This window comes from Lepidochelys kempii, chromosome 7 (genome assembly GCF_965140265.1).
Source record: "Lepidochelys kempii isolate rLepKem1 chromosome 7, rLepKem1.hap2, whole genome shotgun sequence".
In the NCBI taxonomy this organism is placed as follows: Eukaryota; Metazoa; Chordata; order Testudines; family Cheloniidae; genus Lepidochelys; species Lepidochelys kempii.
Window position 1 is genome coordinate 69,573,838 of NC_133262.1, and position 72,089 is coordinate 69,645,926.

The window sequence follows — 72,089 nt, forward strand, 5'->3', positions numbered from 1 at the left end:
TTTTTTTTTTTTTAACTTGTAGCCCTTGCTGAGCCAGAGGTCTCTAACTGAGAAAGATTGTGCTCATTAAGTCTCAATCAAGGGAATAACTGGAGGGTTGATTAACCATGCAGCACAGAGGAGGAAGAAAGCTCCTCTGACCTGCATTATGATGGAGAAGACTCCTCAGATGCTCAAGGGAGGGTAAGAGTGTGTGTGTGGATGCATGTCTGTTGGTCTTAGTCATTTACTTCAGGAAACAGCGTGATTTGCTAAGCAAAGCAAAATCCCCAGAGTATTTTTTTCATGAAACATTGCAATGTTGCTAAGGCTAATTTATAGAGAGAATGGCTTGAGGAGCACTGCTTTATTAATCACATTTACTAATTAAGAAAATTGTGCTGTTTTTTTTTAAAAAATATCATTGGAGACAAATTATACAGCATGGGCATTTCTATGGAAATTCAACAATAAAAACTGTTTTTGACGTATAATGTAGGTAATTAAATGGGAAGGAATCCAGAATCAGTCTTGGATTCCATCGGCTTCAAAAACCTAACAGCAACTTGCATTGTAGCCTAGTTTTTTATGTAAATTTAAATTTGAGCTGCAATGATCATAATGTCTTTTAGAAGATCCATCTGGAAACATTGCACTGCTTCTTTCACATAGCAAATTAGAAGAGCTGTTGAGGAACAGCCCAGCTCTTAACTTCAAGAGTGGTATCTGTGGAAAATTGATCAACTATTCCTATCATTCATACTGCATAGCACCATGAATGGACACCGTGCTAGGCTGTTGATGCTGACAGTGTAACAGCTCCCTGTCTCGGAGCACTCTCGGTGTAAAGGCCCAAGTGATAACAATCCAGTACAAGACAAAATAAAAGGGCACAGAATAGATTATGACCACTGTAACTTGAATGCTTCGTGGAATAGGAGTCTAAATGAAATTTTAGAAAACTTTTTATAAGGTGCAAGAAGTTGGCTTTTCTGGATCAGAAGGCAGCAAACTGTGATCACTAATACAATTTGTAGAGGTATTTTTCATTGCACAATCATGTTTCTTGAAACATAAGTGTCACTGGCCCACGTATGTGTGTAAACACCTATACAGATCTAGCCAAAAGAGTTTATCTTTTGGCCTCTGTGAAAGGGGATCTAGACCACAGAACAACACTACTACTCTTGGAGAATAACTCTTCATTTTTAATATAGGAAAGGGAATATTATTACAGATTGTGAAACTTACCTGACAGTTGACTGTTGAAATCATATCTGCCTGCATCTAATTAAATTTACATGACTTTATGGGATTTCTTTTCTTCATAATCTTTCCTTCACTCATGTCAGAAAATGAAGAGGGTGCTGCTTGGAAGGTAACTACGCACAAGACCCTATTTTCTTCTTGAGATTAAAGGGCAGTACAGCTAGTGTATACAATGCTGTTCATTATTCTAGCAGCGCACTCTCAACCTTGGTACGTGTCCACTCAGCTTTTAATCACCTTTATCTTTTGTTCTATCTAAACACAAAGCAATGCATTTTGGTTATGCTTTGAATTAAAATACAGAGGCCTGATTCTCCACTGCCTTGTGTAGTCATGTACCCCTGTGTAAAGAGGGGATAAAAATGTTACTAGGCTCATTGTCCAATCAGTTCCTTCATCTGCCCCCAGTACACATGCATGGCACCTCCCCACCCCCAAACAAACATGTGCACAGTGGGTAAAATCCTGCCCCCACCAACTTGGTCACAGAGGAATCCAGATGTAGCAGGATTATGGTGTTTAAGCTGCACAGGGAAATAGGATTTTTGGGACCCATCTAGTTATATGATTCAGCAGAAAATCATTACGTGGTGGCTCCTTCAAGTCTTCACTCAGTGAGGTTAAGGAGACAGCATAGCAAGGGTGGACTGGATGAAAAGCAGGGAGAGGCCAGTGGATCTTCTGCTATGTGAGTCCACCAGCCATTACCTTGCATGGAATGGGGGCACAGCTGCAGCTCAGTGTGGTGCAGTAGCAGCTATGGAGTGGTTCCTGAGCCACTGAGCTGAAGAGGAGAAAGGAAACCACCTCTCTGCTCCCTGTCTCAGTAAATCCCCCTAGCAGCTACACAGGACCACTTGGGCTTCAGGCAAGGGTGAAAATGTATCCCACTGTGAAGGGAACCAAGGTGACCTACAGGGTAAGGACTGACCCTTTTAATAAAAGTATTAGTCTTTTAACTTTGTAGAAGTCCTTGGCTACAGGGGTGAAAGCAGCAGAGTGGAGACCTGGAAGGACCTGTAAAGTTGGTAAGTAATCTGTAAGTACTCTAGCTAGAAAATGCGTTTGCTTTTCTTTTGTTTAATGGCTGGTAAAATAAGCTGTGCTGGATGAAATGTATATTCCTGGTTTTGTGTCTTTTTGTAACTTAAGGTTTTGCCTAGAGGGATTCTCTGTTTTGAATCAGATTACCCTGTAAGGTATTTACCACCCTGATTTTACAGAGGTGATTCTTCTACCTTTCTTTAATTCAAATTCTTCTTTTAAGAACCTGATTGATTTTTTCATTGTTCTTAAGATCCAAGGGTTTGGGTCTGTGTTCATCTGTACAAATTGGTGAGGATTCTTATCAAGCCTTCCCCAGGAAAGGGGGTGTGTAGGGCTTGGGGGGGGGTATTTTGCGGGAAGATGTCTCCAAGTGGTCTCTTTACCTGTTCTTTGTTTAAAATGCTTGGTGGTTGCAGCATATGGTTCAAGGACACGGCAAAATTTGTACCTTGGGGAGGTTTTTAACCTAAGCTGGTAAGAATAAGCTTAGGGGGTCTTTCATGCAAGTCCCCACATCTGTACCCTAGAGTTCAGAGTGGGGAAGGAACCTTGACAATGCTGTTTTCAGTTGCTTAAAACTTTGCCAAGTTTTAACTGTTTGGGCTGAAATTTTCTATGCTGAATATCTGCTTGAGGCGAAATTATTTTTGGAGAGAAATCATGTGAGATTGTAGATAAAAAGGACTGACTATTCTTCTAATAACCATCAATTAGCTCTTCTAAGAGATTATTCTCAGTAACGAGCCATTTCTGAGGACCATTTGTTGTAGAATGTGATGTCCTGTTAAGTAGTACCGATAGCACAAGGCATATCATACCTGTGATCTGCATCAGCTTCCAAATAGTGCAGTTTAAGTAGCTGGCTTTGACTTCTAAAGCCCTAAATGATTTTAGTGGTGAAAACTTTAGACCTTACGATCCTCCTATATTGCTGTGGCTGTTTTGGTGAAGGGAGCTGCTTACTCTCATAAACTTGTGGCTGGAATGGGAGGATACTTGAAGGCCTGTGTGTGTTTAGTGAGAAGGCCTGACAGATCACAGATTTGTTGACAGCAGAGTAATGCTGAAAGTACTGTCTTTTTCCTGTTCTTCCCTGGTGAAGAATAAAGGGGATTAATTGGCTAGGGTAGGTTACAAATTGAAGGGTAGCATTTTATTTTGATGTGGTTTTTGGGTGATTGTCTATCATGATCATAATAGCTCCTAGAATTTCTCACAGGCAATTTTTATTAATCTAGGTAAGTAGGAGGATCATTCTCAGAGTTGTAGCTAAGCTGATTAACAATTTGTTCTTCAGATGGACACTGTTAGAAAGTATTTACTATTCAATCACAAAATATTATTAACTTGACCTTTGCTGATTGCCTTCTATAGTGCATAATACATGCATCTAGCTTCATTTTTAGTTCATACGAATGCCAGATTCGTTAGGAATATAGGCCTGATTTTCCTCTGTTACACCAGTGGAACGATGGTCAGGATGCTAGCCTGTGACTCAGGAGGCAGAGCAGAAAATTCATACTTCCTTTGTGACCTAGTGAGAGACTATGGGAGTTGCACTGTGCCTCAGTTCCCAATCTGTAAGACAGCATAATGTTACTTTTTCTACCTCGCAGGTTAAGGGTAAATATATTACAGTGTGAGGTGCTTAAATCTATGACCCTTATTACTGGAATAAGTACTTTACTGTAAATCAGAAATAACAATTAGTCAATTGAATTACACCAATATATAGCCTGTATAAGTGAGAGGAGCATCCCAATACCCATACAACAATTGCCTTCTATCTAGGAAAGGTCCATATGTTGATTTAAAAGAAGAGAAAACTAAAAGCTTCAATTGGTTTCTTAGGTTTGCTAAGAAGACTTTTTTTTTATGGATGTCTTACTTAGATATTTGTTCTAAATATTGCATGAGACTGTTTCCTTGTCCCTTAGGAATATGATAGACTGATCTTTTAGTGGCTGGGTGTAATGGCAGGGATAATTCAATTGCTCAGAGATAGACTTTCTGAGTGACTTGAAGCTGAGCACAGAACTGTGGGAACTTGTACTGTGTGTAACCCATATGGCCAGAGTGTGGAACAGTCACCCCCTCTCATGGCTGGACTAGGTAAAGAGTTCTACGAGTCTGCTACTGCCTTCAAGTTAGGTAGATTGATCAAACAGTAGAGGCATGACTCAATCCTTGCAGACAACCCCTGTATGTGTGTACACCTCTCCACCAGTCACCTGACTTCTCCATTGCCCCAAACATGCAGAGAGAGCTGCTGCTGTGCACCGAGCTATGGTTATGGACTTTCCCTTTACATATTCTCCTCATTTGCCACTGTAGAGTTATATCTTCCTGGATTTTGCACAGGAATCTCTACAGATGTAGTTTCAGTTTTACCAGTATGATCTTAATGCAAAGCAGCCAGAAGCTGGAGCATTTAAGTAAATCTGGCCTGAAAGATTTATGGTGTAATCAATAAACATCTATAATTAGATGACCTTAAAAGACATCCTAGATAACAATGAGATTCTAGGTGGAGCTATAGTATTGGTGGAGGAATGCACCTCCCTGTGCATAGCTGTTTTCAAGGAAAACAATCTTCAGTGAAACTGCTGGTGTCAATTTGTTTCAGTAGTTTGACATGACCATCATATTTCCAGTCCATGTTTGGGGAAAGCTGATAGTCAAAATCTTCCTCCAGGACCTGCCAGATTTCTTGGCAGCCCTGACAGTGAGCTAGTAACGCACTAATCAAGGCCCTGTTCTCACTGAGCAGAGTACTAAGGAAAGAAATGACAGTGCTTTGAAATTCTGTACTGGCATTTCCATGCCCCCCCACCCCATTCAAATACATAGTCCTGATCAATGGATTAATTTCATTCTGGGCTGAAAAGTTGGACAATAATCAGGAGCAGTTTAATACTTCTGACTTTGATCCACTTTTATAATGGAGAATACACTTCCTAATGGGGGAACCCCATGAAAGAGCCAGGCCCTCCAGAATAACACTCAGACACATGTCTTATAATGAAAATAAGACCCTTCAGCCCATTAAGTAGTGCTGAGTAGTGTACATCTTTCACTTGACTCTATTACCTAGCCAGGGGCTGCATTAACATTTGTGTTGCCAAGTGCCCCTGAATATGAGGGGAAAGGACCGGCCAGATGCTGCCCATGTAGAGTACCAGGCTTGGCACTTGGAAGTGTAGACCGTAAAGGAATCTTAGTACTTCCAAGGCACAAACCACCCTGGGTGCACTATGTGGGAAAGCAGCATATATGCACCTTGCTATTTGACACTGGGTGCCCTCAACTCCGATTAATTTCAAGGTTCTGCTTGTAATGCAGCTGTGAATGGGTTAGTCAAAGCTCACTGCTGCACTGTCCGTCGGGTCTTTTTTCCTTAATTCAGACCCATCAAGCTGTTAATCACAAGCCTGAAGGGGAAGGAAGGTATCACACCAAATTCACTGTCATGTTTAATTGCAATTAGATTACTTCATTTTTTGGAATTGATGAGCCTCAGCTATTAGAATACACAAATACGTACACTTTACCAAAAATTACTATTTGTATGAAGTTATGTCACTGCTGGGAAGTCTAGCTAACTCGCCAGACCATTTCTATTTCATTTTCTTAAACAAAGAGCAATTTACTATCAAACACAAATAGAATGTGATTGTAGAAGCCAATTCCAACTAGAAGAGTCTGAGTATAAAGTGGAAAGTGCTGTTTCTACTATGGGCTGTAACCGGATAGCTGTACTCTTATTGAAGCTGGTGCTCCAAAAATGAATGAATGAATAAAGAAAATCATGGGCCACAGGTCCAGATCCACAATGGTATTTAGGTGCCTAACTCTCATCGAAATCAATAGGATTTAGGCACCAAGTACCCTTTGAGGATCTGGGCCACAGTGTATTGACTTTTTTTAAAGCTGAGTTCTCCATTGGCTTCAGCTGGGAATTCTGCTTAAACATTTCTGGTATCCATGTCTGGAAAACTACTCTAGGATTTAATGTTGAAACTAAAAGGGCTCAATAGAAACTTTAAAAAGTGCTATAGAATTTACACTCAAACCTTGTATAATCTTCCTATAGCTGTTTTGATCTATTCTACAGAACTCCATAGCAGGCACATAACTTTCCATTAAATTCTACATGTTCCAAAAAAGCCTCTAGAATAGCTACCCCTGCATGAAAAATTCCTATAGAATTTAATATAAGGTTAATTCAACTCCATTTTTGTAGTGTTTGGAACAAAAATAAACAAGCCTTCAAAAGTAGTAGCTTTAATGGAAATGGCATTACAACAGGGAACAAAGATGGAATATTGCCGCGACAAATGGCTTACTACTCCAGGGACAGTGCTCTTAAGAATGAGACCAAAGCATCCAACTCCCAACAATTTGACAACAAGCTAGGTTTAAGGGTGGATGCCAGTGTTGCCAGTACTACAATATGCATGTCCACGCAGCCTTCCATGGTGTGTGTATGAGCAAGCACAATAGACACATGTGCAAATTGCAAACACGCATGCATAGCCAGTCATGCGTCTCTCTCAATTTTCCTGTTATGAGAATGAGCATGTTTCCTGAGAATCAAACTGAAACTGGGATCTTGTTCATAAAATTAACTGGGTAGGAGTGGGGGAAATGTAATACTGTCCTCCAGGTTAGTGTTCAAAACAGAAAGGGTGTGTATGATGTTCCCACTACTGGATTAATATAAAAAGTGGCAGTTCTGTTCTTTTGCATACCGTAGTTTCACAGATTGTTTCAGTTTGAACCAAATGAGTAATCATTCGGAATGATGCCTATCGACTAATAACACTCAACAGCTCTTTGGTTAATTTTGTGATTAGTGAATTGGGAAATTGTGGAGATATATCATGAAAAATATTTAAAATGAGTATATTATGCTGTGCTCAGCTGATGCAAAAGAGCTGGGAAGAAAGCATCTATTTCTCAAAGGAGACCTTAAGGAGTTTAACCTATTTTTCTTGTATAAAGTGTAATTTTTGAAAGTTAAACACTGACCTAGCCTTGGTGCTTCCTTCCTAGTACTGTGCAGGTATCTGGAGTAGGGCCAGCTGGATACATGTACCACATGTGGAGGTACACAGAACCACAGACTTCTGGGGTCCCACGTTCTTGGAGCACATGCTCAGTAGCAGCTGTTGTGAAGACTTCTCCATTCCAGGGATACCATCCCTAAAAGTGTGAAAGCTTCTTCCCTATTTGCTTTAAAGTTTCAGCTCCATTGTAAGCTGCCCTTCCATCTGGTCCGGTCACTGATGCTTGGAAGGTCAGGATCCTTAGCTGGCTTTCTGGGGTCCCTGCACATCTGATTTCCCACACACAAGTCCTTTTTCTATATGTATAGTGTTTCCTGCAAACTCTCCACAACTTGCTCTTGCCAACAGGAATCTCTTTTGGCACCTGACAAAATGAGGTCACCAGTGTTGAAGGCAGATTAGGAAACACCTTGCTCATTGATTAAGTTAATAATTTGTGTTATATACTTTAGTGACATACTTTACAGGCATGCCAGAGAAGCAATCTGGAGGGTTAGTTGGGCATTGCAGTTTTTTTTCCAATGCAACAAAACCAGTGTCCTCTTAGCAATGCAGAAATGAACTGGCAAGCAGTTAGCAAGTCTCGGTTACTGATTAAGAGAAAATCTGCACAATATTTGACTGCTCAACACTTACTAAAAACCAAACAAGTACATTGAGATACACATGCTCAGTGTGGGGCAAACAAAATAAAATTAGAACTGCTTTAGAACATGAATCTGTATATACCCTCTCCTCCCTGACAAATGCTAAGCACAATGGCTTGAAGGGAGAAATCCATCTTTAGCAACCTTGAGACTTGGTAGCTTTTTGTCAGCTATATATGTGCAAAGAATAATTTGGCTCATAACATGTTCCCTTTTACTTTGCATTGATTAACTTTATATGCAGTGGAAGCTTGTAGATTTAATTTACAATCCCTCCTCATTGAAAAGTCTGGGACTGTGACAGCCATCTTCTGAATAAATGGTATTGGCAATTAATACAACAAGATGTAGTGCACCCTTGCTACGTAAAGCCAAAGCAATTGAACTACAGAGGGGATGGGTGGCGGTATTTCCAGCTCCTGGGCAGGCTGTAGGACAACTAGTACATTTCACAAGCTGACAAAGTGGCTACTACTGTTGTTCTCTCTTCTCTCTTCTGCCCCCTCACCACCACTATGTTTAGGTGGTGCTGACACCCCTTGCTTTGTCTTCCACGCTACAAGTTAATTTTACCTATCCAGCACAATGTTGAAATATTAATTTTAATCCATTTTCATTAAAATCACTTGTAATAGCACTCATGGGTCAGGCCTATATACTTTATTAGGGATGGAATCAATAGGGTTCTACAGAAATTTTCTTAATGTATAGAGTGACATTCTAACCCCACTGAAGTCAATGAAGTTTTGCCATTCAGAAAACTTACTAATTTTTTTGACCATCCTCTGAAATTCTCTCCAATTCCCAGGATTATTCAAACTGCCTATTGAAAGGAAGCCATTCTCTAGTAAATTCAATAGGACTCTTCTATAAGGGAGTCCTATTTAAACAGATTTCTCATTACCAGAAGAAAATGAAGGTTCTTGCTATCTCCAAACTCTATTTGCTCCTCTCTCTACTTGGACTGAGCTTTGCTGATTAATGGAGATTTAGTGTGTACATGCTCCTCAGCCTGAGAGAATAACCCCTTAAATCTGATAAAGAATTTTCCTCTTATAAAGAGTGTCAGAATGTATCCGAATAGCATATACTGTAGGTCTGGCTTGGGACAAAAAGTAGAAGGAAAGTCTTGACTTGCTGTTTTCAGGGCCTCTGCTAGTTTTGGTTTGACCTTTTTCTTCAAATTCCTTCCTTCCTGCAATCGTTAGTATGAGTGTCAAAGGAATGCTCCTTGACTGCTAAATTGCTGTCTGATCAGGAGCAGCGCTCAATGACGCTCCAAAGGTAACATGATGCAGTCCCAATGGTAAGAAAGTAGTGGTAGGTACATATTTAGCGGGTTTGGAGGTTTGATTCAGAATTGGATTAGCACCAAAAATTTGAATTGTATGGAGGTGAGAGCAGGGACGATGGGCCAGATTTATCTCTGGTGCAATTCCATTGAATTCGGCTCGATTTAAACTCCTGTTTGTATAGCGCCAAGAACAATTAATATAATTATTGGCCAATATTTCTAAAGCTTCTTGCCAAAGTTTAGGTGCCAACCTTGAGACATTTTGAGTCTAATTTTCAGGAGTGCATAGCAATCTTATGATTTCTAATCCCAGTTCTAATATTGATTCCTCTGCTATATCAGTTATGCTTTATGCCTTGATTCCCTACCTGAAAAGTGGGAAAAGTACTAATACTTACTGAGCACCCAATAGAGTGGTGTAAGGATTAATTACTTGATGATATTTTTCAAGTGTTTTGAACACAACCTGCATCCCCTATGTATAGTCACGCTTTGATCTTTCTGGATGATAGAGCATTTGTCTGGATTCATATTGTCACGGCAATTATACTGTATGTGTTTGCTTTCTCCCTCTCTGTTTCCTTGAAACCTAATGTTAAAGGAGTTAAATGCAGAAATGTCCATGACTTTGCTCATCAAATAACTCGCATTTCACAAAAATGCACAGCTAAAATTCCTTGGAGAGGAACACTTTATTCCTTGTGCCAGCATCCTGAGGCAAAAAGGTGATCTTGGAAAACTGCATGAGGCTCTCCCCACAATGTCATTTGACCTATCAGTAGTGAAGCCTTTCCAATAGACAAGAAGACTTAGAGCATTGACTCTGCCATTATTTTGCCAGTTGACAAGGTCTTAAATCTAAATAAAGTTTAGCTCTAATCACATTCACATTATACACTGTACAATTACAGGCAGCCTTTAACTTTATGATGAGCGGCACTTACGTTTCTGAATTGACACCCTGATTCAACTTATGACAATTAGTTTCAACTTTATGATGCTCAGTCCTGCAAGGAAGTGGATTACAGTTCCAAGTTATGACATTTTGACTTATGACGCAATTTTCAGGAACCAATTGTGTCTTAAGTCTGAGGACTGCCTGTATAATAAAGATATTAAAAAAAAAAAAAAAACTGGTGGTGGGAGAATTCCTTTCCTTCACAATCTGCTCATGATCACTCTGTTTTCATAATATTTTGGATGATTGATCTTTTTCTTTCTGCTTCTGAGTACCCTGGCTGTAATCTCTGATACTTACAAGCTGGAAACCAACCAACTAGGGAATCCCAATTAGGTTATAAAAGCCACTCTTTCTTGGAATGCATCCCAGCCCACAACTCTACTTTTATAAGGAAAGTCAAGCTAGTTTTGGCAAAATTGACACACAGCTTTAGCTTATTTTTATTTTTTAAATTTGAAAATGTTCAGATGACCTGTACATGGACAACCCCCCCTCAAATTCTGTATTAGAACCTCCGAGCACACTGGGAGGGAACCCAGCTCCCTTCAGTAAGCAATTGGCAGGAGGCATAAGTCAAATTCACCAACCTGGCTGCAGCCATCTCTAGTGTGGAATATGATAGTTATTCTGGCTTAATAGTTAAGAAAACTGCTTATTATTCTGCATCGAGATTAGTGGTGACATGTTTAACTGGTCTCATCTGTGTGCAATTCACATTCAGTTGTACACACATTTGCATATGCAGGGTTAAATTTGAGCATCACATGAAGAATTACAAACCACCATCCTCTGCACTGGAAATTAATAGGGCAATTAGGGGTAGGCAGAAGGTAAATACTACTCAGTGAAATTTTGTATAGAGGAGAACATCTTTAGTGTCTGGTATTTCAGTTGATGTGTCAGAAAAGATACTTGTTTTCAATATATCATCACAGTTCTGTGTATGCGTGAGAGATGGAAAAGACTGAGACAGAATACAAGTCCCTGCATGTTTGTTCTTCATTAGAAGAATGTGCTTGCAACAGCAGGGACCAACTGCATTTTTAAAAAGTCTTCTGTAAATATCTCCACAATAAAATTCAGAATATCTGCAAAAGCACCCTCTGACATGCGTAATATTCCCATATACGTCCTGAGTTTATGATCAGAGATGTACTACTGCAGAAATCTGGCAAGTAGAAGATTGTATTGGAACATCCCAATCTACTAATCACTGAATACCAATGTATACCTTCAAATCAGCGGCACTGCTATGGGTACCCGCATGGCCCCACAGTATGCCAACATTTTTATGGCTGACTTAGAACAACACTTCCTCTGCTCTCATCCCCTAATGCCCCTACTCAACGTGCGCTACACTGCTGACATCTTCATTATCTGGACCCATGAAAAAGAAGCCCTTGAGGAATTCCACCATGATTTCAACAATTTCCATCCCACCATCAACCTCAGCCTGGACCAGTCCACACGAGATCCACTTCCTGGACACTATGGTGCTAATAAGCGATGGTCACATAAACACTTCCCTATACCGGAAACCTACTGACTGCTATTCCTACCTACATGCCTCCAGCTTTCATCCAGACCACACCACACGATCCATTGTCTACAGACAAGCTCTATGATACAACCACATTTGCTCCAACCCCTCAGACAGAGACAAACACCTACATCTCTATCGAGCGTTCTTACAACTACAATACCCACCTGCTGAAGTGAAGAAACAGATTGACAGAGCCAGAAGAGTACCCAGAAGTCTCCTACTACAGGACCCAGAAAGTAACAGAATGCCACTAGCCATCACCTTCAGCCCCCAACTAAAACCTCGCCAACGCATCATCAAGGATCTACAACCTATCCTGAAGGATGACCCATCACTCTCACAGAACTTGGGAGACAGGCCAGTCCTTGCTTACAGACAGCCCCCCAACCTGAAGCAAATGCTCACCAGCAACCACACACCAGAACCACTAACCCAGGAACCTATCCTTGTCAATGGGCTTTGTTGCAACTGTGCCCACATATCTATTCAGGGGGCACCATCATAGGGCCTAATCACATCAGCCACAATATCAGAGGCTCGTTCACCTGCACATCTACCAATGTGATATATGCCATCATGTGCCAGCAATGCCCCTCTGCCATGTACATTGGTCAAACTGGACAGTCTCTACGTAAAAATAAATGGACACAAATTAGACGTCAGGACTTATAACATTCAAAAACCAGTTGGAGAACTGTCCAGTCTCTCTGGTCACTCGATTACAGACCTAAAAGTGGCAATACTTCAACAAAAAAAAACTTCAAAACCAGACTCCAACGAGAGACTGCTGAATTGGAATTAATTTTCAAACTGGATACAATTAACTTAGGCTTGAATAGAGACTGGGAGTAGATGGGTCATTACACAAAGTAAAGCTATTTCCCCATGTTTATCCCCCTCCCCCACTGTTCCTCAGCCATTCTTGTCAACTGCTGGAAATGGCCCACCTTGATTATCACTACAAAAGGTCCCCCTCCCTCCCCAGTTCTCCTGCTAGTAATAGCTCACCTTAAGTTCACTCTGGTTACAGTGTGTATGGTAACACCCATTGTTTCATGTTCTCTATGTATGTAAATTTCCCCACTGTATTTTCCACTGAATGCATCTGATGAAGTGAGCTATAGTTCACGAAAGCTTGTGCTCAAATAAATGTTAGTCTCTAAGGTGCCACAAGTCCTCCTTTTCTTTTTGTGAATACCATCAGTTAGCACACTAGATTCCACAGGACCTGCTAGCACTGTGATTCATTCTTCATTATACAAAGATTGATTACTTTAGCTTTGTTTCAGAAAAAAAATATGGTTATTAGAGCAGGTTGCTTAAATCCACCCTACTGTCTATGAATGTGTCACATAGAAGAAATGCTGCCACCACAATGGCTATTTCCATGTATCACAATGTTTTTTGTGGGTGCAGATGTGTGGGGGAGAGCTGACTTTTTTTCATGTGGTGTTGACACACCTAGAAGAATAGTGGGCAGATATTAAAAATGTAAATTTAAAATACCATGAGGGAAAATTTCCTTTCTGGTGACGTGATTTCAGGATGTAGCATCATACGACTTGACAAAAGATCAAGACATCAGAGGTATCAATAGCAGATTTCATTTTCCCAGTGAGAATGTGGATTGTACTGGGAAATCTAACTAATACAGAGTAGAATGGATCAGAGCAATTACTATAGTGACTGATCTTGTCATTGGGCAGTTTTAAACCTTGGTGGACATCTTGTCTTGGACTAAACTAATCTCGGGTGTAACGGAATTAGACAAGGGTTGAATTTAGCACTGGTAGCCTGGGCTTCAGTTGGATCAGGAATTCACTCCTTCTCTTTACTCATCTGAAAATAAAAGACTACATGGAGGCAATTTGAGTTATGAGCTCAGTAGAGGGGTAACTGGATGACATTCTATGGTTTGTGGTGTACAGGAGATGAGCCTGGATGATATAATGGTCCCTTTTGGACTTGAAATCTCTAAATCTATTGCTCTCCACCAGCTGCACCTCCAATAAGAATGAGTCTGGATGTTACAGAATGCTGTGGGTTGCATTTGCCCTTGGGCATCTCTTCAGGTTATCCTGAATTAAATTATTAAATAGAGAGGCTTATTCAGAAGGGTATTTATTTGTTCCTCTCTGGCACACATGGTGAAAACTGATAATCCGAGGTTGTATAAAGCCCTGCCCTTCCTTTCTGGGGTTAGGATTTTCAAAGCAGCACAGAACATTTTGGCCACAGACCTTTTTCTTATTTTAAATGAAGATGTTTGGCTAATTCCCTGTACTGATTTGAGAGTCTCTGCCACAGGGAGAAAGGTCTGTGGGGAGGAAAGCAATGACCATATAGTGGATCCCTGAACTAGCTTGCTGCCCTAGGGGAGCACACGTTAAGGAACAGGATGCAACCCTGCTAATATACCGCAAAGGGTGTGGGGCTGGTCATACCCTATAAGCAACACATGATGCCTCCTGGTGGTGATGTGCAAGGATTGATAGCTGGGCCCTTCCTCATTCTCAGAGTGCTGGGATGGGAAGGCATTCTTCCCTGGTCCTGTGTAGCTATGAAGGTGGATAAAGCTCCTGTAGTCTTTCCTCTACATTGCCCCCAGTGCACCCACCCAACTCAAGAAAGGATTTAGCTCGGCATTCCCCCCCCCCCCACCATCTGACCTTGCATTTAAAAATTGTCCTGAAGATTAGAAAGGAGGTTTGTTACCCAGTTTGGAAGCTGAATGGAGTTTTGAGGGATGAGCTTTTCTGATATTAAAACAGAAACATTGGCCTAGTGAGAGAGCTTTTATTCAGCACAGACCACAGTCTTTTCAATTTTCTGAGCTTGACAGGGGAAACTCTGGCCTTTGTGTCTGCTTCCCTTCCCCTATCTGCCTTTGTGCATAATGCAGTCTCCCTCAGCTTGGAACTTGGATGCATTAGCTGTGGTGAAGGAAAAGAGACTATTCCTGGAGCCACTGGCATGTACTAATAGAAGATGACAGAAGCCTGAATAAACTAAGAGGAGCCCATATTAACAATAAATAAATAATGGTGTATAGATCACTTGAATCCTCCATTGTAATCTGAGGAAGAAGCAGATGGACAACGCACAGCCTTCTAAATCCAAAAGAACCTTGTTCCCCCTCGGTCCCCAATAATAACTTCTAGACAACTCAGTCACATTCATTTCTAGTCTGTGTTCTTCCTCTTGCATTTATGCAAAGGTAAAAACTGACCACAGGAAGACAATATTCTTACTGCAGTATATTATGCAAAGCCGGAGTAGGAGCAGAGCTACAACAGCGAACAATGCAGACTCTGTAAAATGAGACACACTGTCTGGATGAATGGCTGTCTGACTTTGTTGCACTCAGTGGCTTGTCTTTTAACTCAGCAGGTGGCACCATTGAGCCAATCATCCAGGCAGAGCTGTTTTACCACAAGGGATGCCCTTTTTTCTTAATATCACAATGATGCATTCTACACATTTCTCAAGCTTGAGTCATTACTGCAGGCTGCGGTACCACTTTAAGAATTGAGGGCAAAAGAAACATTAAAAGGGAGCAAGGTTACTTTCATCACTGGGTCTGAAAGTCTTTCTTTTTGTTACGAGGACAGAGCTTTCTGTTTCCTAGTGAAATCTATTTTGCTTGTATTTCCTATGATTCCTGCTGTTTCCTATTTAAAGGCTATTTCATTTGTGCAGGCAGAGCACATAATGGCATGATGAATAGGCTTTATTGGCATGGGTTTGGGATGGGTGTAATGTACAAAGCTCACCCCATCATGCATGCTGTATACATGACCCATTTAATGGGAGGGAGGGAAATTTTACAAATGTTGGCCCTGATTCCACAAATTCTTACATGACCCAGTAGTCTATTGCCTTAAATGGCACTACTGAGGGTTACAAAAATACTTGTGTGGAAAAGCCTGTAGGGCCTTACTGAGCTGCTTTTTTTTTTTTTTCCACAACCTTGAGCCTGTTGAGCTAGTTGCCAGTGGTTTCGAGCTCTGGTTTCTAACCCAGTTGGGTTACAAGATATCTGGTCTTCTGTTTGTCGCTGGTTCAGAATTGAGCATTGCCTGCCCTGATCCCAGGTCAATGTAATTTGGAGGGTAGAAAGAAATATTTGGAAAAAGCAAAGTCACCCTTTCGAAATTGCTTTTGGTCTGGAATGTTAGCAGCCTTAGTCAAGGTGCATCAGTCTTTCATATATTCCCCCTAGTGTATGCATAGCACTCCACATCCATTTTATTTGGAAGTCCCACAAAGCAGTTAAGGGTGCCCTATGTGCTAGGTTTTCTGTTCCAGGATTCACCTAGGCTGATTGGTATGCAGACTATTTTCCTTATGTAATCCCGTTACCTGTGTTTGTGGTAGCTTGCAAAGTAGCCAGGTCTGAGCTATACTAGTATGTAAAACAATGTTTGACAGCAAAATATACACAAATCTCTGCAGCATTTCATGCACTCTCTAAAAACTAATAACCTGGAGCAAAAGTAAGCTGTACATTAAGGGCTTGACTGTGGCTGAATCTACGTAGGTGAGGAAGAGAAGATGCACTACATGTGTCTGTTATCCTCATTCATCTTTCTTGCTAAATGATTTGGCAGTGCTGTATTATCAATGAATTACTGAGGGCTGGATGCTGATTATTCTTAAACAGAAAGAGGTCTACCCTCTCTGCAAGAAACTGTCTTGATGCTGGACTGCCTGACCGTTACAGCCATGTCTCACATTTCTTCCTTTTAGGAAAGATGACAGAGCTGTTTTTTTGCTGTTCACTTTCACATGCCTATAGACCTCAGTAGTATCCTGGGTACATTCCAGTCTGCTTGAGAGCTGAGACTGCTCTCTATTTAGACCTAAAAGGAAGCAGTCAGGTGGTGATAGACAACTGAATTTCACTACCTAGGGAATTTAAAACATGGCAGCTCACTTCCACAGTATTCAATACACACACAACCTCTAGAGAAGATCACTTTCGAACATGGCATAGATTAACATTAGTACTTTCATAATACACATCTGCATATTTCCTGCCCTATGGAGTTCAGTCTCTACTATGGATAATTGCTTACATAGCATTGCCATCTGGATGCATCAGAGCTACCCTGTTCTCAGCCCCATAACATGAGCCTTGCTGTTGGGTAGAGGTAATGCAGAGTGCTCAGGGTAGGCTAGGTGCCTTCCAGAACATGTAGGTAGACACGTGTTCCTCGCCCTGATAAGCTTACAATCTAATGATCGGACACAAGCGAGTGCTGCAAACAGTAGGTGGCAGTATGAATACATAAATCTCGAGGTGTGAAGGACCGGACTTCACTGGTAGAAGTCTTCCACGTGTGAAGGCCTTTTCTTATGACTCTAGAGGTCATCAGTATGAGAAGACCTCTTCTTTGTCATAGGGAGTTAGATTAAAGATCTTGTCATCCTCTTGACCATGTGTATCTCTAGAAAGGCCAGTATAATGGATGTTGTGTGACAATGTGTCCAGTTGTACAGTTTGTACATTCTACACCTTTTCTTATCCCATGATGACCTTGCAACAGTGAGACCTCTTCCTCACAACCTGGGCCCCTAGATTTATTGCAATTCCCTTTCAGTAGGGCTTCCAGCAGGGCAGCTCTACTACTTTCAACCTGTTCAGAGATCAGCAGCACCTTTGCTCACTGGTTTGAGTAATCCCGAGCATAGTGCACCCATTATACGTCCTTTACATTGGTTGCCGGTAAACTAACTGATTGATTACAACAAATAAAGATGAGTTATATGTTGCATATTTTCTGAAATTTTCCCCTTGTTCCTTTGAATATCAGCTTGCCCCTACAACAGTAATGTTTTAGGAAGTGTTATGTTGCAAAGCACCTAAGTAATTCATGTGTGCACATGCGCCTGCATCAGAAATAATAGTATTACAGATTGGCATGATTTTTATTAGCAAGGATCAATAAGCATGTGCCATTAGTCACGTTGAGCCCTGACAAGACCATTTTGACCAAAGGCCTTTTTTGAGCAGGTGAAAACTAATAATGACACATAGCAACAGTTTGACATTTACAGGCTGCAATTTCCAATTCCCTTTGAAAAAATCTCAGCAGACCTCGTCAAAGCACTTTACACTCATTAGCTATGTCACAGCTCCTGCAAGTAAAAAATTTACCCCTATTTTATGCATGGAGAAGCTGAGATGGAAATAAGCCCAACTCTGCTCTGTTTTGCTAGTGTAAACTTGGAGTAACTCCATTTAAAGTCAATAGTCTATATCAGGAGGCTTCAACTGGGCCACAGTAGTCCTGGACCCTGTCTTGGGAGTGGGCCATGAGGTTGGTGCTTCTGTTGAAGCTGCTGCTGTAGGTACATGAAGGACTGGGAAGGAAGCACTACAGACTAACATGAGACCAGTAGAGACAGAGGCTGCATGATGGATGGAAGAGTGATTTGCTAGGGCTGGACGCTTCTTCTCTTCAGCATGCATATAGCCCCCATCTTAAGGGAATGTGTTCCTAGCAGATATCCCACTCCTAGGCTTTTGGGGGAGGGAAGAGAAGTGAAAAATCCCTTTTGTCTGTCCTGTGGCTCCTTACTTCCAAATTACCTGGGCTTTCAGAAGGTGTATGAACGTTCATGCAAGTGACCTGGGTTGGCAAGTCTTTTGCCTTTCTCTAAGATAGAATGTGTTGAGGAAGGGGACTCCGTGTTGGAGTTGAGTGGGGTGTACGTGGCCACAAGAGTGGAAGGGAAAAGAACAAGGTCAGGAGAAAGCATGAGCTCATTCATTGTAGGGGCACACTGCCTTTCTGTAGGCCCTGTGAATCTTGGCTGTGGTAATGTACACTGGTATAAATGGGAACAGAATCTCTCTCATGGAGAGAGAAGTGACTTGTACAAGGTCACACAGCAAGGCAGTATTGTTACCCAGGGTTCATTCAACCCAAAGCTCTTGATAACTTTTACTCTGTGCGAGGTGGAGTCAGGAAATAAATCAGGGGAGACACAGCCGTCCGACCGATAGATGGCTGGCACAAACAGGACAACGCAAGAGTGCTTTCACTTAAAGCTAAACTTTACTTAGTCTCAAGCACTTATACACACGTCCGCAAGAAGTTAGTAAAACACCCCCCAACCCTTGATAATGACCAAAGCAGCCCGTCTGCTGCTGGGAAACACAAGATGCAGCCAGAGAGGGAGAGAATCCAGTCCTGAAGAGCCCCCCTACCTCAAAATTTTCCCCCTTATTTATACATTAGTAATAGAATGACATGTCCCTTAAAGAAAACTTGTTAAGCAAGCAGTTCCAATGGGCAAGCATGAGGCTCCTTCTGATTATTGATTCACCAGGTGTGGGTTTTTCCAGAGTTTCCAGCCTTGAGGCCCCAATAGACATTCCTGGGGCAAATCCTGCTCTTCTAAGATGCATGTGTCAGCAACTTCAACACAATTCTTATCAGGAAGGACGTGGGGGGTCAAGCTGCCCTTTCTATGGCAACCAACCCCCCCCCCCCGCCTTGGTTAAGCTAAGCCTGCTGACTTGGCTGCTTTTAGCAATAAGCCATAGTGGTTTCAGGCACTTTACTAGTTTGCCAAAGTCTCCCTATACAGTATGAGCCCTGGGGTAGAATATCAGAGGTCCAGGTTCCCACTCCAGTGCTAGACCACCAGATCACTATTTATAAGGCCTACAGTATGGTGGGCCCCTAATGTCCTGGTGAGCTTATAGTCTTATGACCGCCATGACACAGCAAATGATCTGTGAAGAATACACTCCTCTGCCCACCACCAAGATGAGACAGCTGGTAATGACACTCAGATAAAGTCAGCTTACAAGTGCTGGAACACATACCTATAAGGTCTTGGGATACTCCTGTTACACATGTCAGGTAGTCACAGGGGTGCAGAAGCTGTGAAGACCTCACTGGACCACAGCCTCCTACCGCCCCCAACCCACAGGTGCAGAAACGGCTGCTACTACCACCAATGTGGCTGAGTCCCAGTGGGTGGCCCTGCCCCTTGGGAAAAGCTTTTCCAAGCCCAGGGTGGCTGGGAAAAGAGGCCTGTCTTGTATGCCCTTAAAACACTTTCTCCTTACTCTTAAACCTGAGCTGCAGAGGGAGAAAATTAGGGTTTTGTTCCTTTTTTGAAGTACAAAATGTCCCTTCTTTATGTGTATGTTGCTTGCTTTTTACCCTGAAAATACCAGAGATATCAAATCCAATCTTCCCTGCTTTATAAATGAGCTGAATATTTTGTGACTTTTTTTTTTTTACGACAAAACACCTCTTCAAATATTGAAGTCTGAGTGCCGCCATTACAGGCTATTTTCCATTCTAACTTCCTTATAAGGGCAACAAGTCCAATCAATAAACAGCAAGTTCAAGTGTGTGTGTGTGTTTTTGGCTGTACCCCAGAGAAGAATGCTCTCCACTCTACCTAGCAGCTGCAAAACTGTCTCACTGCAAAACAGGTCAGGTGATGTGATGCGGGAGGTGGGGGACACACAGACCATGCCTTCGAAAACCTGGCCCTCCATATCCGCCTCAGAAGGGCTGGAGCTGTGGCAGTTTGTGGAATTAGAATTAGCAGTAGCCGTGTCAGCATTAACACAGTCCAGGGGCAAGTTCCAGGAAGTTTTTTATTTTTAAAATACTCTTGCCAAAAGAGAAAATAAAGCAAAGTATGTTTCAACTGACTGGTGAGCTACGGTCATTTTTAGCTGTTACCACAGTAACGCAAGAGCACTGGGCACTCCCCATTCACTGCTTACTAGTAGTTAACTGCTGAGGACTAGATAGGCATTTAAAATATCATCACCCAGCTAATGAGCTCCAATGAAGGCATGGATTGTTAGAACTCTGACACCACTATGCAGCACCTAGGTCAATAGCTATGGAATAGGGGTCAATTCAGTGGCCTTTATCTAGCAGATAATTACCTGCAGGGGTGATGAATCCCTGGGACCAGAGGGGCCCTTTTGTGGCAGATAAAGGAACACTGAGGCTTTATTGCTGCTATAAATGTCAGGGAAAAAAAAAACCAGAACAAGAAATTCCTACAAGAAGAAGGCTGATGGTGGTTTTTCTCCCTTGCCGCTCCACAATTTTCAGAGTAATGTAACATAAGACTGTTTATGACAAGAAATGCTGCTGATGCCTCTTAAATAAAGAACCAAAGTCAAGGGGAGCTAATAGAAATACCACTCATCCCTGTTGTCTTCCCTCTTTTGACTGAAATTAATTTGGGATTGGCACCTTGCAGTCAAGCCCCGTTAAGGGTTAACATGCAATGTATCACAATGTGGTCCATGCTGCTCCCTTACCCCATGGAGGAAGTAACTAGCACTGCCCCTTTTCCTGGTGCATCTCTGTTCATCTCCACTGTGGCTCAGCTGTTGTCCTGCTCTGCCCAATCCCTGCTTCTGCCCGCCCACTCCTCACTTGTCTTTGTAGCAGCCCAGTGATGGCTTTTCTTTCTGCCTCCTGCAGTGTCTGTGGATATCCCATGCAAGGGAGGGAGGAACTCCTTACCGCAAGCTTACAACCAAGCCCTATGTTAGCATTTTCTACCTCTGAGATGAGGTCTGCTCACCAACTCATCACCAAGCTAGCTTTCAGAAGGCAGGACTCCTGTGAGTTTCTAAAGGTGCCGAAATTTGAGCATAGTCCTGCAGGTCCTGAGCGCTCTCAACTCCCATCCACCTCAATGTGTGTTTGAAGACCCTCCAAAGCTTGCAGGATGAAATACTAAGGCTGATTCAGTGAAGCACTTGAGCATGTGCTTATCTATAAGCACATCTGTAGTCCCCTTGATTTCAATGGGACCAATCACCTGCTTAAAGTTAAGAACATATGTAAGTGCTTTGCTGAACTGGGCGCTATATGCATAAATCTAACACCTCCCTCCTTCTCTCTTCCTTTTTAACATTCCATTAATGCTGTCATGAAATGGATATACAGTAGAGAACAATCCGGCCCTGGTAGGGGTATAGACTAAAATAGCCATAATAGTTTGATCCTGCAAACACATACACACATGCTTTAGACATGCGACTAATCCCATAGATTTCAGTATTATTACTCACAAGTAAAGTTGGGCACATTGGCCATTGTTTGCAGGAACAGAGCTGAAAACGTGTCTGGGGCTGGGCTATGAGTGGAAATATTTTCCATTATCTTCTCATCTGAAAGCAAATGTCAGTCCTTCCATGTTTGTCCTGTCAGGGTTCACCCCCTACATACTTGAGTGCTTGATCTTTACTAGTGCAAATCAATGCAAAATTTTCACTTGAATATTCTCTGAAAGCAGATCTTGAATATTGATTGCAAAAATCACAATTACCACTATTTTTTAGTTGTGTAAGCTAAATTGGCATTTTCCCCTGATTAGTTACATAAGTTGTCCAATCAGTATGGTGTGAATGGTGAATATTAAAACTGAATATAGTCTTAACATTTCTGGGGGTCTGTCTTCAGAGACACTGCTTTCCATGAAAGGATCTAGGGGTTTATACTGGATAAGCAACTCAGCATGAGCTCCCAGTGCAATGCTCTGGCAACAAAGGTGTTATCCTTGACTGTATAAACCTGGGAGTTGTGAGTAGCAGTGGAGAGGTGATTTTACCATGTACAATTCTGGTGTCAACTTTCCTAAAAAAGGATGTTGTAAAATTGTAGAGAGTGCGGAAAAGAGCCACACAATGATTCAAGAGCTAGAGAAAATGCCTCTACAGTGAGAAACAGACCCCAATCTGTTTAGTTTCTTAGAAACAAGATTGAGAGGTGCCTTGATTAGATTTTTTTTTTCTTCTGGGGCAGTGGCAGGGGGTGGGGGATGCTGGGTACTAAAGGGGCTCTTTAATCTAGTGGAGAAAAACATCAAAAGAACCAGTGGCTGGAAACTGAAGCCAGAAAATTAATTTTTAAATTAAACAAAAACAAATAAAAATTAATAGTGAGCCTGATTTACCACTTGAATGAACTACCAAAATAAGTGGTGGATTTCCCATCTCTTGATGTCTTCAGAACAAGACTGGATGCCTTTTGTGGAAGAGATGTTTTAGCCAAATAAGTTATTGAGGCCCAATACAGGGGTAACTGAGTAAAATGTAATGGCCTGTAATATACAGGAGGGCCAACTAGATGATCTAATGGTCTCTGTTAGTATTAAATTCTGTGAATTGAAAATATGTAACAAATTATGCATCTGCACTTAAATACCATGCTATTTTAGCATCGGTTCCAATTTCATGTTAGATGGTTGAAGTCACATGTCCTGCATCTCTAAATACCACGTAAAGGCTTATAGTAATCACCAAGAAGTATCAAGTGAGTTTTATGACTCTCTAATTGCTTGAATAGGCTATTGCTTTATAGTATGCTCCAAATTCACCTGAAGACACCAATCTTCTTACTTAGGTAAAATTTCACCCTGAATTGTGTGTGTTCAATGCTCTTAATGTTTGGTGCTTCCTGGTATTCATTCCCCACATCCCCAAAGTGTGTTGTATCATCCAGGACAAAGCTGTAATAATTTACAGAATAGTTGAGTTTCTGGTAATTCCCTTCCTATTCTTCCTAAGAATTCTAGACCTGCATGCAAGGTGAAAGCTTAACTACAGTGCTTTGCTTCAGAGATGCTTATGAGCAGTGGAGCGTGCCAGACTATATTGGAATTTGGAACAGTGCTGTTGATGGCTTTCTCTGATGCTCATGCTATTCAAACAGTAAATTTACTATCTAATCACAAGTTGCCATGTCAGTCTAAACAGAGTTATGTGGAGCTTCAAGCAATGCATAAAATAATCTAAGAAGACTGACAGCCAGTAAAATTACTCTGTGTTTGCTTTTTCATTATGGAAGCAGCCTTTGATCCTGCAGAATTAGAGTCCTTGCCTCCTGTGAGGCTTTCTGGAGGTGTGCAGTTCCACAATATAAACTGCAATCAGAAAACTGCATAGCTTCAAATTTCCAGGAATAAATGGTTAAATTGGACATGGTTGGATCATTCCCTCATTCTCTATATTGGAGTTGGACACGGTGATCGCTCCCTCATTCTCCACTCCCTTTCACCTTGTGTAGTCGCTTACTCCTTTGTAAAATGTCTGTGGTTCATCATTCAACCAGATTTCTCCATGCACTTACACCAATGGCAACATTTTGCACAGGTGACAATAGTCACACAGTATTCAAGGCAGTGGAGAATCAGGCCCCTAATGCTATTGAAAGATAGTGTTGACCCCTCAATTCAGTGTAGTGTGCACTCTCCCATACACATAAAATAAACCCAACAAAGACAAGGAATGCCCAAGCCATCTGCAGAAGAAGCTATGCACAACTGCGGCTCTATACTAGAGGACATTCTTGGTACATCTTGGGTGAGCACCGTTGCTTTTGGAGCATGGTCACCCAACCTTAATATTATTGAAGTGCAATTTTTCTATGAGAATTCTTTGATTTAAAAAAAAAGTATGGTCAACACAGAGTAATCAGCTGAGAATGTAGAGTTTAAGTTTTCTCCCATCTACTATTTGTAGACCCCATTTGTTGTCATGTCTATAGTTTGACTCAAGCTCATCAAGATAAAGAATGTGCCCACCTATGTGTTCTGTGAGAAGCCTACTGTACTGTGGCTACTGTGAATAAGAGTGGCATGACAGCACCACTAAAGTTACTTTTCTGTCGCAACATGTGTTTAAAAGTTTATATTTCTAAGTCTTCTAAACTCTACTTGCTTAGAGTTCTTTGAAACTTGGTAAGTCTCAGGAGGGTGCATGATAAGGCTAATGATTGGGGTAGAAGCACCTGTGTGTACCAAAATCCTTCTTTTTATTGAGTACAATGCACACATCTAAAATAGCAATAGTCTAGCACACCCCAAAATATAGTTACCCAAGTCTGAGATGGTGTCAAGTGGCAGCAGCAGGTTTCAGGTGGCCAGCCTTCCTCCTAGCTGCTGGAGAGGTTCAGTGTCCTTTTGCAAGTAGAAAATACTAACTTCTCCAAAGTACACTCTCATCTTTTTATAAGTACCTCAAAACAAAGCACAACCCAAAGTAACTTCTAATAGGCTGAGTGTGAGTTGGGTTATAGGAGGGGAAGTAATGGCAATAGAAGACTTCAGGGAGAGGAGTTCCCTGCTTGTAGTGGGGAGGGGCCAGGTTAGAGGGGGATCACATTGAAGGGGTCAGGGGCATGGCTGAGGAGGTGTGTCCAAGCAGGTCTTGTGGGATGAAGCTGATGTGAGAGGGGGAGAATAGCAGCTGGCTGAGTATGCTAATTGCAGGGCATAAGTATAATTGCCTAACTCCTAATAACATGCCTTCTCCTATTTGTGGGGATTTTTTGTTTGTTTTTAACCTAGGAAATTCAATGGCAAGAAACTATACTAATGCAGAGTTTGGGTTGCTTGGTGGCTCATCATCCCTTCTCAGAATGTTGAGCTGAGCAAAACTCAGACTTCTGAAAACCAGGAAATACAGAGTCAAGGTTGCCAGTAGAAACTTAACTCTGTGCTCTTTCAGTAATGCTCTAATTTGCACACAGACCTCTTACTCTGCCAGCCCCACAGTTGAAATGTGCAAGGTCTTCACCTCTCTGATAACCCATTCACTCTCATCCACAGGATTCCATCGAATGCTATTGAAGGACAAAAAGGAAAGGAGATGTGTTATCCACTCTACTTTCTCTTTGTTTCTCTAGAGCTGGCAGTAGCCAGTGGGAATTACCTGGATACGCTCCAGTTGCAGTCAGTGTGTTAGGTCTACTGACACCAGTGGAGGCAGTAGTTGGGCCTGCTTGATAAAAGTGTGTCTGTGATATGAGGACCTGCATGGATTACTTTGAAGTGTGTGGCAGAGCTGTGGTTATGACATGAGATTTACATTTGAGGAGTTCTCCAATGTGTGTGAGCAAAGGGAAGAGCAGCATGTGTACCTTCAGTGTCCAGTGTGCATCATTTCAGTGCAGAATTGTGCATGTGATACAATCAGCAAAGCACAGAAGTCTTACTACAGAGGGTATTGTCAGGAGCGAGCTGGGATATGAGAACATCTATTAAGCATTTATTATCTGCATATACTTTAGGTGAAGTAAGAGTGGTTAGTGTTAGGTACTGTACTGAATGGTGGAGGCAATACGTAGCTCTGCTGGGTGGAGGTGTGTCGGCAAGATCTGTGGATTACTTTGAGTCGTGTGGCAGAGATTGTGATAGTAGTGTGAAGAGATTTGTTTTCTAGCCTCTTGTGTGAGGAAAGGGAAGAAGTGCACATGTAACTTCTGGATCAAGTAAGCCTCCACAACTCTGCATAGAAATGATGCAGTATTGGTAGCAGGGCATAGGGCATACAATAAAAAAGATAGTCATTAGGTGAGGTGGAATATGAAAGAATTCTAATCTTTATTGATTGAAAGTGTAGTTGAGATCGCATCCTGAGTAAGCATAAAGGAATGGTAAAGGAAGTGGTTCTTAAATTGTACATGTGTGGTATTCTCTCTGGGGAGCTAGCTAAGTGTGTGGGGTTACTCCAGGATCTGGAACCTCCTGAATCTTACAGTGCCCAGGGCTTATGTGAGTCTGGGCATATTGAGGCATTGCCTGAAGATGGCAGAGGGAGGGTGGTGTGAGCAACACTTTAAAACCATGGCACATCTAGTGAACTGTTGCCCTCCAAGATCCTTCTAATAAGGTATTACCCTGTTCATTCCATGTCTCCGAAACTCAGAAAGCAGACGACAAACATGGACATCGACCCTAATGTTACTGTTCAAGTTAACATATGAAAGTGCCATTCACAATTGCCCCTTTACACCAGTGCAAAGTAGGTGTAAAAGCCTACAATATCAGAAAAGTAGGGGGTTTGCACTCATTTTTTTACATTGATGTAAATGAAGATTCAGGGCAAGGGACAATTAGGCTCTTAGCCTTGATCCTTTCCATGATCCAATGATGGGGCATGCTAGGGAAACTTGCATTCCCACTGTCTTTCCTGTACCTGTGCTATGATCAAGTAGGGCTTCAATTTCTAGGACTTCTAATCTGGCACTTCTCAGCAGCACCACATTCACTTTTTTAAACCCTAGGAAGCACTGATCTGAATGAACAAAGAGGGAGACAATGAAATGGATTTGACAAAGAACACAGGCTGACGCAATTTTGGGGCTAACAACCTTTAGAGTGTCCCTTTTAAGAATATTGGATAGTGAATGGATGGGTTTCTTAAGAACACATTCAGTTTGTAACACAGTGACAATTTAATTTCTTTTGGGGGGTGGGGGGAATCCAGGTTGTATAAAAAATGTATGGACTGACATTTGCTTACAAGACTAATATGTGTATGACCAAAAAAGGCAGCAATAGCAAAAATAAACAATATTAGAAATCTGTTTTTTTTCTGAGAGCTGTCTTAAAAATCTGCCCAAAACGTGGCAGTTTGCGAGTAATCTGCAAAAAATCCTTTGCCCAAAAATTTACCAGGGAAAAAGACAAATGCATTCAGTGCCTGCATATAGCCACTGTGTTGGTGATGGTTGAATACAGCCACAAGAATATTAAATTTCATTATTTGACAGCAAAACTAATCTGTCAGGTAAAGTAGGGGACTTCCTCACGCTAGTAGCTAATATGCAGTCTGACAATACTGCGTCTACTATTCAGGCTGACCACGGTTCAGTTCTATAGAAATAACCCAGCTTACGTGTAAGTAACATGATAGGCCTAAGGTTTTAAATCCACAAAGCTAGGAAAATTTAGAACCCAGGTTGGAAATTGAAGGCAGTGATCCAACTTCAACTAACTTATCCCATTGATGGCAAAAACCAAAACGTGTGTGTGGTTGTTTTTAGGTTTTGTTCTTGACTCTGAGCTACCTAGCTTTTCTGAATTTAAATCAAGACTGAGATCAGTGACTTTTTTATAGTTTAATTTCTATCATTAAAACTTTTTTAAAAATTAAAAACCCAAAGAACAGAACAAATGGTCCATTTTATGACATGGGAGAATTGACGTAGTTGACTATCCGCTCATTTGGATCCATTATCTTCTAATGTGGGGCAAATATGTAATTATGGACATCTAACAGTGCACGTTATTTACTCAGTGTGTGTGACTTTTATAACAGAATTAGACTATTCAAACTAGGTGTTGTTCACTAGATAGTGGAGGATGGCTTTGAAAGGGTCATTGTTATACTCTGAGTAATTAACAGGTTTTTCAGAATGTACATTTTAAACTCCTAGATCTGTTCCAGGGGAACCATAAAGGATATATGCTGTCAGGTGAAAGACTACTCAGAATTTTTGCTTTGTGGGTCATTGACCCTGTAGATGCCGTGAGATTTTTCTATTACTTCTCTGAATTGTCTCATTAGGATGAATTAGAACAAAAGCGAGGGCTGTTTCCATTACTGGAATATGTAGCAAAGGTTTACAGGGTGTCTGAATTATACCTTACTTGCTATAACCTCTACATGGCAATAAACCAGATCACTCCTTGTGCACAAATGAAGCAACACTACACTTCACATTAACAAACAGACCTGAACAGTAATTCAAAATGAGGTGAGAATTCAGGTCCATGTGCAGATTCTGAGCAGTTCAAAACACTGGGAGTGTCTCAGGTTGGGATGTTCAGATCCTTATAGAGATGGATGCTTTTCTTCAATGAGCTCTGGGTGGATAGACTTGTGCATCCCTACTGATTTTGAGTGATACATTCATAGGGATGGAAGTAGGAAGCTCATACGGATGTGGAAGCTCATCCAAGAAAGTAGCATCACGGATATTGAGGGTATGTCTATGCTGCAACAAAACGCCTTTGGCAGCTGACTAGGACTAAGGCTGTGGGGCTATAAAATTGCAGTGTAGATGTTTGGACTTGGACTGAAGCTCTGGGACCCTCCCCCATCATGGGCAGCCTGAACGTGAAGTGGATCAGAATCCTGGGACGCAGCCAGTTTGCAGCTGACACACATGGTTGGATGGGGCTTACGTATCTTTTCTTGCCAACCAGAAGGTCAATATTTGGCCTTAAAATAGAATATAATATTTAGAATGTGTAAAGCATCTCTCAGCCACGGTCCTCAAAGAACTTGTATTAGGAATACTGCAGGAGTTTTTGCACATTCACTGAATGATTCTGTAGACTATAAGGATAAGCCAACTACCTTGAGTATGTATGGGAAGCCCAGCTTGTCAAACAGCTCTCATTTGATTTATCACTGCTGCCAGTTTTATGGGTAATTCAATATTGTAGAAGCAAAGAAACCATGCAGTTTTTCCTACTCTGAAACAAGTGACATTATTAAAGGCTGGCTTCTACTAGCTAGCTGCTGTTTTGGTTATTTTCCTGCTCTCTGTTAGCTTCAGATAGCATGATTCCTTTCCCATCCTGCAATTGTTTAAGGGTCAAATAACTCTAATCACAGAAAATTAAAATTAAAATGTCTCAGTCTAGTGCAACGGATGGAAAAGTCCTGCCCTCTGCCATTTACAACTGAGCTAAGTGGCCAAAACTCGTATGTGTGACAAATTAACCACTTGCTAGCTCCTTCTCTTTGCTTTGTAATACAGTATGGAAATGGTGCTATTGTCAAATTTCAGTGCCTCTTCCCAAACACTCTTGCCTTATTTATAGTGCACAGAATACATTTTAAGGGTTCAATTCCACTCTCACTGAAGCCAGCAGAAGAACGCTGCTCAAGCAAGATGAGGCCCTACGTGGGGTGCTGGCCCATGTTTAATTATTTGTCGATCAATTGTGCGGACCTGAGGTTGAAGAGGATTCTAAAGGGAGCGGGAAAGAATCCACTGATCATCCTTCATGTGGGAACAAATGATACCGGTAGATTCTCGCTGTGCAGTTCTGGTCTCCCATCTTCAAGAAGTATGAATTTAAACTGGAACAGGTACAGAGAAGGGCTACTACGATGATCCGAGGAATGGAAAACCTGTCTTATGAAAGGAGACTCAAGGAGCTTGGCTTGTTTAGCCTAACCAAAAGAAGGCTGAGGGGAGATATGATTGCTCTCTATAAATATATCAGAGGGATAAATACCAGGGAGGGAGAGGAATTATTTAAGCTCAGTACCAATGTGGTCACAAGAACAAATGGATATAAACTGGCCATAAGGAAGTTTAGACTTGAAATTAGATGAAGTTTTCTAACCATCAGAGGAGTGAAGTTCTGGAACAGCCTTCCAAGGGAAGTAGTGGGGGCAAAAGACGTATCTGGCTTCAAGACAAAGCTTGATAAATTTATGGAGGAGATGATATGATGGATAGCCTAATTTTGGCAATTAATTGATCTTCGACTACTAGTGGTAGATATGCCCAATGGCGTTAGATGGGGTGGGATCTGAGTCACTACAGAGAATTCTTTCCTGGGTATCTGGCTGGTGAATTGTGCCCACATGCTCACGGTTCAGCTGATTGCCATATTTGGGGTCGGGAAGGAATTTTCCTCCAGGGCAGACTGGAAGAGGCCCTGGGGGTTTTTCGCCTTCCTCTGCAGAGTGGGGCCTGGGTCTCTTGCTGGAAGATTCTCTGCACCTTGAAGTCTTTAAACCATGATTTGAGGACTTCAGTAGCTCAGACATAGGTGAGAGGTTTATTGCAGGAGTGGGTGGGTGAGATTCTGTGGCCTGCATTGTGCAGGAGGTCAGACTAGATGGTCATAATGATCCCTTCTGATCTTAATATCTATGAGTCTGAGTCCACAATCTTGCACCCTTATCCAGACTGAGTAGTAATATATTCTGCAAGTCGAGCCATTAAAATAAATGGAGTGAAGTACTACTCAAACTGAGTGAGGCTAACAGAACCTGGCTCCAAAGTTTCAAGCAACTCCAATACTATGATGGGTGGTAGCCCACTCCTTGTGTGAAACCAATGATAAGACTCCAGTGTTTACTAATCAGCTTCTACCCTAGACTTCAAAGCATACAGCATAACTCTGGGCTTTCAATACTTTGGCTGTCTATCAGAATTAACAGTGAGTTTTACTGACATGTTGATCAACTCTTCTCTTGCAAAAACTTTGGAGTGCCTGTTCAGTATTTCTTGAAGGTTTTAAGGTGTTTTTCCTGATCACCTTTATCTCTGTCCAAGTTCTGCCAAATAATGGGGGATGTTTTCCTTTAATTATACATTAGGGAAAATGACTGATCAACTAGTTGGACATTTCACCGGTAGTATCACTTTGGGAACTAAGTTTTTTTTTCTGTAAATCTTCAAAACCAGGACAACTTGTGACACAGTCTGGTGACAGGTAGATGCAGAAATTAGTGAGATAGTAGCTCTAGTATCAAGCTCCATTCTTGTAGGAACTCCCTAGATTAAGGGTATGAGCCAGAAGCCGTCTCTAACTTCAGCTTCCGATAACCCGTTCAGTGCTAGGTCTTGGTCAGTGTCACTAGAGCTCTTGTCTTTTTCCATGTTACAAATTCCCAACTTCCATCCTTTCTTGAGTTCGCTCTTCATAGGTGTTGTCTTGGATGGAGAGTTACTCTGTGGTGCTGGTCATTGAATTGTGTGATAGGCACGGTGATGTGATCCTTCTTCTGGCACTTCCTGCAAGTGACCTGGCATGCCCAGCAATCCTTCTCAGTCTGCATAGTTTGTGCACTACGGCCACATGGAAATTCTTTGTTTTCATGGTCCTCTGTCTCCCTGATTCAGGAGGCAAACTTCTCAGGTGACACTAAATTCCAGAGAACCCTTCCCTGTGGTTTCCCGGCAATAGCTACCTCAATAGCCTTTTTGAATGTAAGTGCTCATGCAGCCAACTTCTCTTGGACCTGGTCATTGTGTAATCCAGAGACAAATTGGTCATGCAGGGCATCACTTGGCATTTGTCCAAACTGACAATGTTCTGACAACTTCCTTAGAAGAGCAACAAACTGTGCTACTGACTCTCCACATTTCTGATGTCACTGATGGAACTGAAATTGTTCTGCTATCATCAATGGGGTAGGAGAAAAATGTTCCCAGGTTGCTGCAGTAATTGCAGCATATATGGCAGCTCCTAGTACAGATGGAGACAATAGGTCACACAGCAGTCCATGTGTCTTCAGACCCATCGCTGTTAGCAAGGTTGAAACTTGTTGTCCAATTGAAAAGGAATTGCAGGGTATTAATTACTCAAAACATTTGAAGTACACCACCCGTGATTTGTGGTTTTCATCAAATTCCCCAATATTGCCCACAAAAGTTGCCATTTCACTTCTCTCCTATTGAACTTTGCGGCTCCCTGGATGTTTTATCTTCTACTGAGAAACATTTTGTTTTAAACTGTTCACGGTCTGCATTTGATCTTCCTCGGTTGCCTGCAGCCTGACACAGCAGTTTGAGGAATCCCTCCTCCTTCGTTTTGCTTTTAATTGTCCTACTTTCCCCTCTCTCGCTGGCTGGCTCCAGCTGTGCCTGAGGCAAACACGTAGCAGTCTGCCACCTTGTGCTGCTAGGCAAATACTTTCAGTGTTTGCTTCATGAATCTTCTGTAATACTTCTGGCCTGGGTTTGTCTGTACGACCTATTTCTATGTCCCCCCCGCCATAGTACTGGGGCTAATATCACTGTGGGGCGAAGGGGCAGTGAAAATACATTTTGACGACACAATTTTTTTCTTTTAACCTGTTTTTTGTTTTCAGGAAACAAAATAGTTGGGGGAAACCTTGTAAAAACTTGTAATTTTTGTAAAAGCTGCAAATACATCATTGTTTCTCACTCTTTTTTAGAAATTACCTCACAGATGTGGTGTGTGGGGGGTTTTTTTAGTTTGTTTGTTTGTTTTTTAACATTGTTAATCAGCTCTCTTTCTCACTCCTCTTCTTCTCAGGCCCTGGGTCTGGGTTGCCATCTTGGTCCCTGAAACTGAAACTTCTTGATAGATCTATGTATCTGTACAGAGCCTCATTACTTTCAAGAGGCAGGGATCTGCCAACATGAAACACATTGCAGGATTGGGTCCTTAATTTGGGATATAATTACTTCTCTGGGATTCTTTTATCTACGTTTTCTTATTTGTCCGCTCTCCCCCCACCACCAAGTCTAGCTATTCAGATTTCACAGTCCCTTATCTGTGATTCTGATGGGTTGTGGATTTTATTCTCGTGCACAGCCATTTTGCAGTCGGTGGTTTACTTTAGAATGAAAGATGAGATGTTAATTTGAAGTCACTGGTGTAGCTACTCACAATAGGCAACTTAATCTATCTAGTTACTTATGCATTTTTCTCCTAAACAATCTGCAGTGTGGCTGGTTTATTTTTATTATCCGTTTACAAGTGAAGGTTAGGCATCTTACTCAGTAATAGGAGAGATCTGGTGGGTTTACAGGCTGCTTTTCTTCACAGTACATTGGAGAGTTTTTACCTCTGTGAACGGATGTGAAGTGTTTGCTGAGGTACACCTGGGTGACTCTGGTAGTGGAGCATGCTGTTTGATTTGATGCTGAGGAGAGGTGTAGCACTGTCTGAGGGAAGATTAAAAAAAGCAGCTGATATGACAGGCTGTATTTGAGTATGGCTGGATGGATAGGAGAAGAGTGGGGGGGGGAAGCACTGGACCAATTGAAGGGAAGAATTGGATTAAACTCTGAATTGCTGTAAATCTGCTCAGCTACTGACTATCTCACTTAATGCAAAATCATGATCTTTGGCTTTTGTGGTTAGGTTAGGATCACTGAGTAGACAGTATATTAGCCCTATTAGGGGAGAGTGCTTCATTTTCCTCAATAACAGGTGTAAGAGAACCAGTTTGGATACAAAAAATACCCTACTCCTATTCAGTCTTTGCTCAGAATGAATGGAACCTATTCAAAGAGTTGGAAATATTCAGATCAGACTGAGGCACTTCCAGATTCGGGTCACCTGGAAACTGGAGCATAAGTCACTTTGGCATTTTCAATCTCCCTTTTTAGTGGGTATTTTCTCCCCCCACCCCCAACACTATGCTTTTAAAGGTCTAGCACTGTAGCAGTGGGACTGGAGGTTCAAGAAGTATAAAATCAAATAGCCACAATGCTCAAATTCAAACATTGCTGATGGGAACATATAAAAATAGATTAGAACCTCAGTTTCTTACAAATTACCCTAAATTCAGTGCTAACAAGGCAGTCACATTTTTGTGAGTCCATAATTCATTAATTCTTAGGTGTGCTTTTGTATCTGACATTATTTAGGCACATCGTTCAGTAGCTGAACTAGTGATGCTGTGTGCTGACAAGCATAATGTGGGAGATGCTAAGATAAGCAACGGTTGAAAAATAAGGGTAAACATAGATTCAACACAAGTCCAAAGTACTGGGCTAAGATCTGGATTGTGTTAAGAGACTGACAAAAGGCTATCTCCAGTTCCATCAAGAGGAATTGAAGCTGGACAGGAAATGGGAGAAAAGAAGGCTAATGTGTCAGTCTCTCATTTACATCTTTTAATTAAAAATAATTATTTAAAAACCATTATTAAAATTTAATTCAACTAGATAAAATCCTACCTTTACATGATGGAATGTATTCTTAATCATTCACTTTTCCTTCCTGCTATTCTTGCATATGATATAGTCAGAAAGGGCAGTTTGCATTTTTTCCATTCCACGGACCACATGGAAACACTTTTCATATCTCAGAACTATTATTATTGTCTCAAAGATGTCAAGGGTGAAAACCCATTATTAAGTCAAGTGATCCCACTGCTGCCCCTGTTGGGATGAATAGGCAAAACAACAAAGCATTAGTATTAGGTTTTGTAAAATTACAGGGAGCGGGGGTTGGGGGAAAATCGGGTTGCCAATATGCTCCTAAAAATGTCTAAGTATAAAGAACTGGAAAAAGGTACCATGAATCTTCTGCTAGATCTAAATTTGGCTTACCTTACTAGTTAGATGCTTAAGGGTGACCAAAGTGAAAAGGATTTGACACTGTGTGTATCAGTTAAGACGACAATCATGTTGAGTTCCAAACATCTGTTTGGCCATTGACTGAGCCTTTGTCATGTGTAAAAGAGTGAAACTGGCTTATGAATGGGTGGAACAGGTTAATTGTCCATTAGTCTCCCCTGTTCAATAATCTTGTTCTTTTACCTTATGACATTTCATAAGATTGAAGTTTGCTACATTTGCTACCCTACTGTTCTGGTAGATTTAATAGCATCTTTATAAACAAAGTAAAACATACTCTGTTCCTTTCAGAGAAAGAGATATCATTTAAGAAGACAGTTAAGAGGATGTTAACATAGGGCAATGACCTTTGGACCAGTCCAAAGACTGAAACTTTATATAGGAACTGCTGTCCTCCCCTCTAATAGGATGTGCATAAATGGCAACGATGCTGTAAGAAGCACAGCAGTTCATGCACGAATTCAAAGTTAAAGATATAAAATGATGGTGAAAATAAACCATTAGTCAGTTGTACCTCAAAAATGTTGCCATTCACTACAGATTCCTCCTTGCCTTTATGATCTTGCTTATGTTTATGTGAATCTAAATCAGAAACCTAAAGAAAAAGCCTAACAGTGTTTTGTGATGCTAAATGCAGAGATTGCATTTTGCCAGTTAGTACATTAAGCAATTTCTCATACTTTTCCATCCTTACAGATTATTAAGCCACAATATATATTGATGTTGCAGGCTTCTTTACAGCACAGACCCATTCAAAGAATTGCCAGACTGACTGTCTGATCTACATACTTCTTATAGACTTTGTCTACATTGCTAGGGACAAGTATCTCTTTTCCTTTTCTCTCTCCTTTTTAAAAAGAGAAGAGGTGGACTTGTGGCACCTTAGAGACTAACAAATTTATTTGAGCATAAGCTTTCATGAGCTACAGCTCACTTCTTTGGAATAGCTCACGAAAGCTTATGCTCAAATACATTTGTTAGTCTCTAAGATGCCACAAATCCTCCTTTTCTTTTTGCGGATACAGACTAACACGGCTGCTACTCTGAAATCTCTCCTTTTTGTTTGTTTTGTTTTGTTTTGTTTATCGTTTTGTGAAAATATACTGGGTCCTCAATGACTACTAGTGAAATGTCAATATTGACTAGATTTTTTTTTAATTTGATGTACCTATTGAAGATTAATATTATATCTTCCATTAGCTCATGACCCAGGAAGAGGCAAATATATTATGCTTGCCTGAAATTACATTTGACTGACAAAATGAACAAGGATTATTGCTATATTACCTATGAAATACCAAAGTCTATATATTCTCTCTCGAATCTGACACCTACATACCAATTTCCTGATTCAGAAACATTGTCATCTGGTTTTTGTTTTAGTGACTGCTTCTGAGTATTCTTTCCTTTTTGTTGTGTAGTTCCAGTTTGTACGTGAAATAATCAGGAAGAATGGAGATATCACATCCAGGGAACCCCTTAACTATGGAATGTCAGAGAAAGGGGTTATAATATCCCAGTAGGACCAAGGAATTAGTCTTACTATGATTATCTAAAGAGTGTTACACTGTTACTATTTCTCATTTCTTTTTATTGTCTCTTCTTGTTATGAGACAGTATTGGATTCTCATCGTGCTATTTCACGTCCGTTTTCCAGTCTGTGCACTCCATAATAATGTCATCCAAATTGTAATGCCCTATATCTGTCCTGCAAAAGATTGTATAAAACTCTGCTGCTACTTGTGACATTTTCAATAGTCTGTAATTTGATTGGTCAATTCCATTTTCTCCCTCTTTACTGCACAAATTAATGATCATGTAATTAAACAGGTTGTGTGGCCAGTCAATCAAATTACTTATGTATATTTTTAAAAAGCCTGCAACTGATCAGATTCATTGTTGTGCAAATTGAAATGTATAGAATGAAAAGCATAGTTTGAATAAAAGCAGCTAATAACAAAGCCTTGAGGGAACCAGATAAAACTTCATTCATCCTTTTTTCTATTGTCAAGTTTCCAAATACCTCTCCAACAACTCTCTTCAATGTCAAGTGCATTCTTTACTTTCCAGTGGCTGCCATAATTTACAGATTATGGAAACTGTGCCCAGGAATGCAATCTTTGTATATAGCACTACAGGTTCAGAATAGTCTTTGAAATAGGTCTTAAAAATAGAACTCTGGATTTGCATGAATGAGAGTGCTACATTCTTATTGGATCACTTTTATTTATTTGCAGTTTAGCAGGACAAACATTTTGTCTATTGCAGAAGATCTATAAAATCAGTCTGCAGCTTAGACTCTCCATCCTCATATAATCAAATGGATTGTAAGGATCCAGCTTCAATTTCATTTTATGCTGATAAATATTTTGAAATACACATTCACATGTGCATAATTTTTTAGGGTGGCATTTTCAAAAATGATCAGTGTTACCTTACTTCTATACCTACTGGCATCCATAAGAGTCTTATCTTTGATTTAAATGGGAACAGAGTTAGGCCAAAGCTAGGTGCTTTTGAAAAACCTACTCTTCATATTTTTGAATAAGTAAATTACAAAATAAGCCAGACCGCTGCCTCATCTTAAGTATGCTTAAGGCACCGACCACTTTGGTATCTAACTGGAGAGCAAAATTTAGGAAGAAATCTGATAACCCAAAGAAGTATCTACCTCTCTTCTTTTACTAGGTTCTCTGGTGGACATGCACACACACACACAAAGCAGGAACACTGGGTATAAGAAAGAGGAAAACTATGGGCCCCATTCCTGAAGAAAGGCTTGAACAAAAAAGGATGTTTGTTGCAGTTTGAACTGAACACGATCATGCTAGGAATCAGCATTATGTCCTCTGCTAAAGCATTCCATAAGCAGGGTCCTTTACTGAGAGTGCTCTGAGAGGCAGAGCGTAGACAAGTGCTTGTACAAGTCTAACCTGTAATACATCTCATGCCATCCATATTCATGACACAAAACTATGCACCCTACAATAATGTTCAGTAGGAACCAGAGTGAAAACTCGAAGCTCACTTTCCTTGGGGACGTCACTGAGTCAGGATTTTTAACCCAGGTTCTCAAGAGGGGAAAGGCTAACAAATTCCTTACTGATCCACCTCCTTTGAAATTAGGGTGACCAGACAGCAAATGTGAAAAATCGGGATGGGGTGGGGGTAATAGGAGCCTATATAAGAAAAAGACCCAAAACTCAGGACTGTCCCTATAAAATCGGGACATCTGGTCACCCTATCTGAAATATTTAATGGGAACAAGACTGTTTGTAAATCTGTTAAATGTTTGGAGAAGATGTTTTTCCATGTAAATAAAGCCTATATTCTTTCCACGATCGTGCTGGGCATTATACTCCTGATGCCTTTCTCAGGTGACAAAGATTGTAATATCAGACTGAAAATGTCACAAATCAAATCTTGTCTCCTGTTGTGCCTTATAGTAAGGATTCAATATGGAACAGGCCAGACTTCTTATGATTACTTTGGTTAAGGTGGGGCTGTTTCTCTGTTCTGTATGTGGCTTCCTAATCTGCATGTAACTTTTTTAGCTTGAATTCACACTCACAGAAGCTAGATCACACAATGAAGACTTTGTTCTTGAATAAAATGCTTATTCAGCATACTTTATTCAGCAAAAGAGTGAGTGGCAACTGTCAAATTGCATTTCACTTTCACAAAAGACCCCTTCCTCATCAATGTTCCCTCTAATTTTTGACAGGGTGTGTGCGCAAAAAATTTCTTCTGTGCAAACTATTGTGCTTCTGTGCAAACTTTTGTGTGCGTGGTGTTTCGCCATGTGCATGGAGTTTAGGATCTGTGCGCACGTGCAGCTTAGAGGGAACAGTGCTCCTCATCCCTCTCCACGTTTCCCTCCAATATCAAAATAGCTCAGGAAAACTCTGCAGGCAGGAAATAAGTTTGTAACTTCAGTTTGCATTTATTTAATATTTTACCAGCTGTGCTGTTATGCCATTGATAACATTTCATCTTAGAATCCTGTTTTCAAATCACGCAAATTGAATTTCAAACAGTCTTTTTTATAAAACCTGTCGATATCAGATTAAGGCTGGCAGCTGTTAGCTAACGAGATTATTTCTATCAGTAGCAGAATAACTAAACTGTCACCTGTGTTATTTTGATATTGGAAACACTGTTAGCTTGATTCCTTTCCCTGGCTGCCCACTCTCGTTTCCTGGAATCTGCAATGTTTGGACAGAATAACTATAGATAACACTGCTTTAAAGAACGTTGATTTATAATGTGGTCACTTTTTCAGATATTAGTTTCATTGTTTTGAACTAACATAATACGGTATATGTTCAGCATGTCCCTTGCAGTCTAGTCATCAGGTCATAAAATTAACAGATCTTTATCCAGAATAAAGAACTATTGTGGCATAAACTAAATGCAAAGAAAAGACAAGATGTCTGATGCTGACTGGTATCTCTGAAAGGTTATACAAATCATAGAATCATAGAATATCAGGGTTGGAAGGGACCCCTGAAGGTCATCTAGTCCAACCCCCTGCTCGAAGCAGGACCAATTCCCAGTTAAATCATCCCAGCCAGGGCTTTGTCAAGCCTGACCTTAAAAACCTCTAAGGAAGGAGATTCTACCACCTCCCTAGGTAACGCATTCCAGTGTTTCACCACCCTCTTAGTGAAAAAGTTTTTCCTAATATCCAATCTAAACCTCCCCCACTGCAACTTGAGACTATTACTCCTCGTTCTGTCATCTGCTACCATTGAGAACAGTCTAGAGCCATCCTCTTTGGAACCCCCTTTCAGGTAGTTGAAAGCAGCTATCAAATCCCCCCTCATTCTTCTCTTCTGCAGGCTAAACAATCCCAGCTCCCTCAGCCTCTCCTCATAAGTCAAATGTTTACATTATCAATATATCAAGAAAATAGAATTGTTTTCCTGGTATTTGCAAGTGAAAACTTTTTCCCCTTTAATGTCCACTTGAAGAAAACCTAGCTCAGTCATTCAGCTGTAATAATTCTGGTTGCAAAATCTGTCTGACTCAAATCCTGCCACTACCCTACCCACACACTTAGGAAAGAATTTACAAAACACCAGTTACAGCACTACACAGGTGTCAAGGGTACAGAAAAACACTTCATCTTCTCAAGCACAAAACGACGGACAACTAACTTACACAATCACACTTGTCTTTACTGTTACCTTTATCTTTTGCAGATGAAAGCCTTCAGGAACAATATGTTCAAGGGATATCTAGTCATCCCTGTGTAACAATTCAGGGATGACTAGCAATTCAGATCAGCTGTAAGCCTACTGTGAGCTCCTGGAACCAGGATCTTGGACCAAAATGCATCTCTTGGTCTTAATATGGCAGTGCAGAATGAAATACCTTTTCTGCTTCACAGGCTAAAGACCGAATCTAGCAGTCTAGTCTCACTCCTGGAGATTCTTAATCCTAATCTTTCCTCTTCAGTATAAACTTGCAAACTTTACCAAAGTTGCCCCATCACATAAATATGATCCAGTTTTCTAATTAAATCTATTAGCTTAATTATGTTCCTTTCAATGCATCTGGTATAGCCCTTCCTCTGGAATGGATTACGAGATTTGTATTTGAGACATCTGAGGAAATACTGCAAAAAGATTTCCTCTTTGGCAATTTCTAAATCCATTTCATTCTGCTAATATTAATGACTGTTTAAATCAGTTTTCCATCACTATTTAATCCATTTGGATTTAAACCACAATAAAATCTCTCACATATAGCTATAAGCACTCCAGAATTAACTGAGATAAGTCAAATACTAAAGGCACCAAGCAGTATACAGTATCATGTACCCAAACAAATTAACCTAGCCAGCCAAGAAATCAAACCTGCAGAAGAAATCTCTTTCCATTCTTCCAGTTATGCATACCCTCACTTTTCCTCCCAAACCCTATCAAACAGATGGCATTAATGCCAACAACTCCATGTTCTCAAGCATATTCATGAAGAGAGAATCTCTTCTCCAACCACACATACATTTGTATTGAACTTAGGTGGCCTATCATGAACCTGGTAAATGGAATCACCAGAGAGATTCAAGGGAATGTGAGAGGTTCACTACACACAAGCAATTCAAAGAATGAAATTTGTTTGCAAAATCATTTGCTGAATTCTTTGAAATGGGGAACAAGACTCTACTTCAACAAATGGCTTAAGTATGTGCTTAACAGTAAGTTTATGCACAAGGCCCACTGAAGCTAATGGGACTCAAGCACATGGTTAAATACTTTGCTGAATTGGGGCCCAAATTACTAAAATTCACAAGCTGTTCCCAAATGGGGATTAGGGGGGAAGGGTTCAATTTGCTGATTTTAATTGTTCATTATGAATTTCTTGGGCAGCTCTGTTTTAGTTATTTATCACTGTAGTGCCTAGGAACGCTAGTCATGGATCAGATCCCCACTGTTAGGTGCTGCACAAACACAGAACAAAGGGATAGTCTCTTATAGTTTGTGGAAGCTAGGGCACACAAGAACGAAGTGACTTAGCTAACAGTAGGTGGGCTTTGAGGAAAGCAGCAGACAGATTGTTTAAAAAAAATCACAGATTTGCAAAGCTCATGATGAACAGGAATTTAATATTCTGTTATGTCCCCAACTACTATGATGTAGTTTTAAAGAAGGGGAAAACGTTTTTCAGGTGACAATTCCACCACTGTAGATAATACCAAATTTAATGCAAGTTTTTGCTGGCAAAAACTGTCCAGTTTTTGTTTTGGGGGTGGGGGTTTTTTTGTAGACATTTTTACAACTTTGTCATTTATGCAGAGATAAAATAACTTTAAAGCTGCTTTTTTGTGTGTTTTTCCAGCCAAACCTACATTTGATCTTAAACAGTTTTAAAAAACCCTAATGAAAACAGTATATTTTTGGACAGTTTCCCCATCAGTGAGGCTGTTTTCACAATGCTCATGAAATGTATCATTTAATTTGTTCCATGCTGCAAAATCTTTGTAGCTGCTGAATTTTGCCTTCAACCCTAATTAACAAAATTTGATTTTAATTAAAATAAGAATGGAGAGCTAACTTTATGCTCTTGCCTCCCTGATGCAAAATGCCAACTTTATCCTAATTTCAAATCACACATTTTAAATAAAATCTCTTCTTTCCTACTCCTCCACAGCTGCCAAATCTTGCCTGATATCCAGTTTTAAGCCATGCTATGCTGTAGTATGCACACAGGCAACATATATTAAAAAAATACACACACATAATATAAAATGAGATGAGATTTTTCAAGAAAACCTATGGAGTATGGATGCCAAGTTTCCTTCAAAATGAATGGAAGTGGGCATCTAGATCTTCTAGGTATCTTTGAAAATCTCTCCTATAATAATGATATGGAAGTGTCACTAGTTAATACTATTGTTCATACACTGTGTTCAAGTTTTTTTAGTGTTGAGCAAGTGTTCAGTCTTGGAAAACACACGGTGGTGGTGGTGGTGTTTATATATATAAATAAATTAAATAAAGGTTCTGTGTAAAGAAAGTGGTCCTTACAGCAGGAGATGAGAGCATCAGGAGTGTTTGATCTCTGCCTTCATCTTCTGTTTAGAGTCAATTCTTGGGACATAATTGCTCCTTAGGAACCAGACATTGGTTTGGGGCTGAGATTCCTAAACGAACAGATTGGCCTGCATGATGTCTGACCACATCTGTTTCAGGACTAGTTACATGCATAAATAGTATAAATTACACTTAAAATATACCCAGATTCTGCATCAATAACTTTTCCTCCACTGGGAAACTGACCTGCAAGGCTTCAGCTATCTGACACTGCACATCAAGGAGTGATGCTGGTGTTGGAATGGGACATTGATGTCAGCAAAGGGGCAATAATATTTTTGTGAAGTAGGGTTAAATAGAAATGTCAACCTCTCCCAGTTCATTTAAAAGCTGATTTCTTCTGCTAAGTAAGCATTTTCGTTTTCAACCCTGTTTCCGCGCTGAAGAGGCTAGGGCCAATTGGAGTGTTTGGTATCATCAGAAAGAGGTGATTTCCAAGGACAAACAGCTGTGTGCAGCTCAGAACCTCAAAGGGGCTTTTCCGAAACAATCTGGAATGAGTGTGAAGTTCATTGCAGCTGTAGGTTTTTTAACATGCCAGCCTGAGAATGTAATGTAATAGCCTTTCATGAACACTCCCCTTTGCATAATACATTCCTCAAGGTTTTAAATGTTGGTTCGTCCCCCAGAGAATGTTTCAGGAAAGCATTTTAAATAATAGATTTATTTGGCCGAGACTTTCAAAATTAGGAGCCTAAAAATTTGTCCCTCACATATATTTAGAGACCTAAATACAGGGCCTGATTTTTCAAGAGGATGGAGAACCTAGCAGCTCCCACTGGCTTCAGCTGTTCCCCTTCTCTTAGCCTAGTCTGCCCTTTGAGCTCGCGGGTCAGGAACCACTCTTCTTGGATGACTTGGCAGGCACCTAGCACATTCTAAGCAGAAGGACGAGATTTGAGGAATGCCTAACCCTATGTTTGTTTATGGCATTATGTATCTTAAACACCAACTTAGGGTGAGGTTTTCTAAAGGGCTCAGCTCCCAGCATAACTCATTGGGAACAATGAGGGCTGCTGGACACTGGCAGTTTGAAAATCTGGTCATCTCATTTATGTGCCTAAATAAGAGCGGTTAAATGGTGAGCTTTTAAAAACTTGGCCCCTGTTTCTTAGACACTATTGCATCCTTAAAAAAAGAAAAGGAGGACTTTGTGGCACCTTAGAGACTTTCAACTATAGCAAAATAAGCAATAAAATAATATACCTGTAGTTATCCAGTTACAACTGAAGGAGCCAAAATACTTAGAAAAAATGAAAAGCCCCTTTTCTTCTATGCTTTATGCAGAATCCCCACAAAGACAAGGGCCCTGTTGCAGAATATAGGCCCAGGCAAAATGGTTCTATCACACTGCAAAACACCCCTCTAACCAACAGGAAGGTGATTTGTTGCTGTATGATCAACATAAATAACCAGAGCATTGATTTCTCCCCCTCCCACATATTACTGAGGTAGAGAAGCACCAAATAAAACATAAATTTTAATCTAATTAAAAAGAACACAGCACAGCCATCATTATATCAGTATCCCCAGAAAGTCAAGAACTAAGTCTGTCATAAGTGGTGGTTTACTCCCACCAGGTATAGATGCCAATCGAACAGTAAGAGTAATTCACCCTATACCTTAAAATGAACTCCACTGTGGTGTGAAATAATACACCTAATCAGGGTCAGCCTGGGGAAAGATGTCTAGGAACTTCACAGTAGAGAGTGATGAGAAATAAAACAAAGACAATTGGCTAATAAAGTTGTTGTTTTCCAAACCCACAAAAATAGACTATTAATATTTTAGGGTACGCTTTGAACACTGTGTGTGTGGAGGGGTGGGGTGGGAGAACGATACATTTGGAAAGTTATGTAAGTACACACAAAGCATCATTTTAAAAATGTACCTCCTTTATACTGTAATAGTGCAGTTTCCCCTCATTATCTTAAAAATCAAAACTTTGAATGCACCCAGATGTCTAATTCAGAGCAGCACCTGCTCCCCTAATGCTTCCTGTCACTGGCATTACCCACCAAAAGAATGCTTTGGGTATGTCTGCCCTTTGGAGCTGGGAGGTGATTCCCAGCTCAAGCAGAAGTACTCATGCCAGCCATGAAAACAGTGGTTTAGCTACAGTAGCATAGGCAGTGGTGAGTGGCAGGATGGGCTTCCTGCCCAGAGTACAAACCCGTCCAAATCACATGGCTAGCCTGAGCCCCCGCCCCCAGCTCCAACTGTAGACGTACCCGAACCTACTTTGCAATTCTGTTTCCCCAGCATCTGAAACCACACCATCTGCAACCTAGTAATGGTGGAGGGGTAAAACTACTGCTAATAAAGTAGCAAGAGTCAAAAATAACTGGTCATGCCTACCCTTTTAAAAATGCTTGTTGTGTGTAAAGGAGCAGCTGAACACAAATGTTGTTAATCTACATAAAAATAGAAAGAAATGGGGCTGGGGGCATGAGTCACAATTTGGTCTCTGTTCTGCTCCTTATTTAGTCAGGATTACAAGGTGTTGGAGGTGGGGTTGGAAAGGACATGAAAACAATTATTTTCTGCCCTATCTTGGGGGACATGTCTCTGAATATCTCATGTTTGGAATGTGATTAATGACTGGTCTGGAGAAAATAATATTGATCTTGAAGATTTCTCTTTGCTCCTCATAAGGCCATTTTTATTGGGTATGTTTCCTCAAATCCAAATGATGGGGTATTACACTGGTTCTGAGGATGTGGGCTGGAGACTCATGGTGGTCAGCTGCACTCTTTCTTGTGGGACAAAAAGGAACTCAGTCATTGCACAGGCCTGTTTCCTTCTCCTTGTTTCCATCCACTAAATGGCATTACAAGACATACAACATTGTATGACTTACCTAATGCCGCTTTTCCATGTGAGCCGTTGCTATGGGCATTACAGCATTGTGCATGAAAATGAAAGTAGTCCTGTGATTTCTAAATGGAAGAAATGGAAATGTTTGAGAACCCCTGGATTATTATAAAGTTGCTTCTAGCCACATCATCATGAGCACTTTGTAGAGAAATACTCCTGCAAGGCAAACTAAGTGGCTACACATAACTTGGTTTAGCTGAACCACCTTGTTCTGTAAATTCCAAAGCATTCAAGGAGTATGCCTATTGTCTGTTCCCTCATGAATAAAGTTTTGCTTTGTGAAAAGTCTTGTGGGGCATATATAATACGGATATTTGGGGGAGTGAATGGAGAATTATTCTGTGTCAAGTAGAGAGGTTGCAGATAATCAAAAAGTGGTTAGTATATAAAGAGAGTGTCATTGAAAGTGTTAATGGTGATTTAAAAAAAATATTGACTCAAAACCAAGACTGTTTTTAATTAGTTTGGGTCTTAATTATATTTATATTCCCCTTAAATTCTTTGTTTTAACATTTTTCTTTTTCCTGTCTTTTCTCTTTTATATTCCACTGTTGTGAAATATCATAAAATAATAAATTAATTATATTCAAAGTGTTGTAATGTTGCTGTATTTCACTCTAACTGTAGAATCCTGCAGCAGCCTGGCAGATGCAACACTTGCTGCTCTGGGTGTCCGTAAACCTCTGACTGTCAAAAGCTAGGACTGGATAACAGAGGATGGATCACTCAATATTTGCCCTGCTCTGCTCATTCCCTCTGAAATATCTGGTATTGGTCACTGTTGTAAGTCAGGATACGGGTCTAGATGGACAATTGGTCTGACCCATTGTATGGCCATTCTTATATTCACTGAAGTCAGAGTCTTTAAATTGATTTCCATGGAAGCCCATCTTCAGCAGAAGCTGCTTGACTCAGAGCTGTTATGTGGCTCATAGATTACATTTATGAGTGATGCATCTGTCTGTTTCATAGCTACAAGTGCAGCTATTGTATCAGCAGAAGTTAAGAGGTTGTTCCTTTGTTTTTCAATAATTCTCTTCTTAAATAATTGAGCAAGTGGTGTGATTAAATTTATATGAACTTCTATGCATTTGTGTGTGTTTATATATAATGAAATGTAGTAATCTACACTGGGAGACATTCAAATATCCTAGGTTCTGGATGACTTCAACTTTTTTTAGGTTGCATTAGCACCCTCCATGTCTTTACATTAATATTGAAAAGGCATAACAGCAAAAGCTCTGAGACTTCAGTGCTTGTTATAGTTTTAGATGCCTGCTGGTCACGTGACACCAGACCTGCATGTATACATATATATGTCTTGGATTTTATAACAGCATGCTTCCTTTAGCACATAAATAGAATATGTCAGGAACATATCTTATCAGATTATATTATGCTTTCTGTAGGTTTGCATTTTGGTGTTGACAAATAGCACAGCAGATAGTGTGTTAGCATAAATGAAGTGAAGGTGGATTTAATGGCACTTAAGGGATGGTATTAAAAGTTTTGTGTTTGTGAGAGAAAAAAAACATGTTTGCTCACATGATCCCTGATTAGATAAGGTTGACACTTTAGTGACAGCCACTTTAAGTTCTGGTATGGAATAATATCAACCAACATTTTTCCAGCCACTGGGGCCAAATGTGGTACTGGCATCAGCAGGCACAACTCCATGGGCATCCGTGTTGAAACCACAAATCCAGAAGCCTGAGGAATATCAGACCTGGTCCATCTCTAGCTGTAGATAAAGTGTGAAAATATGTTCCTTTAAAATATGAGAAAAATCAAACTGTCTTATGCAGAGATAATATTAAGATAGTCTGGTTATTTCATCCCTTGTCCTCAATTTGGCACAGGATATCAAGCTCAAGTGTTAAGATGAGCATTTTGATAATGAAAAGGTAGAGTAGACCAACTTATTACAGAAAAGATGAGGCAACTGGGATACTGTACTATGGCAACATGTTCCCCCAGGGTGAAATCCTGTTCCTACTGAAGGCATTGGGAGTTTTGCCATTGATTTCAATAGGGCCAAGGTTTCACCTCAAGTGTCACAACGTCACTGTCTTGGGGAATATGAATAAGGATGCATCAATATGATGAGGTTAACTTGTCCTGCAGAGACATTTTGTCATCCTTACTTTTGTGTGTGAGAGTGAGAGAGAGAGAATTGTTCTGAGCTGCAAGAAAAAGCAAGCTATAGAAATGAAGTGAAAAGGTGTAATTCTCACGAATGCTAAGAGTAATCAGTTTTGTCAGAGCGCTGATGGGGCTAATTTTGTGTTAGGTAAGATGGGATGGAAAGTAGTAATAAGGTAAATCATTCCCTCCTTGTGTCTAATTTAAGATGTAAAGAAAAGCATTTATCCTGGATCTAATACAATACAGCTTTAAGACAAGGGGATTGGCTGACTCAGAGGACTGGTAATGAGAAATAGAACTTTGTCTTTAGGTCACCAGCTGGAAACCATCCCAGATGGCACTAAGCAAGTATTAGATTTCAGAGTAACAGCCGTGTTAGTCTGTATTCGCAAAAAGAAAAGGAGGACTTGTGGCACCTTAGAGACTAACCAATTTATTAGAGCATAAGCTTTCGTGAGCTACAGCTCACTTCTTCAGATGCATATCGTGGAAACTGCAGCAGGCTTTATATATACACAGAGAATATGAAACAATACCTATTCCCACCCCACTGTCCTGCTGGTAATAGCTTATCTAAAGTGATTTCCAGCACAAATCCAGGTTTTCTCACCCTCCACCCCCCCACACAAATTCACTCTCCTGCTGGTGATAGCCCATCCAAAGTGATAACTCTTTACACAATGTGCATGACAATTAAGCTGGGCTATTTCCTGCATAAATCCAGGTTCTCACATCCCCCCCACCCCCATACACACACAAACTCACTCTCCTGCTGGTAATAGCTCATCCAAACTGACCACTCTTCAAGTTAAAATCCAAGTTAAACCAGAACATCGGGGGGGGGGGGTAGGAAAAAACAAGAGGAAACAGGCTACCTTGCATAATGACTTAGCCACTCCAAGTCTCTATTTAAGCCTAAATTAATAGTATCCAATTTGCAAATGAATTCCAATTCAGCAGTTTCTCGCTGGAGTCTGGATTTGAAGTTTTTTTGTTTTAAGATAGCGACCTTCATGTCTGTGATCGCGTGACCAGAGAGATTTAAGTGTTCTCCGACTGGTTTATGAATGTTATAATTCTTGACATCTGATTTGTGTCCATTTATTCTTTTACGTAGAGACTGTCCAGTTTGACCAATGTACATGGCAGAGGGGCATTGCTGGCACATGATGGCATATATCACATTGGTGGATGTGCAGGTGAACGAGCCTCTGATAGTGTGGCTGATGTTATTAGGCCCTGTGATGGTGTCCCCTGAATAGATATGTGGGCACAGTTGGCAACGGGCTTTGTTGCAAGGATAAGTTCCTGGGTTAGTGGTTCTGTTGTGTGGTATGTGGTTGTTGGTGAGTATTTGCTTCAGGTTGCGGGGCTGTCTGTAGGCAAGGACTGGCCTGTCTCCCAAGATTTGTGAGAGTGTTGGGTCATCCTTTAGGATAGGTTGTAGATCCTTAATAATGCGTTGGAGGGGTTTTAGTTGGGGGCTGAAGGTGACGGCTAGTGGCGTTCTGTTATTTTCTTTGTTAGGCCTGTCCTGTAGTAGGTAACTTCTGGGAACTCTTCTGGCTCTATCAATCTGTTTCTTTACTTCTGCAGGTGGGTATTGTAGTTGTAAGAAAGCTTGACAGAGATCTTGTAGGTGTTTGTCTCTGTCTGAGGGGTTGGAGCAAATGCGGTTGTATCGCAGAGCTTGGCTGTAGACGATGGATCGTGTGGTGTGGTCAGGGTGAAAGCTGGAGGCATGCAGGTAGGAATAGCGGTCAGTAGGCTTCCGGTATAGGGTGGTGTTTATGTGACCATTGTTTATTAGCACTGTAGTGTCCAGGAAGTGGATCTCTTGTGTGGACTGGACCAGGCTGAGGTTGGTGGTGGGATGGAAATTGTTGAAATCATGGTGGAATTCCTCAAGGGCTTCTTTTCCATGGGTCCAGATGATGAAGATGTCATCAATATAGCGCAAGTAGAGTAGGGGCTTTAGGGGACGAGAGCTGAGGAAGCGTTGTTCTAAATCAGCCATAAAAATGTTGGCATACTGTGGGGCCATGCGGGTACCCATAGCAGTGCCGCTGATCTGAAGGTATACATTGTCCCCAAATGTGAAGTAGTTATGGGTAAGGACAAAGTCACAAAGTTCAGCCACCAGGTTAGCCGTGACATTATCGGGGATAGTGTTCTTGACGGCTTGTAGTCCATCTTTGTGTGGAATGTTGGTGTAGAGGGCTTCTACATCCATAGTGGCCAGGATGGTGTTATCAGGAAGATCACCGATGGATTGTAGTTTCCTCAGGAAGTCAGTGGTGTCTCGAAGGTAGCTGGGAGTGTTAAGGATCTACAACCTATCCTAAAGGATGACCCAACACTCTCACAAATCTTGGGAGACAGGCCAGTCCTTGCCTACAGACAGCCCCGCAACCTGAAGCAAATACTCACCAACAACCACATACCACACAACAGAACCACTAACCCAGGAACTTATCCTTGCAACAAAGCCCGTTGCCAACTGTGCCCACATATCTATTCAGGGGACACCATCACAGGGCCTAATAACATCAGCCACACTATCAGAGGCTCGTTCACCTGCACATCCACCAATGTGATATATGCCATCATGTGCCAGCAATGCCCCTCTGCCATGTACATTGGTCAAACTGGACAGTCTCTACGTAAAAGAATAAATGGACACAAATCAGATGTCAAGAATTATAACATTCATAAACCAGTCGGAGAACACTTAAATCTCTCTGGTCACGCGATCACAGACATGAAGGTCGCTATCTTAAAACAAAAAAACTTCAAATCCAGACTCCAGCGAGAAACTGCTGAATTGGAATTCATTTGCAAATTGGATACTATTAATTTAGGCTTAAATAGAGACTTGGAGTGGCTAAGTCATTATGCAAGGTAGCCTGTTTCCTCTTGTTTTTTCCTACCCCCCCCCCCCCGATGTTCTGGTTTAACTTGGATTTTAACTTGAAGAGTGGTCAGTTTGGATGAGCTATTACCAGCAGGAGAGTGAGTTTGTGTGTGTATGGGGGTGGGGGGGATGTGAGAACCTGGATTTATGCAGGAAATAGCCCAGCTTAATTGTCATGCACATTGTGTAAAGAGTTATCACTTTGGATGGGCTATCACCAGCAGGAGAGTGAATTTGTGTGGGGGGGTGGAGGGTGAGAAAACCTGGATTTGTGCTGGAAATCACTTTAGATAAGCTATTACCAGCAGGACAGTGGGGTGGGAATAGGTATTGTTTCATATTCTCTGTGTATATATAAAGCCTGCTGCAGTTTCCACGATATGCATCTGAAGAAGTGAGCTGTAGCTCACGAAAGCTTATGCTCTAATAAATTGGTTAGTCTCTAAGGTGCCACAAGTCCTCCTTTTCTTTAAGCAAGTATTGTTACTGTCTGATGTCTCTTTGCTGACCTACATGCACATTTTTTGGTCATCTCAACCCCGTTCCCAGAGGACAAGGTGTCCCCATCACAAGGATCACCTCCACTATTGGTACTGTCGCTCTTCTTGGCAGTGTAAGTAAAGGCCAAAATCTGAATGGTCATGGGTACTGAACTACATTCTCACTGCTTGGGATGACACTAAGTCAGCAGGGAAGGCACATTAGCAGTACAGCATGAGAAATCTTGTACTGCCAATGTACATGGCATACTCATACAGGAAGGAAATAGAGGGCTAGAGTCCCTAGAGCTATTTGTCACAGAATTCAGCTATGGTCCATACAAACCAAGTGAGGATTATTTAGGCATAAAGCAGTATGTGCTTAGTATTATAACAGTGAGAGAGAGGTGTTGATAATGAGGAAATATATCTGAATTCCAGTAGATGCAAAGGTAGGTCACAAACCAGAATAACGACAGTGAGAAAATCTTGCACCTGATTTAAAAGGAACCGACAGCGTCAGCACTCCAAAATATGTAAATGCCTTTGCTCTGAGCATTTATAGTGCTTTTGTAGTAAACAGATTTGAAAGCTAAAGTAGGTAGAGTGCTAAAAATGTAGTGTAAGTGCCATGAATATATAATTATTTGGTGGTTTGAGTTATTGTGCACATAGCATAGGACTGGGATTCTATGGCTGATTCACTGTTAGACTTCCTCTGTGACCTGGGGCAAGTCTCCTAACCTTTCTGTGTCCTAGTTTTCCCATCTGTAACATGTGAATACTTTCCTATGTCATAGGGATATTGAAAGGTTCAACTAGTAAATGTTTGTAAAGCACTAAATTCACATAGCTTGCCTTTCTACCACAAAGCACTCACAACAAAAGTTAGGTAAAAAGTTCAAGACACTTTACAGAGAAATTGCTTGTGACTCCATAGTTAAGACTGAGTTCCATTTGACACTTAGTGGGGATTCAAATTCTTTGGTGTTCCCAGACAAGACTATCATAAAATGGAATTAAGGTTGAAAGTACATATTAGTAACTTAAAGATAACAAAACATTATAGGCTGTTGTAATTGCCCCAAATCAAGCATTATAAACCCATAGAATTCAGAGTTAAGGTTACACTTAAAAATGACCTGAACATGCTAAATTAAGAAATGCACAGAAAAGGCACTCAAAAAGCCTTAACTCTGCCCTGTAGTCATACAATGCAATACTCATCCAATTATGATTAAGGCAAGTTAGTGTTCATGGTCCCAGATGAGATGAAACTGATTTTTAAAGACACCTATTTTATCTCCTCATGGTGTCCCCACAGGGCAGAGTTAAGATTGTTTTGTTTGTTTGCATAGGGTGGTTTGTGACTTCAGTGGGCTAAACAGAGCATAGGCCAAGTTCTACATGTTCTGCTCATGTGAGGAGTCTCACTAGGCCTAAAGCTTCTCCCACTAGCATCAGTTTAATACTGTTATCGCACCATTGACTTTAATGGAGTAACTCTTGATTTACACGGATTTAAGTCAGGAGTAGCAAGCTCCTTGACTTCAATGAAACTGTTGATTAAGGCAGATGGGATATGAACCAAAATAACTCTTTTTTTGTACCCACTGTATGTACCCCTAATAGTAATACTTGTGTGCCTCCTTACCCAAGCAAAACGTGCATTTTCTACATCCAGATTTTTGCCTGAGAAAGGAAGATCGTCCTACAGGGTTGAGTCCTCCAGGATGTGCTAGTGCAATAATAGGGATGCTATTGCAGAATGATTGGTTGGACAAATAATAGAATGATCATTTTAAAGGAATCCAACAACGTTTAGCTCTAAGATAGAGTTGTGGGTTCTGGGTGTTGATCTTCTCAACAAATTCACTTATTGAATGGCTTTTTGAAACCTGCATCATCCAAGGAAATACCATCTGAGCATGGAAGCTCTGAGGAACCCAATGCAGCTGTTTAATAAAATCAAGGAGGAGTTTGGAGAGTTGAGGTTCTTCAGCAAGCAGAAGTTAAAGATGTTGGAAGTGGGTGGAAGGCTTTTTGTCTCTGTGCCCCGAAAAGGAAACGCATTCAGCACAGCCAGTTTTTATTGCATATTTAAGTTATAAAATAGGTTGCTAAAATAGATTATCTTTTCACATTAGGCAATATTGTCTTAGAAACATTTGTATGTGGATGGAGAAAGAAAAGATTTTTAATAGCTGAGCATGTACAGTTACAATGAGATTGAGGTCCAGTACAAATTACCAAGTCACATAATGTGCTCCAGGTAGGGGACAGAATTGGGCAAAACTCAGCACATTTGGTTAATATACTTTGAAAAATGATGTGAAAATGGTTTTACAAATGCAATCCAAATTAAAATTATCAATACATCAAATGTTTGGAGGGAAATCTCATCCCTCCTCTCGCAGTTGCTCCCAGGGTGTGGGTACATCCTCAAACTCATCAGAACTAGTGTATTTCCTGTTGGGGGGGGGCAGAGAGTACGAATGGAGAGAGCCTGTAGATTCCTCCTTTGCCCCAAGGAGCTGTATTTTGCAGTGCTCCATTTGGACAGTAACTGGTGTGCAATGATTATGAAGGCTACCACCACCCTGTGTCAGCTGTTGAATGACTGCATTTGATCTATAGGGTGCCATTTTACTCCTCCCTTCAACAACCTCTGAACAAATCTTAACATAACACAGTGGCCATACTGGGTCAGGCCAAAGGTCCATCCAACCCAGTACCCTGTCTACTGACAGTGGCCAATGCCAGGTGCCCCAAAGGGTGTGAACCTAACAGGTAATGATCAAGTGATCTCTCTCCTGCCATCCATCTCCACCCTCTGACAAACAGAGGCTAGGGACACCATTCCTTACCCGTCCTGGCTAATAGCCATTAATGGACTTAACCTCCATGAATTTATCTAGTTCTCTTTTAAACTCTGTTATAGTCCTACCCTTCACAACCTCATCAGGCAAGGAGTTCCACAGGTTAACTGTGTGCTGAGGTGAAGAACGTCCTTTTATTTGTTTTAAACTTGCTATCCATTAATTTCATTTGGTGGCCCCTAGTTTTTATATTATGGGAACAAGTAAATAACTATTCCTTATTCACTTTCTCCACACCACTCATGATTTTATTGACCCTTATCATAGCCCCCCTTAGTCTCCACTTTTCCAAGCTGAAAAGTCCTAGCCTTAGAATCATAGAATATCAGGGTTGGAAGGGACCTCAGGAGGTCATCTAGTCCAACCCCCTGCTCAAAAGCAGGACCCATCCCCAATTAAATCATCCCAGCCAGGGCTTTGTCAAGCCTGACCTTAAAAATTTCTAAGGAAGGAGATTCTACCACCTCCCTAGGCAACGCATTCCAGTGTTTCACCACCCGCCGAGGGAAAAAGTTTTTCCTAATATCCAACCTAAACCTCCCCCACTGCAACTTGAGACCATTACTCCTTGTCCTGTCCTCTTCTATCGCTGAGAATAGTCTAGAACCATCCTCTCTGGAACCACCTCTCAGGTAGTTGAAAGCAGCTATCAAATCCCCCCTCATTCTTCTCTTCTGCAGACTAAACAATCCCAGTTACCTCAGCCTCTCCTCATAAGTCATGTGTTCCAGACCCCTAATCATTTTTGTTGCCCTTCTCTGGACACTCTCCAATTTATCCACATCCTTCTTGTAGTGTGAGGCCCAAAACTGGACACAGTACTCCAGATGAGGCCTCACCAATGTCGAATAGAGGGGGATGATCACGTCCCTCGATCTGCTCGCTATGCCCCTACTTATACATCCCAAAATGCCATTGGCCTTCTTGGCAACAAGGGCACACTGCTGGCTCATATCCAGCTTCTCGTCCACTGTCACCCCTAGGTCCTTTTCCGCAGAACTGCTGCCCAGCCTTCGGTCCCTAGTCTGTAGCTGTGCATTGGGTTCTTTCGTCCTAAGTGCAGGACCCTGCACTTATCCTTATTGAACCTCATCAGATTTCTTTTGGCCCAATCCTCCAATTTGTCTATGTCCCTCTGTATCCTATCCCTGCCCTCCAGCGTATCTACTACTCCTCCCAGTTTAGTATCATCCGCAAATTTGCTGAGAGTGCAATCTACACCATCCTCCAGATCATTTATGAAGATATTGAACAAAACCGGCCCCAGGACTGACCCCTGGGGCTCTCCACTTGCCACTGGCTGCCAACTAGACATGGAGCCGTTGATCACTACCCGTTGAGCCCGACAATCTAGCCAACTTTCTACCCACCTTATAGTGCATTCATCCAGCCCATACTTCCTTAACTTGCTGACAAGAATACTGTGGGAGACCGTGTCAAAAGCTTTGCTAAAGTCAAGATACAATACATCCACTGCTTTCCCTTCATCCACAGAACCAGTAATCTCATCATAGAAGGCGATGAGATTAGTCAGGCATGACCTTCCCTTGGTGAATTCATGCTGACTGTTCCTGATCACTTTCCTTTCATGTAAGTGCTTCAGGATTGATAATTTGAGGACCTGCTCCATGATTTTTCCGGGGACTGAAGTGAGGTTAACTGGCCTGTAGTTCCCAGGATCCTCCTTCTTCCCTTTTTTAAAGATTGGCACTACATTAGCCTTTTTCCAGTCATGCAGGACTTCCCCCGTTCGCCACGAGTTTTCAAAGATAATGGCCAATGGCTCTGCAATCACAGCCGCCAGTTCCTTTAGCACTCTCGGATGCAACACATCCGGCCCCATGGACTTGGGCACGTCCAGTTTTTCTAAATAGTCCCTAACCTCCTCTTTCTCCACAGAGGGCTGGCCATCTATTCCCCATGTTGTGATGCCCAGCACAGCAGTCTGGGAGCTGACCTTGTTCGTGAAGACAGAGGCAAAAAAAGCATTGAGTACATTAGCTTTTTCCACATCCTCCGTCACGAGGTTGCCTCCCTCATTCATTAAAGGACCCACACTTTCCTTGGCTTTCTTCTTGTTGCCAACATACCTGAAGAAACCCTTCTTGTTACTCTTAACATCTCTCGCTAGCTGCAGCTCCAGATGCGATTTGGCCCTCCTAATTTCATTCCTACATGCCCGAGCAATATTTTTATACTCTTCCCTGGTCATATGTCCAACCTTCCACTTCTTGAAGCTTCTTTTTTGTGCTTAAGATCTGCTAGGATTTCACCGTTAAGCCAAGCTGGTCGCCTCCCATACTTACTATTCTTTCGACACATCGGGATGGTTTGTCCCTGTAACCTCAATAGGGATTCCTTGAAATACAGCCAGCTCTCCTGGACTCCTTTCCCCTTCATGTTAGTCCCCCAGGGGATCCTACCCATCCGTTCCCTGAGGGAGTTGAAGTCTGCTTTCCTGAAGTCCAGGGTCCGTATTCTGCTGCTTACCTTTCTTCCCTGTGTCAGGATCCTGAACTCAACCAACTCATGGTCACTGCCTCCCAGATTCCCATCCACTTTTGCTTCCCCTACTAATTCTTCCTGGTTTGTGAGCAGCAGGTCAAGAAAAGCTCCCCCCCAGTTGGCTCCTCTAGCACTTGCACCTGGAAATTGTCCCCTACGCTTTCCAAAAACTTCCTGGATTGTCTATGCACCGCTGTACTGCTCTCCCAGCAGATATCAGGAAAATTAAAGTCACCCATGAGAACCAGGGCATGCCTTTTTAATCTCTCCTCATATGGGACCCATTCCAAACCCCTAATCATTTTAGTTGCCCTTTTCTGAACCTTTTCTAATGCCAGTATATCTTTTTTGAGATGAAGTGACCACATATGTACACAGTATTCAAGGTGTGGGCATACCATGGATTTATATAAGGGCAATAAGATATTCTCTGTCTTATTCTCTCTCCCTTTTTAAATGATTCCTAACATCCCATTTGCTTTTTTGACTGCCGCTGCATACTGCTTGGACGTCTTCAGAGAACTATCCACAATTAGTTGTGGTTAAAGTAGCCCCCATCATATTGTATGTATAATTGGGGTTATTTTTTCCAATGTGCATTACTTTACATTTATCCACATTAAATTTCATTTGCCATTTTGTTGCCCAATCACTGTTGTAAATTGCTCATGTGCCTAAGGGCTGGTCTACACTACCGGGGGGAGGGATCTATCTAAGTTATGCAACTTCACCTACATGAATAACATATAGCTGAAGTTGACATACTAAGATCTACTTACCGCGGTGGCTTCATCGACGCTCTCCCGTCGATTCCCCTTGTGCTTCTCATTGAGGTGGAATACCAGAGTCAACGCTAAAGCAGTCGGTGGACGATTTATCGTGTCTATACTAGACACAATAAATCGACCCCCACTGGATTGATCACTGCCAGTTGATCCAGCCGATAGTGTAGACAAGCCCTAAGTGTTGGCAGAAAGAGGCCGAATAACATTAATTTGACTGTCAAATCAGAACAGAATTTCTACTGGTTTTTTTTGTTTTAATTAAAGTTCCATTCCCCATTGTGCTGGCCCTGTACAAATGCATAATAATAGATACCACCTGCCACAAAGAGCTTACAATCTAAATAGACAAGACAGATCCAGGGTGCAAACAAGGGAAACAAAACTCCACTATATTTGATTGAGGGGTTTTTTGTGGGGGGGACAGGAAGGAAGATAAAAATTTTTTAAATCGGTTTTAGTTTCTGTTTATGTATTTATTTATTTATTAATTATTTCAGGGGGTGGGGGGCATGCACGTGCACATGTGTAGAAAAGGATTAGTCTAAAGGAAACGCAGAAAGGAAGACATGACACTAAGGAGAGGGACAGATGGAGAGGACCACAGAGGGCGCAGGTGGAGTGAGATTGAACCAAAGAGACTCTAAAGAAGGGGGTGAGAGCTAATGACCAGCCCAGTACAGTGGAAACCATTTTAAAAATTGTTCTTTCTAGGGAGAGGAAAAGTGGAATCATTTGAGTGAGGTGAACACTCATGTCACTTGTTCCTTGAACTCACAGTCATACTGAAGCCCCTCAACACTAGCATGAACATTGCACTGACAACTTTAAATTCAATATTTCCTGACTTCTGAGTTTTTTCACTTTGCAACCTTAATGCTCCTGAAATGTAGCACTTTGTCTTCGCTTCACTTTTCATCTTAACAAGCAAACTAAACAGAATAACTTTCTTGTCTGTTTTGTTTGTTTTCTGATTTGGCAATCTAAAGACACGCAAACTAATGGTGCCATTTGTAGACCCAGTAGACTTTTAAATAACTCTTTAGGAAAACTAAACACATTTATTTCTATACTGAAGGCCAAGAAGTCTGATGATTTTTATGCTTGTACTTTTACATCTAATTATATATTTTTCGTGCATCTAGCTACTTTATTGACTTCAGAAAGCCATGTTATTAAATGAAGTCTTAATGTGTTCTAATACTGTCAAGTGCTATGATAGCACACAAGACTATGGTGATAACTTCCTTTTTATATGACACCCATGAAATCTACTTATAGCCCTCTGGCCCTTACCCATAATCCCTATGACAAGTAGTAAAAGAATAAAATTGCATGGAAGACATGATTATGGTGTCTCTGCACAAAGAAGCCAGCATTTGCAATGCATAATACATCAGTGTCCAAGATAGGTTTTTCTCCGAAATTTAGATTGCTTGGCCAATAAGAGATGGAAATAATTGTTGTAACTGTGTAGTTTTTACAGCGAACACTATAGACCAGTTCATTGGCCATAATCCAGTCTTTGTGCCTATTCAGTGGTGCAAAGTTATAGAAAATTGGTTTAAACAATGAGATGAGGATTTCCTTTGTATAGGGAAAACTCCAGGGGGTATAATTCCACCATAGCCAGATCTCTGCCCTCTTTCCCTGGCCTTAGGGAGGGGCTGTGTTGTAGGCAGGAAGGGCTGTCAAGCAGGAGGTGGCGAGAGCACAGTATATTCTAGGTGATCTTGGATTGGCAGAGTGCCATTTTTCTAGGGGGTTTTTGCTTCTGGGATAGGTTAGAACAGCCTTGAGGCTGATCTAAAATACAATTCCCAGTATTGGTAGAGCACAAAGATTGCAAAAATCCAACTTTACACTTTTTTTTTTAATGTCCTGTGCTGAGTATATTTTGGTGGGCCAGATCCCCAGGTCCATTATGTCTGTGCCACAGCTGTACTCTAGTTTTTTATTGGTTCCCCCCCCCACCAGTTAGTAAGAATTGGTTTGTCTGGTTAAGATACTTGTATTAATCAACTGGCTTCAGAAATGGGGTGTATTGAATTTTTTTGTGTTCTCTACATTGAGAGCATCAAAGTATTATGTGAAGCCACAACTTCATTTTGTTAGAAATAATCTCTTCCAGGTGCATGAGATGAATATTACTGAATATTCTAATCAGTAGCGCTGATTAGAAAAACTTTGATGGAACTGCATTCTCTTGCAATATACAGTTGTGATTAAATTTGAAACATTGCACAAAATGGGGTTGATTTCACCAGAATTCTGTTTTGGAAAAAACAGAGAAAAAGTTTTGATAATATTCCATTTTGACATTTTAGAAACAAAATGTTTAAACTTTTTCATTTTGAAATGACTTTTCATTTAAATGAATTTGTGTAATACAATATTTAAGATGTCAAAATTGAAACAAAACGTTTCAGTTGACTTGAAACAATTTTTAAAAAAACTTTCCTTCCCAGAGAAATGTCACATTTGGGTTTTGCTCCATTTCAGAAAAAGCCAGTTTTCAAAATCCTGAAATCCTTTTGTGAGATGGAAATTCCATCCTTTTACAGTTCTAACAGCATCTTATGCCCTGGAGTATGCTAGATAATGTTATGAGAACCAATGCATAATCTGTGTATTGGAGATATATTCATTTGTCACAATCGGTCCCAGCAATCTCTGAAACCAAATGATTCTGTTGCTCTATTTTGCTGAAACATCTCTCTTTTATCAGTAAGCCATCATCATCATTTTTATATAAGCAGTGTTAACTCTCTGTGGTTCATATTTCTCAACAGAAGAAATCTTCCGGGAATTTCATGGCCTTATTGTAAATAGTACAGTTTGATAAACTAAATAGAAGGGGGAAGGGCTCTCAATCTGTTTTTTCTAGCCAGTAAAATATAAGGCCAACCTGAAGATGAGCTCAGGTGAGAGCCATGTGCTCAAAACAATATGATAGGTGATTGGATTAGCACGTCAGGCATGGACTGTTTTGCATAGCTGATCTCCTCTACTGTCCTCTTTCCTAAATCTTCTGGGTTATGAAGGCAGACTCTGTCTGGCAGTGTGTATTTAAAAGCAGCAGCTCACAGCTTGGCATTGAGCCCTGACTTCAGTTAGAACTGTGATACTGTTGCCACTAGAACAAATGACTTTGAAGCTGCTCAGATAAAATAGCTACTTAGAGAGATTAAGAGATTCTGTGTAGTGTCTTTTGAAAGATGGAATTTAAAGGGCAAGAAGCTTTCTTTTCTAATCCCTAAAATTGAAAGGAGCTAATATTTTGTATTGCTATTAATTTGAAATACAATCTACATTTTAGTGTTTAGAAGCTTTCCTTTCTGTGACTGAGTCAAGAGTCAGTTACCATTTCCCTATGCAACAGTATTCAAGGGGTATAAAAAACTATCCCCCGGTTTACAGGAATCAATACACTCTTACTTTTCAGAAAGGTTTGAAGTTAAAAGCTTTGATTTAAATCCAAGAAATCTCATTTGAATCAGAACAGGGATATGATGTCATTTTGAGATAGATAGTGATAATGAGTGGTTCATGATCACAGAGAATGTAGTAATATAAATAATCCAGGGACTAATCAGAGGTCAAGGACTCAAGTTCTTCTGTATCCATTGTAAATCTTTTGTAAACTGTTGCTGGAAAGTTTTTCTTGCCTTAAAAGTCTTGTTTCTAAAGGCTGATACTGCATTTGAGAGATCTAGCTCAAATCTCACTTCTTGGGGACTAGATGGCACTGGATGATGATGATTATATTATAGTTGCATCTAAAGGCCTCAAGACAGATCAAGGTCTCATTGTGCTCAACCCTGTACATGTAAATACTAAGAGACAGTCTGTGTCTCCGAAAGCACGCAGTCTAAACAGATAAAACACACAGACAGAGGATTATCATCCTGATTGTTATGAATGGGGAACTGAAGGACAGAGATATTAAAATGACTTGCCCAAAGGCACACAGTAAGTCTGTGACAAAGCTACATATTGAACTCAGATCTCATGAGTCCCATTTCAGTGCCTTAGCCACAGACCATTCTCCCTCCCAAATGTTCTGGGATATGTGCCTTTTGTCCTTAAAATGCCATATCAAATCCAGTTCAGGTCAGAAGTGGCAGAAAATCATTACTTGAGCTGGTTGGAAAAACTTTGACAAAACTATTTTCCATCAGAGAATTGTGTACCATCAAAATCTAAATGCTTTGAAAAATCATGTTGATTTCACCAACATTTTGTTTTGGAGGGAAAAAAAAAAAAAAAAAGTTCCAAGAAGGCCAAAATGTCCTATTTTGCCATTGCTGAATATCCCCTTACTGTCTTATTTTGACATTTTAGGGAATGCAAGTTTTCAATTTTTAATGTTGAAATTATTTTTGTTTTTTTTAAATTTGTATTAATTACTTATAATGTCAAAATAAAAATGAGACATTTTGCTCTATCCGAAATAGATTTTTGGAACTTTCTTTCAAAGAGAATTTCAAAAATGTTCAGGTTTTATTCTAATTGAAATGAAACCAAATTTCAAAATCTCACAAATCCTTCATGAAATTCATTTTCTGTCCTCCACAGAGCTCCTGTCATTAATTCCAGGTAAGCCATCAAACAATCTTCAGATTTGTAATTTGTGCTTTCAGAACAATTCATAGTGGACCAGCATCCACAGCACAGTGAAAACAGTAACTGGAAGCTTTGTTGAGAATTTTATTAGCTAAGGACAGACATGGCTCCTTATAAGTGGTCCCTCCAGTCAGAATAGGTCAGAGGAATAGTGGCTTGCTGCATGCACTGACACTGTCTCTTGTTTTATAGCATGTTCTGGTTCTGTCCGGCCCCTTTCACCAGCAGTAAATTACTTAAAAACAACAAGGAGAAAAAGAAATTCCTTCCCTTTGAAGAGCTTTTGCAAAAACATGTCGATTTTTTTCTGGTCCTCTTACTTGATTTTTGTTATTTTTCTGAATCTGCAGAGGTCATGGTGAGATTGTTGTGTTGAGATGGAACTGATGGATTTGGAATGAATGAGCTACGAGGTTATAAAAGTTAGTCTGGAACTTTATTCTGTACTCAGATGACCACAAAAATCTAGAAAATTCTTTTCAAATTTTTTTCAGTCTATTATAAAATATTAAAAGCTGTGCAAATTATTATAGGCTAGAAATACAGTAAAATGCTTACTTGAAAAGGAAGAAAACACAGTGAGACTTTGCACTGAACACTATTTAAACAAGCTGAAGGGAGGTAGATGAGGGAAATCTTAGATTAAAAAAAAAAAGAGTGGCTTGTTGAGGGCATTAGTAGTCTACACAATGAGCGAAATTCACTCTTATTGAGAGGGCTTATCACAAGGCCTGTGCTCCACTTAAATTCTCAAAACAGAGCTTAAGTGCTAGCTTCTGAGGTCAGTGATGCATTTCACCCTAAATGAACATCTACCCACTCACTGAATTGGAAATTAATTTGTATTATGATCTTGATTTTAAAACAAATATTTTACCATGGATCAGTCAATTCATCATGTCTCACAGTATTTGATGATGTCCTCCAAGTCCCATGTTGTTGAGTCATGTGATTATGTGAGACTCGCAGCTTTCATTAAAAAAAAAAAGTTTCTAGCCCTCATGGTTGCGAAGAAATGCTTGCAGCTATGAACTCTGAACGTTAAAACCTTCAAAAGACACATCTCCAAGTTCTTTTAATTTATTATTTAAAAAGAAACCCTCATGATTTTAATGTAATTTTATTATTTTTGAGGACCTGACTCATGATTTTTAAATACTTGGGGCTGCCGATGCTGTCTCGCTGCAAAAAAAATTCAATTTTCAGAGGGTCACACATTGAACACCTTACTCAGCAAACTCCCACATGTGTCAATGGTAAGGACTGAGTTAAATCTGAGGACCTAATAAGATCTGTGCAGACAGGCCTTTGTGCTTTACCAGAACCCCACTGAAGCCCATGGGGTTCTGCAAAGGTGCAAGGTCTCACTGAGCAGAACTCACTGCAGGATCTTAAGTTCCACATGGCTTTAGTTGCCTAGTTAATGGGAACTAAATGTCAAAGTCTCAGCCTTAGCCTGGTATAATAAAAAAATGACACTATTCTGATGAATGGGAATTCCCAGAAGGTATTCCTGTTTTTAATTTCTGTACATTTAATTTTTGCAAAGAGGAGGTAAATGAAATTCTAAATGTCTTATATGCGAGTTGTTTCCAAATCTTTCCTGCTGAAGCACATGTGGAGTTCCATTGTTCATGATTGACCCTCCATTTTAAAGTCATGGCAAGATCTTGCCACTAGAGGATGCTAGAGTGCATACAATCTTTTCACCTTTCCTTGTTTTGCTTGATCTTAGTTCATGTCTTTGAGCTGTTGCACTTACTGAAAATACATTGCCAGATTAAAAAAAATGGAAATTTCAAAATAAACATTCAAATGGGAATAATAATAAAAAGGGATTAAAACCAAGATGCAAAGTGTTTGAAGTATAAAAGAATGAAGCTGTTAGCTACATTAATTCCCAAGGAATATGCTATTACTTTGCAAATCATAATTACAGCCATGCACTGTTAAATGTACAAACTTGTTTCACACAGTCATGCCTTTAACGGCTTTATTCCTCTTGCATGTATTTATTTAACACAGCTGTTTGTTTTATTATGTATGATACAGAAATAATGTATCCTTTTATAGGGTGTGTGGTTTTTGGGTTTTTTTTAGTTCCTTCAACAGGTATTCATGAAAATTCTTGTTAGAACTGAGTATATTTGCATTTCAGTGCACTCTGTTTAACTGGCTTCTGTGAGTAAGGGCTTTGTTCAGATTGTGTGTGTGGCCCTGTGTTTGTTTGGGGCATTTTTTTTGCACTTCTTGAGATATTTCTATGAGCAACCAATGGCTGCAGATGCATTATTTTATTAGTTCCAATGAGGCAGACAGAGCCACCCCAGAGACACAAAAGTGATATTTTTATAGCAGTACTTTTCGATATAGTATAACATTGTCTGATTCAATGTAACTTAAAAGCTTTCCTTTCTACAGGGGTGTGGACTCATTTATTATTATTATTTATTTCATATTTTATAATACAGTAGTTCCTACACACCATGCTCAGCACTGGAGGTCCATTGTGTTAGGTGCTGTGGAAAGAAACTTTCTGTAAATCTCTGTTGAATATATTCTGAAAGGACAGTTGTTTTGATGCTTCTTTCTGGAAATGCATCACATTTGCTCACATATGGTATGACCCCGTGGCTACCTTCACTGCTTGGCCCACCGCTTAAATATGCATGGAGTCCTCCCACAAGTTAGTTTGACTCATGCCCATGATCTCAACCATGTCACTTGTTCCAAATTAGAGAGAGGATTTACATTAAAACTGTAAATATAGCAATAGATACTAGATAAATGAATACAACTGCAATAAATCTTAAGTGAAGAGATAAAGAAAAAGGCAATTATAAAATGCTTATTTCTAGCTAGTATCAGAGGGGCATCCGACGAAGTGGGCATTCACCTAAGAAAGCGTACGCTCCAATATGTCTGTTAGTCTATAAGGTGCCACAGGACTCTTCCACTTTTATTTCTAGCTAGATTATTCATCAGACAAGGAATGGTTAGAAAACAGAATTTCAGATTCAATACATTAGGCAGGCCAGGCCAAGTCATGAACGTTGACTATTCTTTTGGGTTTACTTTACAATATTTACTAATCCCAGCAAGAGAGAGAAGGAATTATATGAAGAACCAAAATTGTTCAAGACAATTGGCAAAGAGGCAAGAAATGACACTACCTTTGTAATCTTTTTGGAATTTGAGTGCTAAAGTAGTGATGAAAGCATAAATAGACTTTAGTATATAAATTATGGAAAGAGGAGATTTGTTTTCCACAAGAATTTGCTATTAATGGGAGAGTCAATGATCACAATTCTATTCTGAGGCACAAGTAGAGAATGACAGGTTTCAGAGTAGCAGCTCTGTTAGTCTGTATCCTCAAAAAGAAAACGAGGACTTGTGGCACCTTAGAGAATGGTCATGGAAAAGGGCCAATAGTGAAACTCAAATGATTATCTGAGTGACTGAGAAGGGAATTATGATCCAAGATATTACAGTGTCCAGCTATCTATACAGAAAATCTAACATCAGAATGCTCAATGAGATAGAGAAATAATGCAATTTAGAACTGGAAATGTTGGGCCTAGTCCATGGTGCTGAGCACTCTCTACTCCCATTGACTTCATTAGAGATTCAGTACTTTGCAGAATTAGAATCTTTGGCAGCAAGTTTTGGAAACTTAATGGTAGACACAAAGTAATAGTACTTGTACTGGGAGAAGTTGCTGAAGTGGTTTAACTTTTATCACTATGGAATGTCTCCTTGACTATCAGCTAGGATTTCCATAGGGCTGGAGTGAAAGTCATGGAGGTGGAAGTCAGCATGGCATCTCTCATCCTGACTATGGGCTGGGGAGCTGAATATCTGCCTGGATAGAATATCCACCTGGATAGAACCTGGCTATTCTGACCTTATGCAAGTGGAGTCAATTTCTTCCAGAAAGATTAGTGATGATATTGTATGCTGCAGTGCCTAAAATTCAGTGTTCTCAGGGGGTAGAGCATCCTGCTCATAGATGTGCTTACATCGGAAGAGATCTTAAAAAAGCAATTAAAGCTGGAAGGTCTATGAAAGTCAGTGTGAATGGGCTTGTCCATCTCCCAAGTGCCCCTTCATGGCCTAAGGTAACTCTGCTGGTGCTCTGCTTTAATTGACTTTCTTCAGCTCAGGGATCTCTCCATCAAACTCCTAAAACAAACTCTTCTCTGGTTAAGCCAAGCCCCTTCTTAGGCAGAATTTATTAAAATAACAAAGTCATTCCCACATAGAATCATAGAATATCAGGGTTGGAAGGGACCTCAGGAGGTCATCTAGTCCAACCCCCTGCTCAGAGCAGGACCAATCCCCAATTAAATCATCCCAGCCAGGGCTTTGTCAAGCCTGACCTTAAAAACTTCTAAGGAAGGAGATTCTACCACCTCCCTAGGTAACGCATTCCAGTGTTTCACCACCCGCCGAGGGAAAAAGTTTTTCCTAATATCCAACCTAAACCTCCCCCACTGCAACTTGAGACCATTACTCCTTGTCCTGTCATCTTCTACCACTGAGAATAGTCTAGAACCATCCTCTTTGGAATCACCTCTCAGGTAGTTGACAGCAGCTATCAAATCCCCCCTCACTCTTCTCTTCCGCAGACTAAACAATCCCAATTCCCTCAGCCTCTCCTCATAAGTCATGTGTTCCAGACCCCTAATCATTTTTGTTGCCCTTCGCTGGACTCTCTCCAATTTATCCACATCCTTCTTGTAGTGTGGGGCCCAAAACTGGACACAGTACTCCAGATGAGGCCTCACCAATGTCGAATAGAGGGGAACGATCACGTCCCTCGATCTGCTGGCTATGCCCCTACTTATACATCCCAAAATGCCATTGGCCTTCTTGGCAGCAAGGGCACACTGTTGACTCATATCCAGCTTCTCGTCCGCTGTCACCCCTAGGTCCTTTTTCGCAGAACTGCTGCCTAGCCATTCGGTCCCTAGTCTGTAGCGGTGCATGGGATTCTTCCGTCCTAAGTGCAGGACCCTGCATTTATCCTTGTTGAACCTCATCAGATTTCTTTTGGCCCAGTCCTCCAATTTGTCTAGGTCCCTCTGTATCCTATCCCTACCTGCCACCGTATCTACCACTCCTCCTAGTTTAGTATCATCGCAAATTTGCTAAGAGTGCAATCCACACCATCCTCCAGATCATTTATGAAGATATTGAACAAAACCGGCCCCAGGACCAACCCTTGGGGCACCTCCACTTGATACCGGCTGCCAGCTAGACATGGAGCCATTGATCACTACCCGTTGAGCACAACAATCTAGCCAACTTTCTACCCACCTTATAGTGCATTCATCCAGCCCATACTTCTTTAACTTGCTGGCAAGAATACTGTGGGAGACCGTGTCAAAAGCTTTGCTAAAGTCAAGAAACAATACATCCACTGCTTTCCTTTCATCCACAGAACCAGTAATCTCATCATAGAAGGCGATGAGATTAGTCAGGCATGACCTTCCCTTGGTGAATCCATGCTGACCTTTCCTGATCACTTTCCTCTCGTCTAAGTGCTTCAGGATAGATTCCTTGGGGACCTGCTCCATGATTTTTCTGGGGACTGAGGTGAGGCTGACTGGCCTGTAGTTCCCAGGATCCTCCTTCTTCCCTTTTTTAAAGATTGGCACTGCATTAGCCTTTTTCCAGTCATGCGGGACTTCCCCCGTTCTCCACGGGTGTTCAAAGATAATGGCCAATGGCTCTGCAATCACAGCCGCCAATTCCTTTAGCACTCTCGGATGCAACACATCCGGCCCCAGGGACTTGTGCACGTCCAGCTTTTCTAAATAGGCCCTAACCACCTCTTTCTCCACAGAGGGCTGGCCACCTACTCCCCATGCTGTGTTGCCCAGCGCAGCAGTCTGGGAGCTGACCAAGACAGAGGCAAAAAAAGCATTGAGTACATTAGCTTTTTCCACATCCTCTGTCACTAGGTTGCCTCCCTCATTCAGTAAGGGGCCCACACTTTCCTTGGCTTTCTTCTTGTTGCCAATATACCTGAAGAAACCCTTCTTGTTACTCTTAACATCTCTTGCTAGCTGCAGCTCCAGGTGTGATTTGGCCCTCCTGATTTCATTCCTACATACCCGAGCAATATTTTTATACTCTTCCCTGGTCATATGTCCAATCTTCCACTTTTTGTAAGCTTCTTTTTTATGTTTAAGATCCGCAAGGATTTCACCATTAAGCCAAGCTGGTCGCCTGCCATATTTACTATTCTTTCGACACATCGGGATGGTTTGTCCCTGTAACCTCAATAGGGATTCCTTGAAATACAGCCAGCTCTCCTGGACTCCTTTCCCCCTCATGTTATTCCCCCAGGGGATCCTACCCATCAGTTCCCTGAGGGAGTCGAAGTCTGCTTTCCTGAAGTCCAGGGTCCGTATTCTGCTGCTTACCTTTCTTCCCTGTGTCAGGATCCTGAACTCAACCAACTCATGGTCACTGCCTCCCAGATTCCCATCCACTTTTGCTTCCCCTACTAATTCTTCCTGGTTTGTGAGCAGCAGGTCAAGAAAAGCTCCCCCCCAGTTGGCTCCTCCAGCACTTGCACCAGGAAATTGTCCCCTACATTTTCCAAAAACTTCCTAGATTGTCTGTGCACCGCTGTAGTGCTCTCCCAGCAGATATCAGGATGATTAAAGTCGCCCGTGAGAACCAGGGCGTGCGATCTAGTAGCTTCTGCGAGTTGCCGGAAGAAAGCCTCATCCACCTCATCCCCCTGGTCTGGTGGTCTATAGCAGACTCCCACCACGACATCACTCTTGTTGCTCACACTTCTAAACTTAATCCAGAGACACTCAGGTTTTTCTGCAGTTTCGTACCGGAGCTCTGAGCAGTCATACTGCTCCCTTACATACAGTGCTACTCCCCCACCTTTTCTGCCCTGTCTGTCCTTCCTGAACAGTTTATAACCATCCATGACAGTATTCCAGTCATGTGAGTTATCCCACCAAGTCTCTGTTATTCCAATCACGTCATAATTCCTTGACATCACCAGGACCTCCAGTTCTCCCTGCTTTTTTCCAAGGCTTTGTGCATTTGTATATAGGCACTTGAGATAACCTGCTGATCGCCCCTCATTCTCAGTATGAGGTAGGAGCCCTAGTTCCTGCCTGTGCCTCCTCCCGGTATCCCGCTTGCCCACTTACCTCAGGGCTTTGGTCTCCTTCCCCCGGTGGACCTAGTTTAAAGCCCTCCTCAGTAGGTTAGCCAGCCTGCTCGCAAAGATGCTCTTCCCTCTCTTCGTTAGGTGGAGCCCGTCTCTGCCCAGTACTCCTCCTTCATGGAACACCATCCCATGGTCAAAGAATCCAAACATAAATTTCTCCAATTCCCATCCAGTCCATGCTTCCAGTATGTCCTACTGGGGGCCTCTCAAGCCTTCTCTGCCTGGAAGCTTTTCCCTATAGACTCAGGGTCCCCTGCTGCAGCCCTGCCTACTCACTCCCAGCACACTCCCCAATGTCTCTCTCCCTTTTAGGATTATTACCCTTCGCTGTTGTATCTGAGCTCCTTTTGTGTAAAATCAATAGCAATAGTGAAGTTCCTTGTGGACTTAGAGTCTTTGGCACTTCTCCCTTTTGAGGGTAATAACTCTTTGATTTTGTGTTTGTTTTTTTTTGTTTGTTTTTTTTTTTGTTTTTTTAGATACTATTAATTCACTTTTTTAAAGGGTTGGGGTTTATTTCATAGAAAGGATTCCAGGAGTGTGAGTGTCATTCTGATGATGGTGGAAAGGCCTTTTTGAGGAAGAAGGTTTTGTGGAATCTCCTAGGCGTGATCAGACTGTGGACTCCTCTGGGTTATAGCATACAGTAATAATCCTGAGTGTTTTGATTAGTACTAAGCAGGATCCAACTCCTATTGATTCCAGAGGGAATTAGATCAGGTCCTAAATCTTTTACCACAAAAACTGGTTAAAAACTTCCTATAAATGCAGAGCAAGTAAAGGGAAATATAAAAACATATATAATTAAAATAAGATAAAGAACACAGACTATACTGTCATTAAGAAAAAAAAAACACAGAAAATGATGTACCTGTGTTGAGCATGGTATAATCAAGGGACAGGATGAGAAATGGTCATCAAAGAGCCTAAAACTGTGGTAGAGGAAAGCAATCTTGGGGGATTTTGTGAGGACAGTGCAAATAGATGACACAGAGTCAGATGAGGTGAATAAGGCCTTTAACTGTGAATGGATTTCTTCTCCAAAAACTGTTTTCATGGACACACAAGTTTTATGCATCCTATAGTGCAGGGCATGTCAGACTATACATATCGGTAAAACGTTATCAACCTGCATTAGTTCTATGAGTGACTTTATTTGTAATTATCACAGTTTTAGGAAATGAGTAAGAGTGCTAATACCTCATTCAAACTCTTGCTTTTAAAGAAAAAAAGTTATTTTTCCTTAAAATAGTTTGCATTTCCTGCTTTTGAAAATCCCTTTTCCATAATACTGTGCAATGCATTTTAAAAAGAGCTAGAAGACTTGTGTGGATTTAATGAAATATTTATTTTACTACAGCATCATTTAAATCATGCACTGTAGATCATCTATTATACTAGTGCTCCCTTTCTTTCCTGACTCTTCCCTAATTGTTCTTGCTGTCTCCTCTTCCAATCCTTAAATTCCCTGGAAGCTTCCACTTCCTTCCCTACTTGGGACATGCTCTGTGACAGATTTGGCAACGTCCTGAAATATCCTTGAAATACCATATTGTGTTATTGTGGAGAGGGAGGATTGTAGGGTTGTATCTAACCTCTCTAAGGGGGAGATGTGACAGATATTATAAACCAAAGCAGAATCTTTGGGGTCCATTGTTTAACTGATGGTTTATGACTGTGTTCCACTGCATGTGGGAGGGCACCTCCAGGAACAAAACAGTGGGTAGTGATGATGGTAAATCAGCCACGACCTCCTAGGAAGGCTCATATATACTACTTCAAACTAAATTCTCCAGAGATCAGAAGAGAAAGAAAGAACTGTTAAGATAAATAGCTTGAGTTTAAACTGTCTCAGGGCCGCCTTTCTGATTCAGCAAACAGACAGGTTTTTCTGTCCAAGGCAGACCTCAATTCTTGCAGAAGGGTTGGAAGAACTTGACCTGCTAGGGCCCCATCAGACTGAGGGTGAACAAGCTTTTAGCATATGTGTAGGTTCTTTTGTTGTTTCAATATGTTTTCTCTGTAACGTTTTTACCTTAAGAATATATGTGCTTACTTAGGAAGAGCTTTGTGGTATCTTAAATTTGTGGGCAACACAATGGTCATAGCTTTTGGAGGGAAAGCTGATGCTGGCCTTTTAGGTAATCTGATTTACCGGGGCTATCATAGTGTAGGCAGGGAAATGTGCAGCCTTTAAAACCCTGCTCAAGTGGAAGAGAGATGCAGGTCTTTGCCCAAGAAAGATGATGGCTGGGAACTTTTATGTGGGTGTACTTCAGGGACAATGAAGGGGGAATAAAGGTGCAGTTACCGTGAATTTGTGACACTCTTCTAAAGAAATAAAAAGACTCCAATTACTTCCTTGCTTGATATTTTTACCTTTCTTCTTCACCCTAAGTGTACTTGTTTTTTCCAGACTCTGTCCCCACTTCCATTGTTATCTATCACTAGTGGAACAGGGTAGCACACTCTTGAGGCATAATCTCTCACAAGGCTGACTGGTGTAATGGAAGGTGAGCTGTCTACATCACCCATTACAATGGTGCCAATAGCTGCTTGCCACTGAAAGGGATGACAGGCCCTTGGCGTGACATCTTCCCTACCCCCTTTCAGGAGACTTTGTCATCAGGAAAGCAAGGACCAAGCAGTCGTTGCTTACAGGTGCTGCTGTTGTGATTAGCTCTTGTGAAGAAAGGGGAAGTATTTTGGGGAACTTTGTGGCCATCACTTGCGAAATAGGCAAATGCCTTGATACAGCATCAGTGACTGATTGGTGAGTCCACTAAATGGACAGGAGTATTTCATTTAATGCATCATTTGTTAACTGCGGCAATGATTCCACAAAATCGGAAGGCTTTAAAAAATATTTTAAGAGGAAGATAAACATTTTTTTGAGACAGACAAAAATAATCAGAGCAATATTTATGCTTTCAGATTGATTGATTTTTTAAATTTATTTATAGCCTGGTAATTAAAAGAAATGGCTTCCATTTAAAATATGAAATATTGCAGGCTATAGCCAAGGATGTGGAATAATACTTGCTAGGTTTTTTTTAAATCCCCAGGTACAGTGTCTTACAGTCAATATTCCAACTCAAAACCAACTTGTTAACGTACCGTATCTAGATAGTACCATTTGTTCATAAAGCATTCTTATGTAAAATCCTGGCCCATTGTCAATGGGTGTTTTGACATTGATTTCAATAGGGCCTTAATGCTTGGTTTGCATGTAACACTTAATGTGCAGATTGTTCTTCTAGCTGCATAAATTTGCATTGATGCAAGCAGCTGTGATTGCTTCACAACAGTTGTGATGTCCCACAGCATCAATAATCCATGGATTAAAACTCCCGTAATTTATTGTTTGCAGTGTTGTAGCCATGCTGGTCCT